This window comes from Triturus cristatus, chromosome 11 (genome assembly GCF_964204655.1).
Source record: "Triturus cristatus chromosome 11, aTriCri1.1, whole genome shotgun sequence".
Classification (NCBI taxonomy): domain Eukaryota; kingdom Metazoa; phylum Chordata; class Amphibia; order Caudata; family Salamandridae; genus Triturus; species Triturus cristatus.
In genome coordinates, this window is record NC_140594.1 from 1,119,442,536 (window position 1) to 1,119,514,624 (window position 72,089).

Genomic DNA, 72,089 nt, shown 5'->3' on the forward strand with positions numbered 1-72,089 from the left:
TCTTATATGCTACACAAGTTGAGTTGACTCCAACAAATACCCATCAGGCTGTCCTTGATAGGGCTCCCTCTATCTTTCAAGACACCATTCCTAAATTGGGAAACTTATTCCGAGCACATAACAAGGGTGGCCCATTGAAGGGAGGGCTTAAGCCTATCCATAAGAATGGTTGGTATACGCAAAGTTGCAGAATTAAGAAATCTGCTTTAATAGTGGCCCTAAAAAGCGGGATTGCATCTGCGATCCAGAAAGCTAGGAAAGACTATAAGACTTCTGTCTTTAATGCCAAAAAGTCCTGGGAGGAACAGTTTTGGCAGACTTTAAGGGAGGCCTCCCTTAAGCGTAACCCTGGTGCCTTTTGGGACACAATCAGATTAAAGAATAGACCAGTCCATGAACTCCTGACATATAACATCACTGGTATAGCATGGTACGAGCATTTTCTCAAATTATATTCCACCAATTCTGAGAATGTGGAGAAGTTCCTCCCCGAGGGGGCGTTCCCCCTCGGGGACGTCCTGAATATTGACCCCTTCTCCGAAGGAGAGGTTCATAGTGCCATCCAGTCCATCATTCCGCAGAAAGCAGCTGGCCTGGATGGTATCCCCGGTGATGTTCTTAAGCTTGATCCATCTAACTGGGGGAAGCTTCTCTCTACCCTTATTAATGCCATCGCTAATGGCGCCCCGGTCCCCGAATCTTGGAAGGGGGCCGAGGTCGTTCCCATTTTCAAAAAGGGTGCCCGAGACGATCCAGCTAATTATCGGCCAATTAGCTTGATCGACTCCTCCCAGAAGGTCATCGGGAAAGTGATATTGGAGAGGATACTAACTTGGGTGAATGACAATGGTATCCTCTCTGATTATCAAGCAGGCTTTAGGGCCGGAACAGGCACTATAGAACAGGTCTTCAGATTGTTCCTTATCTATTGGAAGGTCGTCCTTCTTGGAAAGGGCAGTCTCTACCTAGCCTTTATAGATTTAAAAACAGCATTTGACCTTGTTCCCCGAGATACCCTTTGGCTTGTTCTGACCAATATGAACATCCCTTCTTACCTGTTGGCCCTGCTAGTAAAACTCCATGATGGCAATTATGCCCAGGTACGCTGGGGTCCCCAGGGTCAGAAAACTGAGAGAATTCCAGTAAACAGGGGCGTCCGCCAGGGATGTGTTCTTGCTCCCACCCTTTTTTCACTTTACGTGAATGGGGTAGTGGACCATCTGCGGGAAGTTCCTGCTGATGCACCATCCCTGGCGGGCGAACGTGTTCCAACACTCCTGTTTGCTGACGATACTCTTCTTTTGTCCAAGACACCCATGGGCTTGCAAACTCTTCTTGACAGCTTTCAATCTTTTTGCAACGACAGAGGCCTTATTATCAATACCACCAAAACAAAATACCTAATTTTGAATCCTCCGAAAAAATTAGGCCGGCCCCCAGTCCTGAATGCAGTTTCTCTTGAAAGGGTCAAAGAGTTTGATTATTTAGGCATCCGCATCACAGACACTATGCGCTGGACATCTCACGTACAAAAGATGCTCTTAACCCATAAGAGGGTTACTGGTGCCCTTCTTAGGGAACATCGTTCCTCCTCAACTAGGCCAATAGCCCCAGCATTGGACATATACAAAGCAAAGGGCGTGAGCTCGGCACTCTACGGTGCTGAGTTATGGGGCTCAAATAACATTGAGGAACTTGCCAAATCCGATTCCAGTTTCTATAAGGAACTGATGGCACTTCCACAGAGTACACCTATAGTGCCTCTCCTATCGGATCTAGGGTGCTATGCGCTGAAAGACCTGGCAAGAGTACGCCCTCTACTTCTCTGGGCACGGCTCTGGCGGACCCCCGAGCTAGCTAAGTATGCGGAGGGCTTATCCGAAATACTCTCTATGCCTTCTTGGAATAAAGTCAAATGGGTGAAAGATGTAAAGACCCTTCTCTACGACCTTGGTCTTAAAGATGCTTGGATAAATAGAACTTCGCCCCCAAAAGCTGAGCTGAAGAAACTCTACTGGAGTTGGGTTATAGGAAACAGGAATTCCAGCTCCCAATTCGGCAGATGTACCACTGAGTTCCTTCTCCTCAAAGATGTAGTTCGCTTCGAGCCTTATCTTGACATTATTCAGAAGTCATATGACCGAGCCCTTTATTTCAAATTTAGGGTTGGTACCCTTCCGGTGCGCGAGCTGACTGCTCGCTGGAAATTTCCCTCTCAAACTTCGCCTTTTTGTCCTTTCTGTGAAACCAAAATCGAATCTATTGCACACGTGCTTTTTGCATGCCCAGAGTATAAAATCCCAAGATCATATTGGCTTAAACCACTATGCAGAAGCTTGGGCACACGTGACCACCTCGTAGCGCTGCGTATTCTTAAATCAGACACGCGTTCTATGTACGCTTGCACTCTATCGAAATTCTTAAGGTGGGCCTGGCTCCTAAGAACTAAAGCCCTTGTAGTCCCTGACTAAGTAGCCCGACTGTTTCTTCTGCTTGCCTGCATATCTATTTTATATTGTCCTATTTATAATGTCTACATGTTTCTTTTAATTCTTTGTAGATCTTGGGAATATGATGATTTTATATTTACATGATTCGTTTGTTGGTTTCACATGTTTGTACATTTTATATCTGTATGTGCTTTTTAAGATATTTTTATCGAAATAAAGCTTATTTTCAAGTTCATTATTCCAGTGGCCCTGTCAGTACCCCAGAGAGCTTGCCACATAGTTCACTTTACAAAATCCTCTCACTTTGCAGTCAAAGAAAGAAAAGCAAACAACATATACACTCAATTTGTCAGAAGACATATCCTTACATCTAACCTGTCTTGTAACATGCAGCAAATCTAACACAGGGCATTTGAGGACTGGACTATCCCATATTTATCTTTGACACCCCCCCCCCCCACCCTTCAGCCCCCACCAAATGAGGCAGCTGGCACAATATTTAAAGGTGAATGAGCAATAAAATTACTTTAAAATGTGCTTTCATCTTGTTTGAGTTGCTGCATGTTCCAAGTCAGGTTAAATGTCAGTCCATGCCTTCTCAGAAATTGTGTGGAGATGTTGTTTACTTTTACTTTTATAGGGAGAATATTTAAGGTTTGAGAGGATGCAACGTGGTTTTTTCATTCTGTAGGTGGCCCACAGTTTTACTTTGTTAACAAGTGGTATCACATATAGGTCTGAATCCATGGTTACTCCGGGGTTTCTGACTTCTCTTGATATTGTTAAAGGGGCCTCATGTTTGCGGTAGGCTGGTATTTTTGTCATTTTATGCAGGCCATAAGCTCTGTCTGGGCAACATTTGGCTTTAGTTGGTTCTTTATCATCCAAGTCTATATGGCCCGAAGGCAGTCCAGTTTTAAACTGTAGAGGTCTTACAGACCATCTATTTTTAAAAATGATTTGGCTGTCATCTGCATTGTTGTAATGGGAGGGGTTGAATTACATAACCAGGTTTGGTAAGTGGTTAAGTAAATGGTAAATAATAGAGGAGATATGATGGACACCTGTAGAACGCCACATTGTTGTGTGAGAGAAGCTGATATGAAAGGTGGTACCAACACTAGGTCACTGTCAAAGCTGAAAGGCCTAGAATTCAGTGGCCATTAGCTGAACTCCCTTCAGGCCATTTGTTGGAAATTGGGTTAGTGGTTGAGGGGGTGAGACCCTACTCAAGCAGCAAACCCCACATTACCTGGGCTTAACCCTCTGGTAGGTTGGCAAAAAGCAGTTAAGTTCAACTTTGAGACAGCGTGTAAAGTCTTTATGCAGTACTTCAAACAGTAATAAAGTGAAAACAAAACACATCCAAAATGCTATGCCAATTTAGAAAATTAGAGTCAAATGAGTAAAATTTGATAAATTATTTGACACCAAACCAACAAAAATCCAATATACAAAAATCCAATCAGTAAAACCGGAGATATGCCATTTTAAACATTTAGGAAAAAAAGTGCCGAAAAGCCCAAAGTGCAGCTGCACAAGGGCAAAGTCACAAGTTTAGGTCAACCGCCATGGAGCAAGGGCAAGATACAGGGACCCAGTTATGTCAGCTGAACAAATTACCTACAATCCTGGTTTGCGGAGCATTGAGAAATTCCGCTTCGAAGGATGCGTTGCGCTGTGGCAGTTCTGAGGGAGCTGCGATGCGGAGTCCTGCATCATCATTAAGAAGCTGCCGAGGAGGTGCTTCAAATTCAAAGGCTTGCATGAAGGGTGCATCTTGCAGGGACAGTTCCAAGAAGTCTGTGGGCTGCGATGTGGAGTCCGGCATCTGGGAAGTGCCGTGCTGCGGTGGAGCTGATGTGGCTGCAAGGAGATGCGTCGCACTCCGACGGGTCTGCTCACAGGACCACAGCTGGGATGGCAGAGCACCTTCAGGCCAACATCCAATGGTTCAAGACTGGGGGATACCTCTTGAGGGGACAGACTCACAGCAAGTAGAGTCTAGATGTTGGGTTGAGCCTTTTCTGTCCCTGAGGTTCTGAACAGGAGGCCAGCCAACTAACCTTTGGAGTCCCTTTGATGGTCCTGGGATCAAGATGCAGGTCTAGTCGTTGTTCTCAGGCAGCAGTGCAGCAGGCAGCATGGCAGCAGAATTGCAGTCATTCCTGCAGCGCATCACAGACTTCATTCTGAGCCTTCCACAGGCCCAGAGGTCTACTGAAGAGTTGGGTCTGAGGTTCCATTATTTATGCCTGCGGCCAGCTTTGAAGTAGGAGAAGATTCTCGAGGTTTCCACCCCCAGAGGTGTTTGGAATTGTCTGCCTTCCCACCCTGACCCCAGATGTCTGGGTCAAAAAAGAATAGCATCAATCCCTTTCTAAGTGTGCCCAGGCAGAGATATTGTGAGTTTGAGAGGTGACCGATCCTCCCCTCATCAAGGCAGAAGTGGCCAATCCTACCAGAACGAAACAGCAGTTTAAACTGCACACACAGGCTACAATGGCAGGCTTGAGACATGTTTAGGAGGATACTTAAGTGGGTGGCACAATCAGTGCTGCAGGCTCACTAGTCGCATTTAATTTACTAGCCTTGGATATATATATAATATCACTTTCCTAGGAAATTACAAATAAAGTAACTGTGCTAACTGGGTGTAAGCTAATTTCCCTGTGTTTAAAGGAGAGAGCATTTTAGCACTCGTTAACAGTGCACAGTGTCCTAGAGGTCAACAAAAATGGGTTCAGAGGACAGGAGGGTGAAGGCAAACAGTCTTGGGATGGTCCTGCAGAAATGGCCAAGTCCAACACCTTTTGTATCTGGTATGTCAAACAGGGATTTGCTGTGTGAAAAAGTTGCATAACTGTACAGGGCATTGAGTCATGTTGTCCTTATGCTAGCAACTATAAGGCCTTTCCTATTCAAAGTGCATGCGCAGTTGTCACTACCTAAACTTACCAGTCATTCTTAAGCAATGTCCAGTCATGAAACCCCGGATTCAATTATGGCATAGCCCTTTGATTAGCCTATTATGCTGGGGCAGAGCCATCACAAGGCAGGTACAACTTACATTCAATTGACATTGCTTCAGCCTACACTGGCCTGCTGTGAAATGTAGCCTGGTGAGATAACCACTGCTCTAGAGATCTATATTTTTATTACAGGAGACAGATATTTTTATTGCTAATCTGCTTGCTACAGAGGCAAATACCCCAACCAGCAGTACGGTGAATCCGGCATGATCCAATATAGCCTGCCATGCCACAGAGGACTGCTATAACAGCATATTGATCTTTCAAAAATGGTTTAATATCTAAATAACCCTGCCAGGGTCAACACGCTTTGGATCCATCCCCTTTGGACCAAATATTATTGAAACCATAATCAGGGCATCTAGTTTTCACCATTATTGTAGCCGTAAAATGTTTAAAACACAGTTTGCCACTAATTTCCCAAAATGTTCTTGATGGATATGCTCCAAGCACTCTAGGAAGTTATTATAAATTTGTGGCAAGTTAAATTAAAACTTCACTTACAAAGGTGGCTACAATCAAGAAAATTCACACATTATGAAGGAGATGAAGTTTCCTAAATTTACGTGAGGTAATGCTTATCCTTTCGGGCCTTGTAGGTGTGATGATTTCCTCATGCAGGTAAGAGGTGTGAGAGGGATGGCTCTGAGCTGCGGCCAACTTTTTAAAAAATATATATATAACTTGATACGATTTGTATTGCAGAAAGGTTGAACAGTTTAGAAAATACACAGAGTTGCAAATCAGATTTCACACCCTTCTAGTTTAAATCCCAACAAACTGCTAGGATTTAAAGTTGGATTGTGGAAAGTTGATTGAGCGTACTTTAATATGTAACTTTAAAAAAATCTGCATATTCCTTCACACAGAATCACAATGTGCACCAGAATATCAGAAACAGAATATTAGTGGCACAGAATATTGAGAAAGAGATATTATCTCCAGAATATTGACTGGTAAATAAGTATAGATTTTCTATACCTTACTCCAATATATGTGTCTACACAGTACATATACATCTTTAATAAAAGCAGATGTGGAGTTAGAAATAGTAAACCTATACTTCCTATATATGCACGTACCTTTCACAATTCTGCCCCCGATATTCTTGTGCTGCGATATTCAGGAGGTCAATATTTAGTGGGACAACCAGTATTTGGAAAGAATGCCCATATAGAGCACAGCTTTAATGTGTGAGCATGCTGAGGCCAATGTCCCCTAAAAATATTCTTCTTGTTCCGAGTCGGCCCTGTTTAGAACAGAACATTTGATTTTGTAGCACTAATCTTCTGTTATCTCCTCTCTCCAAACAGTTGGAAAGGGCTAGTTTATGTACTGCAAACAAAAACGGACCGATGGCTTAATACCCCTGGCCTGAGAGGAGCCAAGAATCATGGATGCCTGTTTCATCACTCACAGATGAAAGAGTGGGTACATGCACTGGTAAAGGGTAATTACAGGGCACCATTCAGAGGTCACTCTGTCAAAGAAAACAAAACAAATGCACATGGGTGGACATTGCTCCCTGGAAATACTGGAAACAAAAAAGAGAAAGTGCAGTAGACAGAGAGATTGTGAGAATCAGAACAGGTAAGTTCTACCTGCTTTGTGTTGGCGGAGCACCATGCTACCCCTGGGTGAGCTGTTTCTGGCTCTAGTTGCGACTCTCCTGGCTGCTCACTATCTCAAGCTTCAGTGGTTGAGACGGCATCCACCCAGACCGAACCTGCTTCCCATCATCTGGAACATGTCGAGCCTGGGATTTAAGCTTCGCTATGAGACCGTTATTTAGGACCCTACAGACGGTTATTGCAAAAGTACTTCTGATACCCAAGGGGATAGAGCACAGAACACTGAAGTGGGTAAACCGGGAAATAAAATGGATCCCTTGGTTACAATTTAGATGCAACACTCTTCTCAGCTATGTTTCCCATGTCAATTTAAATAAGACTTTCATCCTGGATGGAGTAAGGTATTTGTTTTTTAAACCGTGGGTCATATTTTACATGCTAAGGAAGCTTGATTCATGTAAAGTGTTATGCTGGTCTCAACAAAATATACACACTTTCCTCCTCTCTTTCTTAAAGAGTGCCACACTCTCTCCGTGCATATTAAAATGTTGTTATAATCTTCTGAAGCATCTAAGATCCCATCCCATAGACAGATTTATTATTACTTTGCACTGGGTTTGTTACACAAAAGTGACGCAAACAGGTGCAAATTATTGTTTTGGAAATCCTGATTTGCATTGGAAAGCAGCCCTAAAGTAATCCAAAGCAGAGCTTCAATGCAACGCCCTAACATTTGTAGGCTGGGCTTTATGCCACAAAGTATACACCTTCTTGATGCAGACACAGAGTGTTGAAAAGAGTTTCCTTCTCCAAACGTTTCTAACTTTGCATATGTGCTGTACTGTGGGAAACGTTTAACAGCAAGTGTATGCATACTATTCAGTGCAGGAAGAGTATCATTCCAGTAATAAACACCATTCCAATATAAAACATATGCTAGATTCATGCAGAAAGATTTGCACAATGGTGCAAAGGTGTGTGCATGGCGCTTGGCAGTCAGTGCTAGGGAATCTTCCTCTCACGCAATGCAGCGCAGCAGGTTAGGCTGCTACAGCGCGTTGGCTGAGATACTGGTATATTTGCCCTCACATGTCTCCTACCTTTCACCTTCACCTTTGTTTTTAAGCATAATCATGTTATATCTCCTTTGCAGATGATATCAAGAGCATATTCTAGAAATCATTCTAAGAGTGGTGGCATTGCCATAGCTGTCATTTCATCCCATGTCTCAAGGGTGACTCTCACCGCACCACAAGTACTAAATAAACATGGAGGGACAGATTTATCAAGGCTTTTCGTTGGCCGAGTATCTCCAAATGTGAAGCAAACCAGCGCAAAGTCCTGGTAAACTTTTAACTATCCAGAACAATCTGGCAAGCTGGCCCAAACAAACCCAAAGCAGAGCTCTATGCTACTTTATATTACTTTGCATCAAAGGAAGTATTCTAGGATATGGGCATTCCCAATCAACCTCCATGGCTTTTGACTCAAATCCCTATCTACTAAAAAAGATAGACATGGCTATGCACCAAAGGTAAGGCTCCTGATGCAGGTGAACTGTTTGAGTAAAGATTTCTTTTCCCCAAAATTTCCCATATTTGCATTTGAGCTGCAATGTACAGCACACATTCAAAGTTCGAAAAACATTTACATTATTCCTCAGCATTATATTTAGTATGGGAATGGTACGCTTCCATCACAAAACCTGCTAGACATCTCACACACTCTTGCAATTTGGTGCAAGGGTGTACATATGGTGCCAGGCAGCCAAAAGTGTGCCAGCAGGGGTAGAGAGCAACAGCACTTTGCTTAGTTGATATGGCAATGTGATGCTCACTCGCTTTCTTGCAACGGAGCACAGAAACCCAGGTTGCTGTGCTGTGTGGTGTCTATTTTTAGTAAATTTGCCCCTCACTAGACAGCAGCTGAATTTTGTGCTTGTAAATAATAATTTAATAAGTGAAAGTGCTTAATTGATTGTTTTAGTGATGTTGTGGTGGCGTAAGTGGATGAATGTGAAATTGTTTCACTCGACACATGAATGGATAGATAAATAATAGAGACAGGTTTATAGCAAAGTTGACGGAGTATCCTCTCTGCCAAACTGAAGGTCTTCCTGCATCATTTAGAGTTGTGCGGACCTTCAGTATGTTGACAGCAGAGACTACTCCGTCTCCATGGCTGATATACACATCCAGTGGCCCAACACAGTAAAGACCATCAGAGATTTGGCAATTAGTCCCATTGGGAGGTCTTGTTGCAGAAGACCAGTACTTTTGTCTTGTTGAGCTTCAGGCAGTTGGTTCGCATCCAGTCTGCTACCATGGTCAAGCAGTTGGTGAAGTAGGTCCTGGTGGTGTTTGTCTTGTCACTCAGGGAGAGAATGAGTTAGGTCTAATTGGCATAGGAGATGACGGTGATGTTGTTATGAGCCCCAATGTACCCCAATCTAGGGGTAGGTAGATACACGACTCTTCATCTACATTTGTCCTACCTTACCCTGCATAACAGTTCTAGCACTGACCTTTTACCCAGATACGTGCCATATAAACGTCATGTGGTTTTCTTCTAAAACTAGCCTCATTTATCATGCATGTAGATTCTTAGTATCATGTCTTAATCCCCTGTCCAGAATGTACACATCAGGATAAACATATACTCTGTATAATAACTCTGTACAAGGGGGGCGTGGCTTGGCCGGCTGCAAGATGGCTCTGCCAGCCAAGCTTTCAATCCGACATTATCCTGCAGATAACAGCTCTCTGCATGCCTGGCTCCGGACGAACCACCCTTACCTTGCCCTGTGGTGCCGCTGGATGCTTGCTGCAGTCCGATCCGCCGCTCCTGTGCTGAGTTCCGGCGCCTGGGCCACTCCTCGAGGCTGGGCCCTCCAGTCAATGTGTTAAGGCCTTTCCGCTGCTCCTCGCCCGCGCCTGAGCGCCGACTCGGCTTCCGCAACTCCATGCTACCGGAGGGGCATGGGGAGCGTGTCACCCGCTGGGGGCTCTCGGGGGCGGAGTTTCGGGGCCTGTTTGTCGAACCGCCTGGCCCGTTTTGCCTCTAAGTGCGGGCGCCGCCTTTCCAGTAACGGCACCTGCTGGGTCTGACATCACTTCACCCGGGCCGGGCGATGTGGGCGGCGTCCCCCCTGTGACTCTTCGCCGATGTCAGATTCCTGGCGGTGTGCTTCCCGCTTCAATTGGCGCCTAGCTGCAGTCTCCTTCACCCTTCGCCTCCTCACTGTGCCTCCGGCCTTATTTGTGGCCCAAACCTCCTGCTGACCGCCTGAGGCCTGCCGTATCCCTCCGCCGGCGCTCATCTGGCTCAGTGCTGCTCTTCTGCCGGCACCCTTTGGGACCACTATGTGCTACTGCCTCATCGGGCGGACCTCCCTGATCCAGCCTGCTGCCAGCACTTGTCAATGCCCGACGGCCGCCTTATTCCTGAGGACGGGGTGAGTGCAGGCTTCGCTGCAGGCTGCTGCAGCCGGGTTGGGGGTAGCGTTTGCAACGCCGCGGGGCCCCCGCTCCTGCCTTCCTTCTAATCCTCTGCTCCTTTGCGGGTTTTGGCCCCGCGTGTGTTAGGCCGTGTGCCCCCCTTGCATTCCTGCCGCGCCGCTCTCCACAGCTGCACCCCCTGCAAAGCCTGCACAGCTTCTACTGCACGTGATCCATGCATAGACTTACCGTCGGCTCGCCTCTTCAGGCCCGGACTGCCGCATTGGTGCCACACGCTCATGTTATGCCTCCCCATTGCCGGCTGGCCTGACTGTCCCGGGAGGGGCCTGCCCACTTCTCTCGTGGTGTGAGACCACAGAATCCGCCCTTGCGTTCTTCCCTCTGGCTCCTTCTTGGTCGTTGCCTGCCACACCATCTCCTTGCTCCGCTAGTTGCCCTTGTAGCTCTGAATTGTGTCGACTTGCTATTCGACGGTGCTCTTCATCCACTCCCCTCCTACCTGGTGACATGGGTAAGGCAGACACCAAACAACCTAGACTTACTTTCGACCAATGCCGCCAGATGCTGCAGGAAGGCGCGGTTACCGACGGAGGCAATTCCACCTCCGCAGAGATGGCCGTCTCCCGGGGGGAGGACCTCAAGGCCATCATGTTGGAGGTCAAAGTCGCCGTCTCTGGCATAGCTGCCCAGTTGGATCAACTCTCCTCACGTCTTGATGTGGTAAAATCACGGGTGGACACGCACGACAACCGCTTGCTGCATGTTGAGGGTATCTGACGCTGAAGACGCCGCCACCCAGGATCGTCAGAAACTCCTTCAAATGGACAAAATCCTAGAGAAAATATGCGCCAAAAATGAGGACTTGGAGGCCCGTTCTCGAAGGAATAACCTCCGCATTACGGGGGTGCCGGAGTCCATGAACATTGCGCGAATAGAGGAATTTGTGGAACAATTGGTCCACAAACTACTTGGTGACGTGCTCTCCCCAGTTTTCATTGTTGTGCGAGCCCACCGCTCCCTCACCCCTTGCCCTGCCCCTGGATTTCCAGCTCACCCCGTCATCGCTAAAATCCTCAACTTTCGGGATCGCAACGCCAGTAACTCCCTGTCATTTTACCCGGATTACACTCTGGCGGTGCAGGCCGCCCGCCGTGAGTTCCTGCCTGCAAAACTAATCTTCCAAAAGCACGATGTCTCTTATTCTCTCGCATAAACCAGCCAAGCTACGCGGCAAACAGGGCTCCAAAACTCTCATATTCCCCGATCGTAAGGATGCTCTCTCCTTCGCCAAGAAGCCTGACCGCACTCACTGCACAGCTTCTGCTATCTCCCAGGACTCAACCTCCGGCGTCCTAAGATGACAATGATTGACTTCACTATAACACAACAAGGCACTGGGAGATCCCAATGACTTAAAGGGTAAGAGAGGCAGAATTGTGTAGAGTATATCCTCCCTACAAGTAACTATATTCACAAAAAAATACTCTAACGGACCTAGAGAGGGATCCAAAAAACTAAAGGAAAGAGGAAAATGAAAACTCCTGAAATAAAGGTTGTGCCTAATACAACCGTGGTCGTGGGGGAGATAAGTATTTCTTTAGGTTACCCTCACACACCCTAGTGGTGTCATGCTTCATCATCGGGTCACCCAGACCCCTAGAAGTCCGGGTGGGCTCGACCACAGTATTGGGAGTGCTTTTAATATGTTAAAGACAGAGGGGGTTAACTAAATAAAATACCTCAGGCAGAGCCCCAGTTTCCCTTTATTTTTGGGTCTGTCTGGGTAATTAAAATAGATAATAGTGGGTCTTATAGGAGTGTTATGGTCCTAGGACCCTAGTGCCGACATGTTTCAGTCCAATAAAGGGGCCAAAAAATGGTCCAGGACTTTCTTCAGGGCAAGGATGTAACTCCCCTATGTGAGTGAAATTACTGGGATGACAATTGATTATTCCTATCCAACCTGTAACACCAAGTATCCTTATTCCAATTTTGTCTCCCTCCGATCCAGGGAAACTGGGGATCTGCCTGAGGTATTTTATTTAGTTAACCCCCTCTGTCTTTAACATATTAAAAGCACTCCCAATACTGTGGTCGAGCCCACCCGGACTTCTAGGGGTCTGGGTGACCCGATGATGAAGCATGACACCACTAGGGTGTGTGAGGGTAACCTAAAGAAATACTTATCTCCCCACGACCACGGTTGTATTAGGCACAACCTTTATTTCAGGAGTTTTCATTTTCCTCTTTCCTTTAGTTTTTTGGATCCCTCTCTAGGTCCGTTAGAGTATTTTTTTGTGAATATAGTTACTTATAGGGAGGATATACTTTACACAATTCTGCCTCTCTTACCCTTTAAGTCATTGGGATCTCCCAGTGCCTTGTTGTGTTATAGATAATTGAGCAGCACACAGCTGTGGGTTTGAATACCATTATCCTGAGAACTGAACTGTCTCTCAAAAAATCAAAAAGAAAATAGCTCAGCACCTTTGTCTCCTCAGCTAGTTTTTATATTGTCACCAAAATACTTATGATTTAAAATAAGCATACACACACCACATACCTGCCATGGCTGAACAACTAGGGATTGGTTATACAGACGAGATGGCGTCTGCTATCTTAACAGGACCATCATTGCTTCCAGACACAAATATTGGTCAGAGTCTTTCCCAAGCACAGAATTGGGACGAATTAAAAGAACTCAAGCGCTGCCAGATGAGAACTCTCCTACACGGAGCCATCATGACAGAATATCTCCGTGGGAATATAGCACCAACAGGCTTGTTGGTCTCGAATGCACCCAGGATTTTCCTGGATGATCCTCTTTTTAAAAAAGGGTGGTCACTCATTGCATGGCGCTGTTCGAGAGATTGGCTTATCCTGATAATTAATACAGCCAAGCGCTTGTCAGATGCCATATTAATCAAAATCAAAACCAGCGAGGACCACCTCATTACAGAAATTAAATTATCACTCTATAAAAAGAAGCTTGAAGAGGTGAATAAAGAGATTATCGAACACAAGGATTACCTCATGCAAAAAAAGATTTCTAAATTACAGAAAGACCTCAAGAAATTTAGCCATGAGAAGATATACCCTTACATAAAGGACGACTACAAAGGACAGGAGAATTCGGACACAGGGTCCTCACGGAATGACCAATCGGGATCCTCTGATTCCGAACAGGAGAGCTGGTCTAGTGATGGCTCATATAAGAATTGGCAAAACAAACCAAGAAGTCCTCGACGAGGGGGCTACAATCAGAGATTTGGACACCCACAACTGTACCCATGGTCTGGTCCATTTGGCCCAGTCCCATTTCAAGGACCACCACAATATCCAATGGGACCCTACTTCCAACCTGAATTCAACCAGCATTTTTTAGGCCAGGGCGGAAGGAGGGGGAAACGAGGAAGACGTGGCAACAGAAGACTACAATGGGAGGAAGACAGGCCAGGACCAAACACAAGGAGCAACTCCAGGGATCAACAACAACCGGGGACAAGCACAATGAGGGACTAGTAGTAAACCTAACAGATATAACCCTCACTACAGATGAGATGTCAGTCTTGGAAAGAGGCCTTGGATTCGTTCCAACTACCCACTTAGACAAATTCCAGTTACGCTGTGAACTTGGAGAATTCTTTAGAAAAATCAGACTCAAGGTTTTCTTCCAAGACAAGGAAGAAGTCATCAGTGATGGAGAGTATACTGATTTAAGACTAAAATCAACCTTCTACCCACCCTCGAACATGATGCCCCCAGAGGTACTAGCTTTCGAAGAAGCAGTTGCTAAAGAAGTAGAAGAACTACAACCCAGAGTGAATACTTTTAACAACTTAAGTAACAAAGAACGCACGGCCCTGACAAAATTAAAAAATCGTACAGAAATAACAATCAAACCCGCTGACAAAGGGGGTGCAACTGTCATTCAAAGTTCATCTGCCTACAAAACAGCATGTCTCACTCTTTTGGCTGACACAAAATTCTACAGAAAAATTACCCGAGATCCTACAAAAAAACTCAAGACAACTATATCGACACTAACATCAGATGCACTTGGTAAGGAATGGATTACTAAAAAAGAACACAAATTTTTGAATCAAGAGGAACCTAGAATTCCTCTATTCTATACCATCCCCAAGATCCACAAAGGGAAATTACCACCTCCAGGGAGACCTATAGTCTCAGGAATTGGCTCGATCCTTGAACCACTCTCCCAATATACTGACTGGTTCTTGCGCCCTCTGGTTAAACGAATAACATCGTATGTACAGGATACTAAACATCTCCTGAATCTTCTGACTGACATTGAATATGACCCGATGAATTGTTTCCTAGTATGTCTAGATGTAGAAGCACTATATACTAGTATACCGCAGACTGAAAGCATCGAGGTCATTGAACAACTCCTGGAAAGTGAGGACTGGCAATGGACTGCACCTAAGAAATGGATCATCACTTTAATAAGACTGGCACTGACGGAAAACTTCTTCAAATTTGAAACCCAGCTGTATTGGCAAATCCATGGAACTTCTATGGGTAGCACCTTCGCTCCTAGTATAGCATGTCTATACATGAGCCATTTTGAGAACCTACATATATGGAATACAAACCCATACACCGATAACATCTACAAATGGTATCGTTATATCGATGATATCTTCATGGTATGGCGAGGCGACACTCAGAGTCTTTCAAACTTCACTCTATGGATTAATGGACTTAATCCTCACTTACGATTTACCATCAATAAAGATAGAGAAACAATTCCATTTTTGGATATCAATATCATTGCAATAAATGGCACACTGAGCAGCTCGCTATACACTAAACCCACTGACAGAAACAGCCTGTTGAGATTCGACAGTGCCCATCCACGATCTCTCAGGGAGAATCTTCCGGTAGGACAATTCCTACGTATACGTAGAAATTGCTCCGAACTCCAAGACTACAGAAAAGAAGCAGAAATACTCACAGACAAACTTAAAGAAAGAAGTTATCCAATCAAAATCATTGAACAAGCCAAGAAAAGAGCACGGAACACTCCCAGAGAGGCCTTGCTTGAAACTCAAGAAAGACAACAACCCCAGAATATGATTTGTGTTACCACATTCAATTCATCTTCAAATGATGTCAAGAAGATTATAAATAAGAAATGGCCCATCCTTATCTCCAACAAACTCTCGTATGAAAAACCCATGTTCTCTTTTAAAAAAAAACGCAGTCTAAGAGATACTCTAATCCACACAGACACATGTGGAACCGTGGTCGACGTCCAAACAACATTATGGAATACACCGCCAGTAACCGGGCATTATCCCTGTGGATCCTGTGTAGCCTGTGAATTCACCAGACACAGTAAAACTCTAGAACTTGGCCTACGTACCCCATGGGAACAAAGATCACATAAAAACTGCAACTCAGAAGCAGTTATCTACCTTATCAAGTGTCCATGTGATTTGACTTACATAGGCATGACCAGCCGCAAAATAAAAATCCGGATAAGTGAACATAGAAGCACGATCAGACGTATGATCACAGCTACCAGACTCACAGCACATTTTATGGAAAAACAACATAAAGACACAGACATACGATGGACAATCATTGAGAAGATCAATGGTACCAGAAATCTACAGAAAAGACTCTTGGAGAGGGAACAACGCTGGGTATATCGTCTGAGAACACATGAAAAGGGACTCAATGACTCTATACCATGGAGCCAGCTGAACAAATGATATCCTCGCTTCTCCTATGCTAAACACCAGACCTTGATTTGAGGACATAAATGTAAAACCTATGGGCCCCTATAGATATCCTTATGTTCCATCATTCCATCACTGAGATACTGAATTGATAACGATGAACTACCTATGTGGCAACACGTCTTATATATCACTACAGTGGTATCCTTGCACTTAGGACAGACGGGTTCCACAATGTCACTTACATACGATGACAATTGATTATTCCTATCCAACATGTAACACCAAGTATCCTTATTCCAATTTTGTCTCCCTCCGTGCTTTTTGAAGGATTCCAATAACCAGCTATTTGCAGACTGAGCAGCGTCTCCCGTTTTATTGACCTCTATCTAGTGCTGTTTAAATTTTGTACTACGCACCATGACACAGAAGGCAATCTATATTCAACCACTATTGCATACTAATTGACCCTGGTTGATTATACCTCCCTCATCTTCAATATCGCCGTTTTTACATACACACGAGCACTCATTACGATTCACTCGTAAACTTCTATAGTCCCTGATGGACCCATGACGAGTCCGCAACGCAAAACTACATTGCCCAACTAAAAACTACAAATCCCTTCACACAAGTTCCGCTGCACGTCGTGACGTTCTACGTCATTTCCTGTACCCGAGGGGCGTGGTCTTAATTAGCCCGATGTCCCAGCGCGCTTTTATGATATTTAAGCGCGACACCAATGCAACGAACTTGCGAAAGCCGAGGACCAGAACCAAACAGGTAGCAGGCAGGGCGACCGATCTTAAATAAGTAAGTACTCCGTAACAGCGCGATTTTTGACTTCACCATTGCGTGATTAGCACTCGCCATTACCGACCCCACCTATTCGGATCCACACAATGGCAGATCTACTATTTCTGCTCGTTGACACACCTTCTCCTCACGGTTCCCCCCAGGACCGCCCATTCTGACTTTTGGGTCCTGTGAGATACAGTCAACCTCCCCGAATTGGGTAATGTATAACTAGAAACTTAGTATGATTGAATGTGTTGTATGCCTGTGTATTTATTTATATTTCACTTATGTATTTTTAAACACACTCGTAGATAGGTTTTTGGAATCACCTGGACCATTTACGTTCTGTGTGCACTAGAGACTGGAGACACTTTGTGCACGCTATTTTCAAGTACAGACATCACGCTGATATCGCTAGGATGCGAATAAAATCGCCACTCGCACAGAATGCCACATTGATATGTTACAGTGATCTTGAGTGGCACAAAAAGAGGACACTCCTCTTAATGAAAGCATGCGCACAAATCCACGCATGTCCACTTGCGGTTATCACTATACCGCTCAAGGGGAAATGAACACCACGGAAATCATACCGCTGATATTTTTATATGTTGTTTGTCTCTACTTTCCTTTTCAGATGGAGCCTGGCAGTTGACACACACCCACTCTTACGTAATATCACGTGGAGCAGCTACTCTGCCCCCACCATACTGACAGGATAGGGACACCCCATCCCAGTAATTTCACTAACATAGGGGAGTTACATCCTTGCCCTGAAGAAAGTCCTGGACCATTTTTTGGCCCCTTTATTGGACTGAAACATGTCGGCACTAGGGTCCTAGGACCATAACACTCCTATAAGACCCACTTTTATCTATTTTAATTACCCAGACAGACCCAAAAATAAAGGGAAACTGGGGATCTGCCTGAGGTATTTTATTTAGTTAACCCCCTCTGTCTTTAACATATTAAAAGCACTCCCAATACTGTGGTCGAGCCCACCCGGACTTCTAGGGGTCTGGGTGACCCGATGATGAAGCATGACACCACTAGGGTGTGTGAGGGTAACCTAAAGAAATACTTATCTCCCCCACGACCACGGTTGTATTAGGCACAACCTTTATTTCAGGAGTTTTCATTTTCCTCTTTCCTTTAGTTTTTTGGATCCCTCTCTAGGTCCGTTAGAGTATTTTTTTGTGAATATAATGATTGACTTCATCCACTCCTTCTGCAATACCTGGACTTTGTTCTTCACTCTGGCTCCCTGCCTGCTGTTCCCACCAGGCTCTGCCCGTGCTACTCGGCTCCTGGTGGTTTGCTGATGGGCCAGGCATGAACGTTCCTTTGCAAGGCTCCACATACTTAGTTATCTGTTCTTAAATTTTTGGCTTGGCCACCCTGTCTCATTGGCAAGGGTGTATGCCGAGTACTGCCATCAGGCGCGCAACAACCATTGGGCTGAAAGGACTTCAGCCCCCCCGTCAGGTTCCATGGCCTGGGCTGATGCTGCCGGGCAGTAGTCAAGGTTCATCGAGAGTATTACTTGATCCATCCTAAAGCCCAGGTGGTCACAGCTTCCCTCTTGTTTATCCTAATGACCTATTTCTTTCTTTTAGTATATTCCCCTGCATGACCTTTTAATTCCTTAATGGCTGTATCTGTATGACAACAGTGGCAAGACTGGCAAAGTTAAAGGGTTTAAAGGTGTGAAGTAAAGTCAACTCTCTCCATCCAGGAATGAACAGAGTATTCTGCAAACAAAAAGGAATACACCCACATCACAACAGACTTTTGCAAAGAATGTAGGGGAGAGATGATTTTAAAGTGGGCATATGATATACGTAGGGTTGTCACATTTTCAGATGCAAATGGGGACGAGGCTAGTAAGTGAATAGCAACTAAATCTGCTGTTAGCCTTTCAAAAAAAATAATTCACTCACAACTCTTAACTTTTTTGCTCAGGCAATTTCATTTTATTTTATGTCACCAAACTAAAATGACAGTGGGGTTTAAAATGAACCCAGTACAGTGAGTGTTACAGAAAGTATAGCAGTTTTGAGGAGTTCGCAATGCACACTCGAATATTATAGACAAATATAAGACGTCATCTGGAGCACAGTGAATGTGAAGCTGCAAATATTGCATTTAACAACTGAGTGCCAAAGTCATAAAGCCAAGTCATCAAAAATGATTTTAGACAAATATTGAACAGCGAAGAGTAAGACTGTTTAATAATAATTTAGGAATTGTGTCTGTTGCTTGCTAATAATTTTGATGTGATATATGCAGGGCTACTGAAATTCTGCAGCAGGGGAGAGACAAATTATGCAGCAAGGTTGAGTAAATTATGTGGCATAATGCTGCACATTTTGTGATAGCATTAATAATTTAATTTGTAATTTTGACACTTTTTAATACTGTCTAATCATTGGTTGCATCACATTAATACCAGTTTAAAACTCAAATACAGATATAAGCAACAAAAAGGTGGCCAGTCACCATTTGCAAAGGTCCTTCCACTGCGTGGCAACATGTTGCTGCGTTTTTAGTAACTTTTGAACGTTTAAGCTAAAAACATTTTTTTTTCTGTTAACATTTGCAGATTGGGAGGCAGAGGATAGTTTATGTGGCAAATGCAGCAAATATTCAACTATGCGAAAAAACCCACAGCCATACAGTTGCAAACCTCCAGTGGCTTTGGATATATACCTATATTAACTGCTTGGACCTCATATTTCAAACAAGAATAACTATGAGCTTTTGTTGAGTCCCAAGGTATTTTTTACCGGCTGTTACTTAAAAATATCCGCTATTGAGGTAACAGACTGGCCAGGTCGCAATCCGATGGGAAATTACAGCATGGAGGGAAAAATGGATGAAAGTGGGGCAGAGCCACTGAGCGAAAGTAACAGGCTATAGGAGTGAGGGAGGGAGCAGGGGGAAAGGTGAGTGTATGAGGGAAATAATCAGTGAGAAAAAGTAACGCTCAGCAAGAAAGAGGAATGGTAGACATGCATGAAAGAAGGTAAGAGACAGGGGAGAGATGACTGTTGAAGATTAGGGCATGGAGGTAAGGGGTGAACTGCAACTGCGGACACTGCTGACATATTGAACCTATATTGCACACTATAAAGCATACTCATGCAGCTCTGGTAGCAAAGATTGACACTCTAGTGCTTGATGTAGGATTAATTTGGATCAGAAGAAACTGGCAATTTTAGTATCAGAAGCCGAAGCAAAACTGACACGAGATCTGAGTGCTCAGGAAGCACTTTGAGAACATACAAGACAGAATCTCATTCCTTGAATACTGGGCCAAAGATGCAGAAGGAAAAGCTATGAGGACCAACATTCAGATAGGGGGCCTCACTGAACAAACAAAGGGCTTAAGCACTGACTGTTGTTTGGAAGGGTTACAAAGTACGACACTTACAACCTATCACCTGACAAAATTCTTCTTGTTGAAAAGGCACAGGCCCATATTATAACTACTGCCATCCAAAGGGCCAGCCAGGCCTATAATAAGGTCATCTGCTGCAACCACAGAGTTTGCTCAGCTTTGTTTCACTTGCCGCAACAGAGCTAATTGTTATACCACAGACAAAGCGGCATAATCTTGCAGTGTGCCAGGTGAGATGACCCTAGCACTGCCAAAAAGTGGGCAGGCAGGGCAATTTTCTTCAGGTTCTACTCCTTGAAGAGGCCATGCAATGCAGTAAAAGTGAGACTGTCGGCATTATGTGCAGCATTTTTCACAGGGTGAAGGGTTAACTGTAAGCATAGTCATGCTATGAAACACACCATGCCCATGCTGTGACAAAAGTCTGGCTTCCAGTTGACAGGTTGTGGTATGCAAGCATGCCTAGGCAGGTGTTTAGAGCCTCCTAAATAAGGCCTTTATTGTTATATATTGAGCAACATTATGGTGCATTAAACAATATACAAGAGAGGTTTCTACACTGCACTCTGAACAATTATTTCAAGGTACCTTAAAATATAATGATCCTGAAAAAGGAGTCACAGTGAAGGAAAGCAATTGCCCAGGGTCACACAGTTTAGGCATTATAGATAGCCAGGTTCTTTGGGTCAGGGCACCACAAAAGCTCCAGACTGGCCTGGATGGACCAAACACAATTGATGATACACAAGTACTGATTTTTCCGGATTACACTCCAATGGTGCAACAACAGAGGAGAGCATATCTGGAAGTTAAGAAACAACTCCCTGATTAAACCTCAAGTACATGTTTTCATTCCCATCGGACCTGAAAGTCTTGTATGATGTAAATGTAAAATGTAAATTTATACTTGTATAGCGCACTACTCACCCGCAAGGGTCTCAAGGCGCTTGTACGAAAACCACTGTGGAACCCATCCTGGCTTTCCCTGTGAGGCATCCACTCCTGGGCACCCCCAAGGTGGAGGCCAGGCATCCTTAGCATTGTGGGGGCTGTTGTGGAGATTAAGCAAGCTATTGCCCAGAGTTGCATAGTGTGACTCCATGATAGGAATAGGCACTGAGGCGAGAATTATCAGGTCCGTGGAATTTTTGAGCCCAAGACCCACTGAGGGGGGAATTGAACCCTGGTCCCGGGCTAGACCTCTGCATCATGGTCTGCCGCTCTAATCATTGAGCCACACTTCTCCACAATGGGAAACCTCACATCTATACTGATACATCAGCAGTATGGAAATGGGCTGAAGCTCTGACAAGGGGAGCCCTATTTATTGGTCATCCCAGAACATATTGAAATCCAGACCGCAACGTAGGAGAAAAACACAAAAGGTTGACAGACCATCCGCTACTCTACACAAGCTGAGAGGGCTGCTGCAGCAGTGGAGGCTCTCCATGAATCGCTGGGCTTGATTATCACCAGTGGCTTAGGAGACAGCACATTGGTAATTAGTGGCAACACAGATGACCCGGAAACTTTCCTGAATATGGAACTCGTGGCTGAAGCTCAGGACGCCTACAAAATAATAAGGCCGACTGGCTGCTCTTAGTTAACCTGGACTGGGGTATATTGCCTGTTAGTATTTATTCATGGAAACTTTAGGTGGCAGCACTGTGAGAGGCAACTGTTTGGGGGGCTGTGAGGGATGCAGCATAGTAATTGGGGCTTGAGTGCTGCTAGAGAGGGTAGTATGCAAGAAAGAGACTGCTATGCATACTCCTCTGAGGGATGCTGGGGTTGACCTTAAGAGTAATGATAGTTTACTAGCATGTAGGGAAAGGTACAAGATGATCAAACATAGATTGAACCCCCTTTGCTTTCAAGGAATTCACAGCCATGAAACTCTGAGAGGGTGATAGATCAGACTGGTTGTTAGCAAGCTTTCTTAATTGGTACATCTGCTTGGATGCGCTATCATATGAGATATAGGGCGCATTTACTGAAGATTTAAGGACATCAGGCTCTTCCCATTTCATCACAGGATCAAAGACTTGCTCTGGAGGCACCCCTGGCTGAAACTATTCAAGCTATAGAAGTGATAACTAATGGCCAGAACCCAGGGTCGGATAGCCTGCCAAACAATTTTTACTCAACATTCAAAAGACTGATGGCTCCTCAGCTCTTGGATGTCTATAACCAGACTCAAACTTTACTCATGCTTCCGCAAATGAGAGATTCTAGTAGTGATTCTGCAATTTGGCTGTGATAGTTTTGATAGGACTTTGAAGCAACACTCTCTATGATGAATATGCCGTATAAAATCCTGGGGTAGGGGCTAGTAAATAGATTGTTGCAATTGCTCTCTGTCTCATGATCAAAATGGCTTCATTTTGGACAGTTAAACTTCCTTGAACTCTAAGAGAGTGGTCTACTCGATGGCAGCCCTCCTAGATGTTTTACACTTACCAGCAGTGGCATCATTGCCCTTTTCAAATTAATACAATTTAATTTTCTTCAGCAAAGCTATCTCACACCAAGGAAGCTCATTTGAAGTATTAGCCCCCCCCCCCCGAAATTTGGGTCTAGTTGCACCCCTGACTGCCATGCCCCCGCGGGATGATTCCCACGATCATTGACTTTTCTCTTCCCAGTTGTGGTTTCCTAGGGTGGGATTGGGTGGACTCTCGAACATTTTGGGGGGTTAGTGTGGGTGGTGGGTGGGGGGGAGTTTCTGGGGATTTGCTGCCTCCCTCTGAGGCTTATTTGTTCTTGTTCTTTGTATTTATGTTGCTTTATTGCTTGCCTGACGATATGGCTCCAGCACTGCTTTGCCGCACCTTATTGCACTGCTCTACTTGCTTTTGCGAGCTCCATGCCTCTGCGCACGTCACCTGTCGCCATTTTGCTCCCACTGTTGAGGGTGGTTGGCTCCCTCTTAAGGCCTCCCGTACAGCCCAGCTACTTCGCTTGGTCCAGCCGGCCTCTAGCTTCCCCCACACTGCTGCACTGCTTGTTCTTATTTCAGCTTGCCCGCACTTCCATACGCACTCACTCAAGAGCCTTGGCCATACTCACCGCACTGCGCTTCCTTCTTACCCGCACTTCAACGACATGACTGACACGATATTTTGAACATGGAACATCCGCGGTCTCAATGACCACCGAAAAGCTTGGCTAATACATGCACACCTCCTCCGACACAAAGTGGACATCTGTTCATTGCAAGAGATCTACTACCTGCATCTGCCGCCAGGCTGCATTCCTGACATTGGGGAGAATCTCACTCCTCTTGCTACTCCAATTACTCTCTACTAATACGCAGGGGACTCCCTTGGCAAACTACCCATGGGATCACCGACCCCGATGGGCGCTACGTTATCCTCCATGGCTCCCTTCATGCCCAACTTTTAACGATAGCGGCTATATACGGCCCTAATATTGATGACCCAGATTTCTTTGCGCACATTTGGCATCACATTTCATCCATTGGCCCTGCCGCGCTCCTCTGGGGCGGGACTTCAATGTGACACTTTCCACAGTCTTGGACCGCTCTGGCCCCTATGTCTCCCACCCACGCTCCGCGGCGCTCCTCAACTCCATTCTCGCAGACAATTCCCTGTAAGATGCTTGGTGCCACACGTGGCCTTATGTCCGCGAGGGCACTTGCGTCACCGGGACTCGAGGTTGCTGGTCCCGTCTGGACCTTTGGATTACCTCACCAGATATCCTATCCTGGCTCACCTCTATCGACCATATGGTGCACACTCTTGTCCTATCATGCACTGGTACAGCTTAGTCTTCACCTTCCTCTGTCCCCTCGGCGTGCTTTTACTAGGGGTGGGCTGAATTTGCAAAATTCACTTTCGCAAACTATCGCAAAAATGTTGAAAATCTCCGCAAACACGCCGGAAATATCGCGAAGACGCGGACGTTTTTTTCCCGCCTGTTCGCGGTATTTTTTGCGTGATTGCGGCTCGCCAACTTACCCATGCGGTTGCTCACGGGCGCGGCCATCTTGTTTTCACTTGTTCCGCCCTCTCGCGATGCTTACTTCCTGTTCCGGGTCGCGCAATGCATGTTCGCACCCGTTAGCGGTAGATATTTCCTGTTCGCGAACGCTTTTACTTGATCGCGTTGCTTTTTGCTTGCTCGGGGAGAAAATATCGCGCGAGGTCGCAATGGGCGCAGCCATCTTGTTTTTCACTCGATTGCATGGTTCTGGGGCCTGATTTTGAATCCTCCCTGCATCTTTTCAATCCTTTGTTTAAAGCTACTTTTTTTTAATCTTTCTTATTTATTATTTCTCTAACTATTTTCCTGCTTCTATATTTTTGGTTTTTGTCTACTTTTTTTTTGTTTTTTAGCTACTTTTTCACTTTTTCTATTGCATGCTATTTATTTCCTTTACTTCTTTAATTTTATTACCTTTTCTTTCCCGCCCCGTCCCAGAACCATGCCAAAGGGTAGGGCTCGTCGTCGCAGCCAGAGCCGCGATCGCCTTCCTTGCGGAAGGCTGCGCCCACAAGGGGTGCAGGCACGGCCCTTATTTGGGGAGGTGGAGTTGGCTGCACTCATTTTCTTTGTGCAGTGCCACCTCCCCTCAACCCTGGCAGCAGGTGGCAGGCCTGGGTCCGGGTACGGCCACCGGGAGCGTCGACAGCGGTGGGGGAAGGTGCGCCGGGCAGTGTTGCGCTGCTCTGGGGTCCGGCGCACCCAGGCGCAGTTGACACACCGGTGGTCCGACATCCTGGACCGTGAGCAGGATCTGCTGGACCTGCTAGGAGTGGAGGTCCCGGGTCTTGGTGAGTAACTATTTAATTATTACTACTTTGTGTCTGTTCTTCTGCTCTGTGTTATATATTGCGAATATCTTTTTTTTCTTCCAACCAGCTAGAATGTTGCTGCTTACATTCCAGGTTAATTACATTTAAAAGTCTTCTGTGATTATGACACAGGTGCTCCTCTGCGCTGCTACTAATCTTACTTGTTTGCAACTTTGCGTTTGCGCTCGCTTAGCGTGATTCTGTAAGAGTTTATTTTAGAGAAATTAAGTTACGTAATGCTACAGTGACTCTAGTCCACTCCTTACTTTGTCCTGTCACTAAGAGATAGGGGCGGATTGATACTTAGGTTTAGGTACTTTGTATGAGTTTCTAATTTGTTAGTGGTATGTGTGATGCCCCCTGTTTCGTGACGTGCTGCTAGTACGCCAGTCTTTATTAGAACCTTTTCTAGTTTGTTCAATGAGTAGTGGTAATTGGCTTAGCACTAGTAGAACATCAGCATCAATCAATCAACCCAAAATTTGGTGTATACAAAAAATGTAGTCATGTGTCCTCCGTTTGACCATATGCATTGTTGAGGAATAAAAGAAGTGGAAATGCATACTTAATGTAAAATTGGCATGCCTGGAATAGGTGGGCTAAGTCGGGTGGTATGTCGTACTTAGGCTTAGTTGTAACTTAGTTTTCTGGAATCAGAATGGAAGAATGGATTACTGTTGATAAATAGTAACTTAAGTAGTCGATCTGCGAATCCCCCGATACTACTTGTTGACCAGATGAGATCAGTCAATTTAGCTATTGCAATTGTTGTTTACATAAGTGTTTTTGACCGTTCTTTAAAAATATTGTATTTGTTTGACACCATCCATCAATGTTTATCTCTTTCTTATATCTTTCCTGTTCATCAGCACCCAGGGGCAGACAGACAGGGAGTGGGCAGCCGGCGGGACAACAGTCAGAACACCCCCACCAGGAGGACACCAACGAGGGCTCCTCTGCGGGCCTCAGTAAGCCTTCTTGTTTTTAATAATATTTCTTATTCCATAACTTTTACTGCACCATATTTTTCACGAACTATTGTTTCAGTTTCCCAATGCTTTTTTTACCAACAATTACCCTTCGATCTGTACAGTTTCAAAAATCTTGTTATACCTGCCTCTGCTATGATGACTCTCAGTACTACTACTACTATCAGTCTGTCTGTAATGTAGTAGTTAAGCTTGCCCAGTTGGCCAGTGCCACTCTTTATTTGAAAGGTTGTAATAAAACTCATATTCACCAGTAGCTCCAGCCATTGAGTCCAGTCCTTTGGGTCGTCCTCTTGTACTACTTCTAGTCTTATTGATCTTGAGTATTTTTTAATCTTGAGGCTTTGACAATTCACAGCAACAAATGCCCAACCAGATTTATTACTATTTTGATATGATAGCCTATAGGACATATTACTACTGTTGTAGGGATCTTGCACATACAGACCTTTGCTCAAGAAAATAGGATGTTGGTGATGGTAGGTTGGACCTTCCTCACACACCTCAATCAGAAATTCAGAACCCACCACAATCCCCTGCTCGACTATAGTACTGTCTTGTCATAACTATTAGGTCTCCGAACCCTCCCCCAAAGATACCCAACAAGTAGACAACCCAGAACATAACACACCCAACCTCTCAGTCGTGGAAGCAATGCACATGCACACCCTTCCTTTAATTTGCTCACCTGTGTAAGTTAGTCCACACCAAATACCACCAAGTCTATGTAAGTTCAAAATGTTTATTTTGAATTGAGAAGCTCTGTACATTGTTCTATTATATAATGCAGCACCAACCAGAAAATCAATAACATTAAAACAATAAACATTGTTACACTTACTTACAGTTGGGAATTAAATCATGATAACTGAACAGTGGTGGAAGGCAGCACCACCATCCCCTAGGAATTTAGTTTATATAAATTTATAAATGAAGATCTCTGAGTGAAGGGGCCCCTCACCTTAGAAGAACCTAGTACTGGTAGTTGTTGAATCATTCATAAGCTCTGCAAAGCTCTGGTTCGTAGAAGGGAGTCTTCCGTCGGTAATGCGAAAAATGAAATGGTGCGTGTTAGTATATTGCAACTTGCAATAATTTCTCAGCCGTGCCAAAAAGTGTAGCATTTATGGATAAGCAATATGGACTAACAGTACACCAGTACTTCCTAAAAAAGTGGCTTGTTAATGTTTTTGTTGACCGCTTGTACGCAGCGCGTAGACAGTAGCAGTGTGAGACAGGTCATGTGGGCTCAAAGGTGTCTTATACAAAAAGCTGCAAGGTAACGTCACATGTGCAAAAATAAAAGACACAGAGGTAAAATGGTTTCATGGCTCGGGCTAACTAAGCAAAGGCTAGAATGACCCTAGGGGGGACCATATATAACTATTAGTGTCTACTCTACTACTACCTGATTTGTACTAGTGATGTATGTTAGTATTAACTCATTTTTCAATCTTGCTACTGATCAATAGGGGGAGGTGTATATGACGCCTAATAAATGTGTAATGTTTTCTAGGCGCACTACTGACCACCATTGCCGGGGCCAGCGAAGGCGACGCGGAGGGAGAGGATGCGGCAGTTGCTGCAGATACCGACGATGGAGCGGTAGGGGGAGTGGCAGCACCAGTGGCGGGCGGTGGTAAGTTAGATTCATAATCCTTAACTATTGTTGACAGTACACTCACTGCAAGGGTGTACTGTATGTATACTGTATTGTTGAGACTTAGGGCCCCATTAGGATGGCAGGCGTATTGCCCCCGCCGGGCCGGCGGTATTTACCCCCGACAACGCAGGGGCAAACCTCCCGCCATCCCTGTAGAAAAGAGTCAGACCCCCCACATGTCGACCAGGCGGAAAAGGGTTCAATATGGTGGTGGTGTCTCTCTGGACACACCGCCAGGCATATAATCTGCATTTTAGAATGCCTTTGCGTGGCAGCATTGCCGTCCGCCACAGAAAGGCATACAGACATTGCAGAGTATGCTTGGGGCCCCCCATTGAGGGTGCCTATGCTATGGTACCCCCCCTGCCGTTCAAAGCAAAATGTGACAGGCTCCGCGCGGGGCCTGTCATGTTGTGCTTGGAAAAGCAGCACAACATGTATTTTTAGCATTGCTTTCGGCACCGCCAACCAGAATGTAAAAAAAACAGGATGCGCCCGCCACTGCGCATTCTCCTAATTGTCCCCACGGGACCCCCACCCTTTTTAGCGTGAGGATGGCGGGTGGACAAAGTCCGCCCGCCATCCGATGTCCTTAGTAAGTATGAGTTGTTGTGAACGTTTGAAGAGTGAACTAGAAGACTAGAATCCCTTTCATTTACATAGGAGCGGGAGTATTGAGTAACCAATGGCCTCATCTATCTGATTTCAACTCCGCTTTGAAAGTTTTATGGAGAAGAGCACCTGGTGCACTGTTCAACTAAAAAGTGAAAGACGGGTGGAAGGAAGAAGGACGGGTGAGATGTAAAATGTTATGTACTACTGTGCTTTATAGTGCTACTCTACCATGCCACTATGTGTATAAATAATTAACTTGTCTTACTGTTTTTAGAATTGTCTTGTCTTGTTTTTTTCTTTTTGATACACAGCTACTCCTAAAGTCAATCGTAAGGAGTTGGCCGCCAAGGCACGGCGCCGGAAGCTGGAGGCAATCCAGCAAGAATACCGGCGGCTGGTGGTCTTGGCAGAGGAGGAGGAGGAGACTGCAGCAACACTTGAAGCCTCCTCTAGTGCCCTGGGCCCCAGCCACCGCCCTCCAGCGGTACGTGCCCGCCGCCACCGCAATGCCATCTCTGGTGCCCCCCCACTGTGGCTGCAACTGCCGCGCCCTCAGACGCCGCGTCGCCCGTTTAGATGAGCAGATGCGTGTCCTCCTTCAATCCCGCCCCGCACCTTAGTCCCTGTCTTCTGCCCCTTTTTTAAATCTTGTTTGGGTGGGTGGGAACTGGTTTGGGCGTTGGGTGTTTGCTTTTCGGACTACTATTTTCTCCTGGACTTTCCTACGGACATTGGTTGGGGTTAGGGAGGGGGGTGGGTCAGCTTCTGTGGGTTTTTAGTTTATTTTTGTTAGGGTAAATTAAATATATTTTTCTACGTTACATGCAATGTTGTTAATATTTTGAAGGTGGGGTTACTGTTTTACATCACACTATTTCCTTGCTGGTGCAGGGCCGCCCATAGCCAGTGTTTGATTTAAATAATTGTCTGACTGTGTAAGACACAAACAGATAGATGCGACACCCCTCACTGATTGACTTGTCCTACTAGTACTTTCAGTCTCTCCTCTAGTCTATGCATTCTTTATCTGGACTCAAAGGGGTGTGTGAAATTGAATTAATTGAAAACATGTCCATTATTAATTCTGCCTCCCCCAAACTTCTCTCTTACCTGTGCTTTATGTTTAACGTAGGCACAGCAATGGCTGCATGGTGAAGATGGTTTCCTTTTTCTAACATGCCATGATTGGGGTGGTGTGGTAGTATAGTAGTAGTAGTAGACACTGGCAGGGCAGCAGCATTTGCAAAAAAAGAAAAGGAGACAGTCAATCGTCTTTGAGAGACTGTTAGAGGAGTAGTAGAATGAAGTACAGTACAGAACTTACTGAGCAACAATAATATGCTAAGATATATTTCGCACAAAACCATAATGGTGGTCGGGATAGCCTACTAAACAGAGTTACAAACTATAGTTGTGTCGAGTCACTTGACTAGGCCTACAGCCTAACAGTTAGTGCTGAGTATGAGGAATGACAACAAACAAATCCAATCAATGCCGGCAATTAATGCTGAGGTATGTGTTCCTTTGTTAAATAAAATAACCTCTAAAATATCCTACTCATGGGTGGGCAAGCAGAAGAAGATCATCGCTCTGCCTTGAAATTGAAGTACTGTTGCTTTTGCCACATCCGCTCCAGCAAGCGTGTGATTAAGTATTGGTGTACATTTAATTTAGTCACACCTCGACAATAAGTCACACAGCCCGGGGGAAGAGGGTTAGGGTTTGTTGAATGGATGGGAAGGGGGTTTTGGGAAAGGTTTGACATTGAAAAACAGTATGCATGGACAAACAAACGACAATCTTTGAAGACTACCATATCCATATGTTAAGGGAGAAAAAGGAAATGCATGCATGATGATGAGAGACCCGGATTACATACACTTCTTGGTCTGTTGTTCCGGTCTTAATACTTTTACAGATAGCAAATAGAAATTTTAAATATTGGTAGGGAAGAATCGTAAACAGAGAGCACACCTAATGATGATAATAACAACAACAAGAACACACTGTTGTAAAGATTGTAGACAAAAAAATTATTCAAATTATTTAAAAGAAGATAAAAGTTGATACTGTTACTGTGCTATCCTGGTAAAAAATGTGGATTGGATTTGCCACTCGGCATTCCTCTTGGTCCTCTCGTCCATCAATCTTGGGTGTGTCGCTCGCCACTCGCCACTGCCCGGCTGGAAAAAAACATGTCGATTTATTGGTAAGGTAAGTGTGCATTGTAATGTTTTTCCAAGTATAGGGCAAGGCCCGGCCTGTAATTGTAGATGGAAAAACAAAGGGGATATTGAGAAACAATGTTGAAACAAATGCACAAGTTATGGTGTAGTGTAGGCCTAGTGTAGTGCAACAAGAACACTTTCTGAGGTGGCATGTATGCATCATCTCTACTCTAGTCTGTTTCCAGCATTGACCTTCAACAACAACAGGAGAGAGCAGGCCCACAGTGACAGGCCTGACGGCACGTTGCTTAGCAGTAGCACATCCTACGTTTAGACATTAGAGTACTTTTTTTTTTTTTAAAGAGTTGGACAAAGGCAAAGCACATTATCCATTCCAAACACAGCATTTTACAGTTTAAGTTAGTAAATCAATGCACCGCAGTCATCCCACCGCTACACTCGACTCCACTTCTACACAGACATTTGGGTCTGCTGTGGTTGTTGTTGACGTGTTTACCTTTAGGCTTTTAAGTTTTATGCCACTCATGAAACGTCCTCCTGACTTGTTATTATTCCATCAATCATCATCGCCGATACTTGTACTGACTGACTGTGAAGATCGACCTGCAGTAGAAGTAAAATTGTTATTACACAACAAGAGTAGAAATATTATTGACTTGAGTCAGTCTTTAGTGTGTACAGAAAGATAGGTTACTAGTACACTTTGACTTCACTTTGTGCACAACAAACAAACAACGAAAATACAAACACCAATCGCTCAGAGTCAGGTGTCCAATGCATGCCATGAATTGTCATTACCTGTTCCTTCTCATCTTAAGTTAACGGGCCGTCTATTTCGCCATCATCATCATGGACGGTGCTGTAGTGTCAATCATACTCATTGCGCAGATGGAGTGAGTCCCCTTCCTGTATTTAATTAAAAGCAATGTATCACCAAGCTGCAGGAGAAGTACAAATTTCTTATTTGCAAGAAGGGGAAAATTCACCTTGAGTTAAGTTTAGTGTGTACTGTAGAAAGATGATTAGTGCACAATAACATAACTTCATGCACAACAAACACAACAAAATCACTCAGTCTGCGACTCTGTATCCAATGCATGGCATCAATCATCACCTGTTCCATCTTATTTTCAGTTATTGGGCAGTCTCTCTCGGCTCTGAAAGGAGGATAGCTATAGTAGTCATCTGATTCATGCTCCACTTCTTTTGGCGGGACAAGGAAAGTTTTAATTTTTTCTTCTATTTACCATCATCCAATCATCATTCATGAGGGCAATGGATTTGGGCTGGAGATTCAGTATGATGGAGCGGAGGAGCTGGAGTTGGAGGACTGTATTGTCAAATTGCAGACACCTGAAACTTGTATATTAAATAAGAAGAGTAGAAGACGGTGGTAATGGATTTGTTGTGATTCACAAGTTTGTAACCGGAACGACAGACACACAAATAAAGGGGGAAAAAAGGGAGGAAGACAGTAAGTGCAAGCCTAATTGTCTGGGAAGTATAGCTCGTTCTCAAACTCTGGGGGGTCTGCCAGTAGTAGGTAATCATGTGACACACTACTTCCGTCACCTGAGCCGCTGTCCTCATCTTCCTCCATTGATTCATGTATTGTGTAATTCGGTGGTATGAAGTGCATTGTTAACCTCTCCACGTTTTTGGGCGAGAAACTGGTCCTTCTCAATGTTACAATGGAACCAGCAGCACTGAAAACACGTTCGGAAGAGACACTTGCGACAGGGCAAGCCAGATAGCTTATCGCCAGCCTGCTGAGCAGTGGCCATTCAGACCTTTTCCTATACCAATACTGCAATGGGTTTTGATCAATGTACACCTCTGTTGGGTCGTCCAGATAGGCCTGGACCATCCGCTCAATGTTCAGGGGTGCTGCTGGTAAGCTTTCGGGCTCTTTTCTTGTGCATCAGCACTGTGCTTATTAATGCCTAACTATACATACCAATCGTCTAATGATTCTACTGGGCCTAATGATCCAGTTATTGTTGCTGTTGTCGATAGTGATGGTGAGTGTTGTGATCCAAACGCACTGCCCTCAGCCGACAAAGTTGCACTTGATCCTGCATGCCCTGCTGCAGTACTTTTTGTGGGTTAATCTTGCGAGCTTCTAATTAGCAGCCGTTCGTTTTCCAACTTACTGGCTGCCTCAGCTATACAAGTTTTGTAGTGGGCAACATCAATCTCTGAAAAAGCAAAGAATGTCTTCAGACCAAATTTTGCACATGGATCCAGAATTGTGGCACAAATGTAATGTTCCTGTGACAAAATTGTATTTTCTATCCTTGTATTTTCAGCTAAGCGACGGGCTAACCTCTCCACCAAGTCATAGACTTCCCTTTTGTCCTCTACATCTTTGTCTGATTCAGAAACCTTCTTCAGCTGATGCTTGGCCCATTGTACAGTCCTCCTTGCTGACTTCACGTGTGAAGACCTCAGAAGGACGAAGCCTCTCAGTCAGGCATTTAATTAGGCTCCATTGCTCCATCTCAAGGTTCATGCCTTTAACAGTAGCATCCCCTCTTTTCCAGACATATTCATGCCGTGACCTGTACTGCTCATACAGACGATCAAGCATGTAATACGTTGAGTTCCAACGTGTTGCCACCTCCTGGATGAGTGCCTTGACTGGCATCCTATTTTCACGCTAGATGATCCTCAGCTGCTTCCGAGCTTTAAAAGAATGGCTGAAATGAGTGCATATTCTTCGGCAGATGGCCAGTAAGTTGCTAACTATGGGTTCTTTTTTCAGAAAGTCTTGAACTATAATGTTTATGCAGTGCGCCAAATATGGAACCCTGAAATAGGAACCAAGATCCATGGCCTTAAGTACATTACTGCCATTGTCTGTGGCAACAAAACCAGTACTAAGCCCTCTTGGGTGCAGCCATTCAAAAACCTTGCGGCAAAACTCTTGCAAAATGTTTACAGCCGTATGAGATTTCTCCATGGCGAACATGGCTACAGTTGCATGTTTCCAAGTACCTTTAAAAATTGCAGCTGTGTCAACAGCACCTCGTGCAGATAGCTTATCTCTAACCCCCACAAAAGAGACCCAGTGTGCAGTGATGCACATGTAATCTGTGGCTTGGCAACTGGTCCACATGTCTGTTGTCAGGTGGATATTGGGAACAGCACTATGCTGCAAAGCTTGTCCAACCAATTCCAGCACATCATGATGTAGTGCCGGAACAGCAATTCTTGCGAAATAGGACCGGCTGGGAACCTTCCATTTAGGGCAGATGGCTGACACAAATTCAAGGAAACCCACCCCTTCCACAAATGAAAAAGGAAGAATGTCCAGCGGTAACATTTTAGCCAGCTTCGCATTGTACAACCGTGCCGTTAGGTGGTTGCATTGGAACTGCCCCTCCAACCTAAGCATGCTCTCAATGGTAGGCTGGATTACTTTCCTTGGTGGTGCTGTTTTCATGAACCCACTTAGGCTCAACGACACAGTTTGTCTCATTGCGGTACTCGGTCGCCTTGGTGTCTCAGCCTGACTCTGAGTATGGCTCTTACTGCGGTGCCACTCAGATGTTACTGAGGAGGATGTGGGCGGTACCACTGCACTACTGGGGACAGGGCTAGAAATGCCTCCCTCTTCTTCACCTTCCACCGCAATAATATCGCTCCCTGATTCTTCCTGACCAACTTCAATCGGTTGAGTTTTTCTACTTTCTTTTAACTGAAGTAGGTGATTCTCCCACATGATAGTGTGGTGTATTCTGAGATGACTTGCTTGACCTCCGGTACCATAGTTTGTACCAAGCTTACCCCAGGGAACATCTTGCCAACAAATTGAGCATATAGCAAAGTTCTCCTCCTTGGTACTAACAGAAAAGAAGTCCCAAACTGGGGAGGAGAACTTTCTGGCACTGCTGGATGTGCCACTTTCAATACCAGATGACCCTGTGCACCTAGACTGTGACTTTTACTACCAATACCTACTGAAATGGTTGAGCTGGATGTAGGTCCCTGCCGGGCCTTGGAAAATAAGGCAGCTGGAGGTAGTGGTGGTGTAACCTGTGTTGGTGATATCCGTGCCACATCCCGCTCAGTAGCAGCCTTTCTGGATAGGGTGAGAATGTTGGTCTCCAATCCCTTTGGGGCGGGAGTAATGTGCGTGATGACTGGCTTGTCTTCATCACATCACCCCCCTCTTCTACATCTACCTCCATAACTCTAAGTTTTTCTGGGACCTTCCTTTTCAGAAGCATTGTCTTGTGGCATATATCACTCCCAGACTGAGCTGGTGGGTGCCAAGTGGCATCACGATCATCAGAAGCGGGGCTTGAAGAAGAAGATGATGGACTAAGCCTCCTTTCCCTTGTTGGTGGTCTGGAAGACAATAGATCTTCTGAAACAGTGGTTTGACTTTGCTCCACTTTGTCTGCAGGAAGCTCGATTTCCTGAAATGCCCCTACGTCAGGAGCAACAACTACTATGGTGGGCTGTTGCAGCTGCTGCTGTTCTTATTGCGGCTGCTGCTGTTCTTGTTGCGGCTGCTGCTGTTCTTGTTGCGGCTGCACACTTATCTGCTGAGTTTGCGCCTGCGTTGATTGTGTACTACTTTGCGATAATGACATTACAACATCGCTGCTCATCAGTAGACTGGCTACCTCTGCGACACTAAAGCCCTTGGGCCTAGGTTGGTGGGGTTGGACCGCTGGTGCTGAGGTGCTGCTCCCAGCTTGGTTCCCGGAGAACGCTGCTGCAGGCATAACTTTTTTGGTGCCAAAAAAAACATTGGCCGGCACACCACCAGTCGTGGTTAATGGCACTTCCTTTTTCTGTTCCTTCTTCTCACTGGCAACTTTCTTGGTACTGGACCTGGTACCTTTCTTTGGGGCCATCTTCTTCAGATGTCAGGCAGGAGGCAGATGCACAACAAGTTCTGGTCACACGTGATGCGCAGCAGGATTTCTGTCTGGCTGGCAGTACAACGGGTAGCTGGGTGATGCTGATGACATCTCCTCCTCTGGCTTTTTGGTGCACCCAAAAGCAAATAAGCCAGGAGAAGAACATCAGTGAAATGTTGCATTTGTTGTTGTGGTTCAGTTACTTAGTACTGTACTAGTGCAAACAAAAGATAGTCTAGCCATTTAGGACGTTTTTTTCGACAAGGGCTATGTTATACTACTGTGTACAGTCACACACTACACTCTCAGAAAGGATAGGAAAGTTAATAAGAACCACCAAAATAAAAATGTTATGGAAGTGGGGTGGACCCTATTTGCCATTAAATTATTTGAGCATCTCAGCATCCATGGAGCTGCTGCTGGCAAAGGGGGTGGATGGATGGAAGCAGTAAGCAAATAGGAAAACCATGCAGGCCTATATGGCAAAAGCAGGACAGTAATAACTCCCAACACAATAAAGGCCACCAGCCACATGGACACTCACAAATCACAAACAAGCAGGGGGCCTGGGAAACACCAAGAGCTGACAAAAGGCCTATAAAAAGCCAGGTAAAGGATGCATGCTAAAGCACACTGCTCTGCCTTTTTAATGCAACAAAATGCAAATACGAACATTCACAGGCCCCAAAAAGGTCTGCTGCGGGGTGCATGCATTGCACACCAACACACACCAGACACACACAACAAAAGCATGTCTTTAAGACAACCAACATCAGAAAGCCCACCCCAAAAAAACACACTTCCCCAACTCAATCCAATGCCATCCATGTCCTAAATGATGTCTAAATTCAACAGACCACACAGAAAACACTTGATTAAGAAAGCTGTGGCTACCTGCTCTGGTCCTACTGGATGAACGCAGGCCTGTTGGCAGACAAGGCCAGGCAAACTTGCAGGCCTAGGCTTCAAAATGGCCACCAGCCACATGGCCAGGCCCAACAACATCAGAAAGCCCACCCCAAAAAAACACATTTCCCCAACTCAATCCAATGCCATCCATGCCCTAAATGATGTCTAAATTCAACAGACCACACAGAAAACACACGAGATTAATAAAGCTGTGGCTACCTGCTCTGATCCTACTGGATGAAAGCAGGCCTGTTGGCCGACAAAGCCAGGCAAGCTTGCAGGCCTAGGTTTCAAAATGGCCACCAGCCACATGGCCAGGCCCAACAACATCAGAAAGCCCACCACAAAAAAACACACTTCCCCAACTCAATGCCATCCATGCCCTAAATGATGTCTAAATTCAACAGACCACACAAAAAAACACTTGATTAATAAAGCTGTGGCTACCTGCTCTGATCCTACTGGATGAAAGCAGGCCTGTTGGCAGACAAGGCCTAGCAAACTTGCAGGCCTAGGCTTCAAAATGGCCACCAGCCACATGGCCAGGCCAAACAACATCAGAAAGCCCACCCCAACAAAACACACTTCCCCAACTCAATCCAATGCCATCCATGCCCTAAATGATGTCTAAATTCAACAGACCACACAGAAAACACTTGATTAATAAAGCTGTGGCTACCTGCTCTGATCCTACTGGATGAAAGCAGGCCTGTTGGCAGACAAGGCCAGGAAAACTTGCAGGCCTAGGCTTCAAAATGGCCACCACCCACATGGCCAGGCCCAACAACACCAGAAAGTCCACCACAAAAAAACACACTTCCCCAACTCAATCCAATGCCATCCATGCCCTAAATGATGTCTAAATTCAACAGACCACACAGAAAACACTTGATTAATAAAGATGTGGCTACCTGCTCTGATCCTACTGGATGAAAGAAATTCTGTTGGCAGACAAGGCCAGGCAAGCTTGCAGACCTAGGCTTCAAAATGGCCACCAGCCATATGGCCAGGCCCAACAACATCAGAAAGCCCACCCCAAAAAAACACACTTTCCCAACTCAATCCAATGCCATCCATGCCCTAAATGATGTCTAAATTCAACAGACCACACAGAAAACACTTGATTAATAAAGCTGTGGCTACCTGCTCTGATCCAACTGGAAGAAAGCAGGCCTGTTGGCGGACAAGGCCAGGCAAACTTGCATGCCTAGGCTTCAAAATGGCCACCAGCCACATGGCCAGGCCCAACAACATCAGAAAGCCCACCCCTAAAAACACACTTCCCCAACGCAATCCAATGCCATCCATGCCCTAAATGATGTCTAAATTCAACAGACCACATAGATAACACTTGATTAAGAAAGCTGTGGCTACCTGCTCTGAACCTACTGGATGAACGCAGGCCTGTTGGCAGACAAGGCCAGGCAAACTTGCAGGCCTAGTCTTCAAAATGGCCACCAGCCACATGGCCAGGCCCAACAACATCAGAAAGCCCACCCCAAAAAAACACACTTCCCCAACTCAATCCAATGCCATCCATGCCCTAAATGATGTGTAAATTCAACAGACCACACAGAAAACACTTGATTAATAAAGCTGTGGCTACCTGCTCTGATCCTACTGGATGAAATCAGGCCTGTTGGCAGACAAGGCCAGGCAAGCTTGCAGGCCTAGGCTTCAAAATGATTGAAATACATTTAAAAAACACCAAAGGAACAGTTGCTTCATCATGCACACACCCATGAGGCCATGACTAGCTCGGGCCTACTACTGACTACTACTACCCACAAAATTTAAAAAGAAAGGAATGATGATAGTTACCAAAAATAAATTGTAGTTACAACAACTGCAATGCCCCCTATCAAACAGACACAACAACCACTTGTAAAATATCCAATTAAAAAATCCTCAAATCCAATTGCAATGATGCAGCAGACAAAAATAGTGATCTTTCCAGCTCAGAATCCAAAGGTAGAATGAGCAGGAGATGGACAAAGCTGCTGGACAGGAACAGGAAGTTGGAGATTCTGTGGCACTTCCTCCCTCTCCACACCTTTTTAAAAGAGGACTCCTTGCACAAAAAAGGACAGCCAAATGTCAATCTGAAGAGTTGTTTTCATCCAAAATCATCATTTGCAGAAGGTTTCATGCTGCTAGAGCTGATATTCTTCTCCAAATTGAAAATGTTACATGTTCGAGTTCTCGAGCTTCACATTACTTCCGCCGGATGTCGATGGCGTGTCCAAAATGACTTGATCGCGTTCTCTCGCTCCCTGTCGCGTTGGATATGACGTGTTCGGGGTCTCTTTCTCCTTTTCGCGTTCGATTAGATGTGCCCGTGTCCTCACGCTCTCGCTCGCGGTGGAGAATGACGTGTTCGAGATCTCAATCTTCTCATACTCTCGTGGTGCATGATCGCAAGAAGAAAGACGTGATCGCGAGAAATGATGTGATCGCGTGACAAATGACGTTAATGCGGGCGCGAACTGTTGCGAGACAGCACAAAGTGGCTACCAACAATCCAACATCTCGTGGAGAACGCGACCAGGTCGGGAAAACTTGTCGGCGAACACGGGGATTCAGGTAAGGAGATCGCGCGCACACGAGAATGTATTTTTTTACAGCGCGAGCAAGAAAAAAATCACCGGTAAGATGCGGATTGCGGAAAGTTTGACATTTTAACGCTTTCCGCGGAACGCGAAAATGCCAAATTATCGCAATTTCCGCGAGCGGAACGGAATTTTGGCCCAGGCCTAGCTTTTACCTGGCAACTCCCCACGAATGCACTATGGGATACTGACTTCTGTGACGAGGTCCGGACTGTGATAGCGAACTATTTTGAGCTTAATGAGGGCTCCTTTGATTCTCCCTCCATGCTCTGGGAGGGATCCAAGGCCGTCATTCGAGGTGAATGCATCTCTAAACAATCTGGGGTCTTACTCTCCATCCGCAGCACTCTTAACAAGCTGGAATCGGAAATGAAATCTTTGGACTCCCTCTATTCTCTTCTCCCTAGTTCGGAAAAACTTGCTCGCCTTCACGAGAAACACACTGAATTCGCCGAGGAGGCCAACAGAGAGATGTCATTCCTTGGTAGAGAGGCCCGGGCACGCCGCTTCGGTGAGGGCGATGGGCCGGAAAAACCCTGGCTAACCTACTTTGCATGCCTCGTGCTGCTTCCTATATCACAGCGATACCAAAGGGGATGATGGACGGAGCGTTTGAGCAAATCAAACACTCACCCCCAGTCAACTTATCTGGGTTTAATCCATCATCATTCTTTAGCTCACTCCACCACCCCAGTTCAGACATGACATATGCAAATCAGTCTGACCCTGTGCCTCATGGGAACAGTCCAGCCCGAACTGCCAAGTCATGTCTTCCCTGGACCGGAAACAAGCATCCTGGGACCGGTTTCGTGTTCATAAGATGATCAAGCTCTGCCTCTCCGCGGTGTTTAACTGGTTTAATACTAATAACCTGAGATGCAACTCTGATAAATCAGAAATGATTTTCTTCGGTGGCGCACCAGATGATAAATGGCGTGAATGGTGGCCATTAAATATGCCTCCGCCTACTGACCTGGCCACTACGGTTAAAAACCTGGGGGTGAAACTGGATAGTAAGCTCTCTATGAGCGCCCAGGTTCAATCAGTAGTCGGCACATGCTTCGGCTTGCTTAGGATGATGCGAAACTTTCTACCACTGCTCTCCCAGTCCCACAGAAGGATAGTCGTGCAGGCCTTGATACTTTCTCGCCTTGATTATGTGAACGATTATGATTATGCCTTGATTATGTGAACGTTCTGTATCTGGGTCTCCCAGAATATCTTCTCAATCCTCTCCAGGTGGCTCAGAATGCCGCGGCCCGAGCGATTTTCTTAGCTGATCGTCGCACCCATACGACCCCTCTCTTGAGAACACTCCACTGGCTTCCAGTACGTAAGAGGGTTCTCTTTAAAGCACTGGTACTGGCCTTCAAGGCCTCTCATAACATCGGCGCTCCTTATTTAAGGGCTCGTTGCCAACAATATGCTCCTTCACGCACGCTACGGTCTTCATCCTCCCGTCTGCTCCACACCCCCAGGTTCTACCGCACACGACGGGAAGGCCGTACCTTTCAGGTACTGGCGTCCGCACTATGGAACAACCTTCCTATTGAGCTGTATCAGGAAAATGATCTTTTGTGCTTTCGCCACAAACTAAAAACACTGTTGTTCCTATGATCTGTGTCTGTGGTATGGGACGGCTGAGGGCTTTTGTTACGGGTTCTATGATTAGCACCGGGACACTCTTGGGAGTAGCCGCGCGCTTAACAAATACCTAGTAACATAACATAACATAACATAACATAACATAACCCTCATCAGCCAGGCTATCTTGAATCCAGTGGCAAAGTGAGCAAGGGACCCACGTCTGGGCATACCCTGCCAACTTAGGGCAAACAACGCAATACCAAAGGATGGATTTAGGCCCAGATCTCTGTACTGGGGTGAATGTATGACATTGTTCTGCATTCTGTCCATCAACTGTTGTTTTTGCATTTGTCACCCCAAGTGGGACGGGTATGCTCAGACGAAAGTCCCGTGCTCTCCATGCCACTGGAATCAAGCTATCCTGGCTGAAAAGGGGTGAAGCCCCGAAACCGGTCCTAGGATGCTTGCTTCCAGTCCAGGGAGGACCTGGCTTGGCAGTTCGGGCTGGACTGTTCCCATGAGGCACAGGGTGAAGACTGATTTGCATATGGCTGGGTTCAAACTAGAATGGCATGGTGAGCAAAAAAACGATGGATTTAGGCCCAGATCTCTGTACTGGGGTGAATGTATGACATTGTTCTACATTCTGTCCATCAACTGTTGTTTTTGCATTTATCACTCCGAGTGGGACGGGTATGCTCAGACGTGAGGCCCGTGCTCTCCATGCCACTGGAATCAAGCTATCCTAGCTGAAGAGGGGTGAAACCCCGAAACCGGTCCTAGGATGCTTGGTTCCAGTCCAGGAAGGACCTGGCTTGGCAGTTCGGGCTGGACTGTTCCCATGAGGCACAGGGTCAAGACTGATTTGCATATGGCTGGGTTCAAACTGGAATGGCATGGTGAGCAAAAAAATTATGGATTTAGGCCCAGTTCTCTGTACTGGGGTGAATGTATGACATTGTTCTGCATTCTGTCTATCAACCGTTGTTTTTGCTTCCTACTATATCACAGCGCTTCAGTATGGTAGCCCCCTTCGGATTACCTCCCCTGACAAAATCAAGGCACCCTTTGGGGAGTACTATGCGCAATTATACACTGCAGGTTCCACCCCCTCGCGTGAGGTCCTCACCCATTACTTTGATACTCTCGAGCTCTTATGGCTCAAAAACTATCACTGTGAATTCCTCGACCAGCCCTTCTCTAAAGAGGAATTACTTGCCACCATCAATGGTTTGCCTGGCGACAAGGCCCCTGGCTTGGACGGCTTGCCCGTCTCTTTCTATAAGACATTCGCCCCGCTTTTGATACCGCACTTGGCTGCCATGTATAATGATTCTCACGAGAGCGGTCACCTCCCACCGTCACTCCGTGAGGCTATGCTAACTTTTCTTCTCAAGCCAGACAAGCCCCCGAATACCGCGATTCCTACCGCCCACTGTCCCTTATAATTACGGACAATAAAATCTTTGCCAAGCTTATCGCTTTGCGTCTCCTTCTTCTCATGCCGCTCATCGCTTGCCCCGATCAGTCCGGCTTCATTCCCAGCCGCGCTACTTCACACAATCTTCGGACCATCTTTTCTGTCCTCCATCAAATTAATCCCACTCTTCCCGCAGTGGCCGCCCTTCTTGATGCCACTAAGGCCTTTGATACCCTTGAGTGGCCCTTCCTGTTCTCTCTCCTCCCACGTCTTGGCTTCAGTCCACTTTTTTTATGCAAAATCTCACTCCTATACACTTTACCCACCGCCTGCCTTCGAATTAACGGACTAATATCTGATCCCATCCCTATCGGCCGCGGTACCCACCAGGGGTGCCCGCTTTCACCCATGCTGTTTGCTATCGCAATGGAGCCCCTGGCGGCCAGACTCCGACAACACCACAGCCAGAGGGGCATTGGCTTCGCAGCCCGTGCTCTCTTAGTCTCCATGTACGCAGACGATATTACACTGTATCTCCGCCATCCCTAGGTAAATCTCAGTCCTCTGGTACACGAGATCATACGGTTTGGCGGCTATTTGGGTATCCAGGTGAACTGGAGTAAGTCAGTCCTCTTCCCTCTTACCGACGCCACTCTGCCCTTCACTCCGGACTTCCCTTTTGTGTGGGCGTCAGGCCCTACTCGCTATTTGGGTATCTGGCTCAGCAGGGATGTGGATGAACTTTGGAGGGCTATCTTTGGTCGTGCGGTGGACTGGCTCAAATCCAAGATCCCCCAGTGGAGCCGGCTGCCCTTGTCCCTGGCCGGACGCATAGCCATCGCCAGGATGGTTGTCCTTCCTCCATTTTTTTTTCTTTTTCTGAACATCCCTGTTCCTCTCACTGCCCACTTTTTTCGTAGGATCCACTCGCTGATTATTTAATCTGGGCCAGTAGGCAACCCAGGATTGCATATGACACTCTTACCCTCCCGATGTCGTGCGATGACCTGGTTGACCTCAACTTTAAACTTTACGCACTCTGTGCTCAGGCCAGTTTTTTGCACTTCTGGATTCATCCCACTCCCTTCCAGCCGTATGTTGTGGTTGAGGCGGACCTCGCCGCCCCGTGGTTGCTCGCCACCGCCCTGTTCGCCCCTGCCAAACCCCCACGCACAGAAATTGACACGGTCGAGACCTTGCGCTGGGCCTGGGAGGGTCTATGCTGTCTGTCTGGCGCTCCGGCGCTCTCAGCAAATAAGATGCCAATCGTTCGGCATCCGGCTTTTCCTCCTCTGCAGCCCTCCGGTATGGCTAAACACGCCACTCGCCTGGGGCTGACTACGTTGGCAGATCTCTAACCAGGGAACACATTCTATTCTCCTGCTGATGATTCTGGTCCCATGGACACTTTACTTTTTTATCAGCTTCGTGCTATCTGCAGGGAGCTGCATCCTTCATTCCCCTTTTCTCCCTGCTCGATGACCACTCTTGATTTTCTGTATTTGTCTCCTTCTCCTCGGAAGTTGGTTACCAAACTCTATGTCCTCACGCTGGCACACACCTCCATCTCCACTGATTGCGCTCGTGTGGCATTGGGTGAGGATCTTGGTATTGATATCTCCCAAGCTGACTGGCTTTATTGTTGCAACCAGATGAAGCGACTATCCCCGAACTATCGCCTGCGCCTAATTCATTTTAAACATCTGCACAGGCTTTACCACACCCCCGTTCAGCTACACAAGCTGGGACTCATCTCCAGCGATAGATGCCTGCGCTGTTCTGATCCTACGGCGGATTTCTCCCATCTCGCCTGGTTATGCCCTAAGGTCTCTGACTATTGGCGTGAGGTCTGTACCGCTATCTCTGAGATCACCTCTTCACCGGTTCGGCCCGACCCTCCGCTTTGCCTCTTAGGGTTTGTTAAATATTGAGTCTATAGTGCAAACAGAAAAAGATTCCTTTGCTGGCGCGAGCACTGTTTCAATGGGCTAATTGGAAGCCTCTAATACTTTCATCCAAGTGGAAACATTTGAGCCAGTAATCATGAAATTCTCAAAACAATTGATTTATTCTCAATGTGAATTGTGTTCAATAGGAATTCTCCATATCGATTAACTTCTTTGTAAGGCTATAGAACATCATCCGCCTTACTGGTATATCAACAATAAACCTAATGCATTTCGGGTTCAGAGCGAACCCTTCGTCAGGGGTATTTCTTGAAGCTAAAAGTAACAAAAAGGCAAGTCAATCGAAAGTCCTCATAAGCAAAATAAAAATTCTGCAAAGATACGTTAGCAGCACACTCTTAAAAACGTTTAATTTGCATTGAACGCTTCACTGAGTGCACGTTGACATTTGTTTAGTATTTCTACATTTTTGTTAAATATTGACCAGACGCCTCCCGTCGTTTGATTGCTATGCTGCTTGTCCTCGCGCGGCATAGGGTGTCCATGTGCTGGGGGCACAAACCTGCACCTAAGTTCGCCCAATGGCTCGAGGATGCATCAAGATGCCAGACCCTTTTATCTGAGTTCTGGAACCTTATGCCAGCCAGGTCATATGGGGCCCCCTAGTGTCATACCTTCACGCTCATACCTCCCATGGCCAGACTTCCTCTGTTCAATTCGTAGGTCCCGGTACTTCAGGGCACCTACTTGCGACCTAATTTGGAGCGAACTCATCGAAGTTGGAACGTTACTTTTGAATTTTCAAATATACAAGTATGGGGCAAGAATGACTCTTGGATAAGTCATTTGCCAAGCATAAAACACTTTTTATATTCAATTGCTTCAATGCCTTTAAACTCTTCATAGGTTATTGAAGATTACAGTCTTGCTACCCAAGTGGTAATATAAGAGCTTATTTGTCTCGGACAACGTGGGAGTCGGAGGTGTTGATTTCACGAATTAAGTGAGGTGAGAAGTGATTAACAGTACAAGTGACATTATTTTAGAGTATTGCTGCTTAATATAGTCACTTTGCTGATGATTTTACACTTGTTTCCCATGATTGTTTTTTTAGGGACTTTATTTCAGCATCGATAATTGACATGAATATTAGGAATCCTGAGGGAATTTGATTTTGAATGGGAATATAAGGAGGTAAGATAAGATAGGTCATAAGCGGCCGAAACGATCTTGTGACTGATTAACCTATGCCTCATGTGTCTCGTAGTTACTACTACCAATATGATATCGATTACTTGGACCAAAGGAACCTAAGGTACAGAATTATTGAGATTGGATGGTTCGGTATAGCATGCCTCTCACAAGGTTTGGGTGTCATTATCAGTATGGATATATGACAAGACAACTAGTAGGTTGTGATTTAGGTTTATAGGACACTTGGGCCTTACACAAAACGATTGGTTCCTTATGATTTATTGCATGTTACTGACAAAATTTTGATATGTTAATATGTGTACAATTATTAAGCAATTATACAACGATTGCATGTTTTCATTTGCACATTATTTTTTTCCTCTACACGAGTTTGTATTTTGGGCTTACTTAAGTTAATTTGCATTTAAATATTGAAGATTCCATTGTTTGTAATTTATGTTACTTCCAGCCCTGAGGGAGTTGTTTGGGTTAATCCCTATTGCGACGAAACGCGTTGGGAGTGGAAGACTCAATTGAGGATTAAAGAAGAACGGAAGCCCGAATGAATATTGTCATTTCTTGGATATATTGTCATATTGTGTCTTAATTATATGCCTGCATATATTCAGTTTGAGCACAATGGTAGAATTCTACCTTTTATTTACTCTGTTGGTGCTTGAAATCTTATACATATGTTTCTGTCTAATGGTTGTCGCAGCAAACATGTTTTACACTAGAATGACGCTGGTTCAAAAAATGCTTATTAAATGTCCCCACCGTTTATTCTGTGTATCTATCTGAGACTACTGTGAGTACGAGTAACTGAGGGAAAAGTACTGCTTCCACGATCCCTGAAGGATCAAGGGTTGTTATGTTCGATAGTTGCCAGAGACTATTCGCTCCTTGGTAAAATTAGGTGGCTCATAGTGGCACCAGGGGCGTAACACAGGCCCCCGCAACCCCGTGTGGGGGGGCGCAAGCTCCAGGGGACCCCCTCAGCAATGCACTTCGGCCAGAGAGCTCTTGATAGAGTCCAGAGGGGGCTCCTCCACGTACCTTGCAGGGGGGCTCCCTCAATTATTGTTACGCCACTGAGTGGCACTGTGAGCTAGCTGGTCTAAAGTCTAACATAGCCTTCGGGGGTGTCTGGAATCAGTCTGGACACCTATCCCTTAGATTACATTGTCTAAATGCGCAGATCCTATGTATTTGTAGGAACTACACAACAATGTCTTGTGATCAGATGAAGTTGGCAAGCGATGTCATGTATATGTTGAAAAGAGTGGGGTTGCAGACAGAAGTAGAGGGCAAGAGAGCAATCGTGAGAAGTAAGGATGAGGGGGAGCAAGAGGGAGCAAGAGGAAGAAAAGGAAGAATAGGAGAGATAGTGGAGGAAAGATTAAGTAAGAGAGCGAAGGAAAGAGTAAGAGAAAAAGAGGTGAAAGAGATACCGGGAGACAGAATATAGGAAGTATTGAGAAAAGGAGAAAAGGTTAAAGTAAAGGAGTGAGGAATCAATTCTTACTTGTAAACACTCCCCCACTCCACCTCACTCACAAATACTTGCAAACCTTGTTCCCTCAGTCCTATGAGAATTTATGTGATATGTATCCCGGTAAATGTTTCAGATTTTACCGACTGAAATAATTCAGTTGAGGGGGGTAGAAGCTCCACTCAAATAATACAAACAGTCCTTGTCAGGGTGAACCACAAAACGTCACTAATTTAACCTGTGTTTGACGCTCTGGCAGCATGGCTCAAAAGCAGTCATGCTTGACTTAGAGGGAATTTGTAAATTATTTATGCCACACTCAAACAGTAATAAGGTGAAAATACAACAGAAGAAAAGTCCTGCACCAACTTAGAAAAACAGAGCATTACAATAAACAAACTGCCAATAAAACTAATTAAATCCAAATCTGTAGAACCGGAGTTCTGACTTTCTAAACTTTTTGATGAAATATAGTGTCTTAAAGATAGGGGAAATACTCTGGGTGGGGAAAACTAGAGAAGACAGTCGGACAGGGTGGCTATGCAGAAGTTCAAAGGGGCTGAACCCCACTCCCTTCCGAGGTACCTCCCTATATGCAAACAGTAGGCATTTCAAGAAAACACACAATTTCCACCTGAAGGGCTCTGACAGGACCATGATCATGCCATTAAGGGTCTTTTTGAACCTCCCAACAAGCCCATTGATCTGGAAATGCTAACTTGTGGAGAACTAATAGATTACTGCACACTCTTCCCCCATGGATTTCAAGTACACTGACATGAGATTGGTTTCCCTGTCAGACATTATCTATTTGGGAAAACCCACTTGTGTGAAGATCTCCATCAGTTCCCTGGCCACGGTGGGTGCAGTCACTGTTCTCAGAGGTCCAATAATGTGGATGTCCAACCTTTCAAAGGGAGTACCAACCACAGGAAGAGGTACCAGGGGAGCCTTCCACTTTTCGTTGTTCTTCACACTAGCCTGGCAGGTGGGACAGTACCTACACTATGCATCTACGGTCATCCTCATCTGTGACCAATAAAAGTTGGAGATCAGCCCTCCGAAGGTCTTGGTTTACCCCTGATCACCAGCCAGGGGAACACCATGTACCAGTCCCAGTACGAAAGCCCTGTAGCACTGGGTGACCACGAAAACACAGGTTGCCCCAGGCTCATAAACTTTAGGCTCACTATCCAGCAGATAATTCTCTCAGTAGATGATGTGGTGATCACCAGAGGTGTCTCCATTTGCTAGGATTTTAGCCTGGTGCTGCATACCCTCAAGAGTAAGGCACTCTGTCTGTGCTTTTTAGTACTCCTCCCAGGAGGGGCTCCCCTAAGCTTTCTACCCAGAAAGCTCTGGTTATGTCTCCAAGGGCAGCAGAGTCATTGGTCATTCTAGAGCATTACCCTCAGGCTCAGCTACTTCCCGAGCTGTGGGAATCTCTGTGGCAGATTTCCTACTGCGCTGCCCTTCCTCTTCTTGGCAGCTGCCTTTACCATTGTTCCAGGCACCGTTCCCTTTTGACTCTCTTCTCTGGCTGCCATGAACCATGTGATCAGACACACACAGTCAGGCAACCCTCACGTCTCCAAGTGTGATCGGAGCTTCAACTCCTTCTAGGTGGTGTGCTCCATATCATTACCCAGTAGAAATCCACACGCATGGTTGAACTCACAGCTACTTTCAAGGAAATGTAAACACCCCCTCGCATTCAAAGGGAATCAGATCCACAGAGTAGTGACTCTAGAGGTTGCTAGGAATTACCACCTGGTGTACTAGATGGGGAAGTAGCTGCTTTGAGGACACGGGTGTATCAGCCCCACTCACCTGAATTTCAGGTACTGCGGGAACAAAGCTAGTCCCTTTCACCCACCCTGTACCTTGACCCTCCGTGCCTACCAAGACACAGCACGGGCGGTCAATACACTGAGGGGAAGGTAGGAAGGAAAATAAAACAAGGATGGAAAGGATGACGCAAGTCTTCTTGTCGCAGGACTGCACCAACACACCAGGCACGTAAATGAACCCCAAGGAATTATGCTGCAGAAGAACAGAAGACAGACATCAGTAAGTAAAATACCCTAAAAACACAAGGTGATATAATGCAGTAGTCATAACAATCCAATTTACCCCTGCTCACCTCCTTAGGTTAGGTACCAAACTCCACTGACTCCTGATTAGTCTCCTTCTTCTTTGTTGATGCAAGCGGAATAAAAGGAGACTCCCACAACAGATATGACTGCACAAAGTTCAGGTAAGGGATACCAAAAAAGTACGTGAAGAACGGGAAAAAGCACGATGGCACAAAAAACCCGCCTATGGTCTGTTAGTCAAGCTCCAAAGAATAAGGAGGTAGTCCATTTGCATATTAACCCTCCAGTGCACTGGAAAAAACAAGCAAAAGCAAGGATCACAGGCAAGGTGTTTAAATATCACCTCGCACCCCTGAATGTCATGTGGAGCGTGACTCCTAAATTCCTGGACACCAAAAAAAGGAAGGGGGAAATCGATGAGTTCAAGCCGGAACTTATTGCTGCTTAAAGCCACAACAACGGGGAATCCAATCTGTTCAGCAGGGAATCCAGAAGCCACATCAGCGTCCAGAATCCTTCCGGGACATGAACCAGAAGAGAACCCAAGCATGGAGGATCAGGGAGGCGGTTCTTTTATTCTCCCCATACTGCCCTCGGAACCAACAGCGGCTGCGCAAACAATACAAAGGAAATGCTGCAGCACGCGGAAAACAGCGTAATTCATGCACACGGGGCAGGTAAGGACATCAGACCGTAACAACCAGATGACACCTAACAGTAGTCATAAAGGCTCCTGTGTCTCATGCCCATTGATGGCGACCTGCTGCCTATACTTTTTTGTGTTATTAGGCATGTTAGCTTTAGATACTATCTGTCGGTCACCCAAGGACACTAAGGTAACCTCTGCACTCTCTCCTGTACTAACTTGGAAAACCTCCAGCTTGTGTACTACACTTGCGATTCCGGGGGTCTGTTCACCAGTGGGGTGCTGCTACCTCTTTGGGCAGGTGGGGGGTTCACCCTTTGAGTGCCTGGAACTGTAAAACTCAATCCTCTTAGGGGTGAAATGACCTGAATGTTTCTTCTCATGGAGGCCTTCCTTCTCATTAGGATTTGGCTGGGAATCCTTCGCCTGAGAACAGTTTTGAGGACTTCTGAGAACGCAGACATTTTATCCTTGCCTGCCCCTCTTTCTTCTGGAGGAAACCCTACCCACCCTTGTGGTGATCCCCCATGTGCCTTTTTGGACACTCTGGTTCTGACTCAAAAGTCCAACTCCTTTGCAATGTCTCTGGATGAAGAAAGCTTGCGGTCAATCAGGTGTTGGCACAGTTCTGTAAAGCAAGTATTGAGCATGTGCTCTTTCATAATTAGACCATACATTCCCTCATAAGTAGTCACTTGACTGTCATTTACCCAACCATTCAGTGCCTTGAAGGATTAACCAAGGAAATCCTCTCAAGACCATCTTGAAAGCATTAGTCTATTTCTAAATCTTATGTTGTACTTCTCTGGGGCGAGCCTAAATTTGCTGACAAAAATAGCTTTCATGGGGCATATGTCATTTCGTCCTCTACCTCTAATGTCAACAGGGTATCCCTCCCCACTGGAGGCATGAGTTACCAGGGTCTCACCCCCCAATCATCCTCTCGGACCCTATGCATCCTTAGGGCTACATCGTAGGCTGTAAACCACTTATCAATGTCATCCTCCACCACATAGCTAGGCACCATGTCTTTAGGATTGTGGGCGTTCTTATCTTCATCGGACACTGTGGTTTTGCTACGGCCATTGTTAGGTCCAGTTCTCTCAGAATCACTTCATAAGTCAAAAAACATTTTTCCTCTTCCAAGGCCTGCATTTCCTTTCCTCCAGTTTCAATTTGGCTATTTGCAGCTTGAGCTCCTTCTCAGATCTTCTGACCTCCAGCTTCTCTGGGAAAAGGTTGTGGAAGTACCTGCTACCTGCCCTGGTAAGGATCCTTATTCCGGTGGGAAAGCCATCTTGCTGCTGCTGCCACAGCTCAGGGCATGTGGCCAGAACATGTCTTTTCCCATCTTCATCCTCCATGTCCACCTTCTCATCCTCAGGAGTATCTTTTCCCTGCTCATCTGTTGTAGCTTGCATCCTCCTGACATCCTCAAAGGCTTGAAGGCCATATGACAGTCCCGTTATGTGGCCTTCTTTCCCACAAGTAGCCCTCTTGCTAGAGCCTTTTCAGCTCTGTCATCTTAAGCATGTCAGTATGGCTGATCAACAACTCCATTGTAACAGGAAAAATTGGGGCAAGACCTACATTTGGAAAAAAGGAAAATAACAAATCACAAATTAGGGAGAATTGAAAAATAAATGATTCTGATGTCAAATTATTTACAGAGGAATTGTAGTTTTACACAAATCCGTGAGTGGCACTGTGCAAAAGCAGTCAGGCTTAACTTAGAATCATTGTGGAAGTATTTATGTATCACTCAAACAGCAGTGAAGTAATAACATAACACAAATAAATACCCCAAACCAATTTAGAAAAATGAAGTAAATTTTAGAAAAACACTTCACCAAAATCAATTAAATCTAGCGCCTAAAATATCAATATAAAAATCAAAATCGTGTCATGTAAGATCGTGGCAAAGTTCAATATAAGGTCAGTCGCGATAGAGCCCAGGTCGAATACAAGCGGTGGTGTGAGTCAAGTCTTGGCTTACCTTCGGACTTAGAAGAAATTTCAAGAAAAAGTTCTAGAAAATGTAAAGTCTTAGCGAGATCAGGCAGCCGGCAGTAGCTGAGAGGAGGTCGTCAATGACTGGGAGCTGTTAGATGAAGTTTTGGTGAAGCTCTTGACAATGGTGCAAAAAGCTTCCGGTGGGAAGGGCTGAATTTTCAGGACAAGTAGATCATCATTGATAGGGTGCGGGTTGTCGCTGAGCCCGGCGCAGATTTCTACATTTAGACTTAGAAGATATGTGGAGCATGGATTTACACATTGGGAGGAGGTTACAGGCTAAAGCTGAAGGCCAGATACTGCAGCCTGGAGGTCCCACTGAAGAGGATTTGCTGTTGCAAAGAAAAACATTGCAGGAGCTGCGGCAAAGTCAGTCCTACCGGTGATGCACCTTTGGCAGATCGACTTGCAGGTGTCAGAATTGGGTGTCTCTAGTTAGCAGTGGTATACACCCTGTCCAAGTAGGGAGCCTTCTTTCTAATCAGGATTAGTAAAGTTCAAACCTAACTTTGCCTCTGCTCACCCTCTGTTAGCTTGGCACCGAGCAGTCAGGCTAAACTATAAAGGTGTGTAAAGTATTTGTATATAACCTACAATAACACAGTGAAAATTCCACAAATGGACACCACACCAGTATAGAAAAAGAAAGTATCTTTATCTAAACTAAATAAGAACAAAACAACAAAAATACAACATACGCAACTCAAAATATGACTTTTAAAAGGTGAAAACAGTTCTGTCCATAGGAAGCTATGGATGCGTCACTTTTTGTGCATTGAACCCGGGATGCATCAAAATCACAAGAAAAACAGGTGCAGGGAGAGTAATGCGGCGGTTCCTTACGCGCAGGGAAGGTGATACATCGGTTCCGTGCTCCAGGGCAGTTGATGCATTGGTTCCTTACTGTGTGGGGAGGTGATGCATTGGTTTCTTACTGCAGCCCCGGCTTTGATGTAGATTTGGCATACAGATGCGATGCGTGGAAATCCGGACGCGCTGGAGGTCAATGTGGCAGTGATCACACCTTTCTATGTGAAACTCAAGCGAGGGACCCCACTCAATATGGTTTCAGAGAAGGACACAGTATAGAGTCCGCTCTCATAAAATCCACCGGAGAGATTAGGGAATCCTTGGATTGGGGAGTCAAGGCCGCTCTGATTATGCTGGATCTATCCGTGGCCTTTGATACGGTCCACCATGACCGGTTGATGGATCGTTTGATGGCATGCGGGGTCCAAGATAAAGCGTGGAAGCTCCTGAAGACTTTCCGTTACTGACAGATCACAAATTGTGTCATTGGGCGTATTCTACTCCAAAACTTTTTCTCTGCCTTGTGGAATTCCGCAGGGGTCATCTCTGAGCCCCACACTTTTTAATGTGTATGTATTATCCTTGGCCTCACTGATCAGCGCCTTTGGCTTTTGCCTTACCTTGCAGATGACACACAAATTGTTGTGTCTCTGCAGCCAGGACAGGAATTGGTAATAGGCAAACGGTTTCATGACTATATGAAAGCGTTTGAAAGGTGGATGTCACAAAATTGTCTGAAGCTCAATTCGGGCAAAATGGATGTCATCCTATTTGAAAATTATGCCAACTTCTGGACCCCAAATTGGTGGGCCCACCAGGAAAATAAAAAATTTAGGAGTCATACTGGATGATAAGCTCAACTTTGGTGACCAAGTTAATGCAGTGGCATCTGCCACCTCGTACTTTCTCATAAAAATCAAGAAAATACTGCCCTTTTTGCAGGCCGACAGACGGCGGACAGTGGTTACAGCACTTATCCTGTCAAGGCTGGACTACTGCAACTGTCTTTACTTGAATATTCAAGAACATTTTCTGAACAAACTTCAACTGTTGCAAAATGCAACCGCTAGACTGCTTACCGGCACTTCTAAATTTGCATCAATTTCCATGGAAATCAAAAGACTGCACTGGTTACCTGTTAGGAATTGGGTGCGTTTTAAATCTCTCTGCACCGTTTACAAGGCCAAAAGAACTCTTCGCTCTCTTGGAGCCAAAATGGTGACATTATCATGCACTAAAAAAGCAATGTGGGAGGGAGAAGCTATGTTGACTGCGCTGCAAAGGCCTGGAATGACCTTCCTTTCCATCTGAGGAATGCCACCGATCTCCTGGCATTCAGGAAGGGATTAAAAACCTGGCTCTTTGACATGTAAATTTGTCTACAATGCTCAATGCTCAGAGGACAGTAGCTAGCTCCTGGACTCCTTCGGGTAACCGCTGCGCTTTAGAAATGTCTATGAGATAACATAGCACAGGTGCTGTGTCAATTTCTTTGGCCTTGTTTCAACGATGTGTCGATTCTTTTAACCGCACAGCAGGGCCTGCGTTGGAGTCAGTGTGGTGATCTCAGAGATCGGTGCTCGGGACTCGGCATGTGACTTTTTTTGGACTGTTGACAGGCACTTCATCCATTCTTCCGCTGCACCGGGCAATGCATCTGAATTATCTCCAGCACTGCAGTGCAGCGTCGTATAAAACAGACACAAGAACGGCAAAGTGTTGATTTTGAAGGTTTCTTCAGTTCTTCACAGCAAGAACAACCTTAAGGGGCCCAAAACTGAACTTGGAACCACATAGCAGGTCAGAACTCCCAGCAGTAGAGCTCAAGGAAGCTGTAGGTAAAGTCTTTGTGTCCCTGAGACTTCGGAACATGAGGAAAGCACACACAACCCCTTGGAGATTCTTCTCTAGCAGGTTGCACAACAAAGACCAGTCCTTGTCCTCTCCTTGGCAGAAGCAGCAACTGCAGGTTTGGGCAGGGCTTATACACCATGTGATGACACCAATGGATGTAGCTAGTTCACGTGTGGCACGTGGAGTATGTGGTAGACTGGAAGGTACTCAATGATCCCTGAAGGACACACGTGTTAGTACAATAGTGAAGCCTTTGGCAGAATGGTTCAGTGAGTAACTATACATCCTGAAGAATTGGCAGATGGGATCATTAAACAGGAAATGAATGTATCTCTTTTGCTCAATGTGTGCAATGGAAAACTACACACAGGCCCTAGCAACAGCGGGTGCACGGTACTCTATTGGTTCACGTGTTCAGGGGAAATGCTTTCCAGACTCAAGTGCAATGGAACCTAGGGGTCTGGGGAATATCAGCCATGGTATCATAACACGCCATTAAACAACACAGAAGTAATGCAACATGGGCCCTGCATGCTAAACCCACTACACAGAGGGCACAGGAGTGGGCACAGAGGGGGATCATGACTTTCACATGCCCTAATTTTTAAATACCAGGCACTCAGCCCTAGGAGCTGTTAGAGCCTTTCCTAGGGGTCACTTATGAGAACTAAATGTGATTATTTAGGTCTGGCAAAAGGCTTTTTTTTTTTAAACCGTTTATTACAGGTCTTAAAAGTATACAAGTATGGGCCCACAACCTTCCGGCCGGCCGCTAGCAATGGTAGGAACATACGACGTACATTTATGGAACACGTGGTATTACAGGAGAAGCATTTCTCAGTACGTAACAATGTCAGAGCCACATCATCCAGGCCCCATTATGCGGTTTCATTTTAAATTAAGAACAACAAAAATTAACACCACACCCACAAGGCAACCCACAATCAAAATTAGCAGCACGTGCTCCCCAAGATGGGGGATCCCAACTATACACAGAAGTGTGAGGAGGGGGAAGAGAACAGAGCGAGGACTGGGGGAACCCAGTGCCCGGCAGCGGGGGAATGAGTCGGCTAAGGGGATGGGGCTGGCGAGGCATCAGGCAGCAGCGGTGGTGCGCAGATACCCCCTCGGTAGGCGTTCCAGGGGCCCCATACTTTCACCCATGTCCCAGGCTTACCCCTCGCCACATACACCACCTTTTCGCGAAACATGCACCAGTCCATGTGTTCTTTCCAGGCCGAGACCGTCGGGGGCCTCTGGGATCCCCACAGTTGAGCAATATCACGCTTGGCTATCATATATCCCAGAGTCACCCACCACGTCTGCGGCGCCGAGTAATCAGTCGGTTCCCACACATTCAACAGGCATCTCCTCGCTTCAGGCAACAGCGCCACATGCGTAACCAGTCGCAGCACCTCATGTACACCACGCCAGAACCCCTCTACCTCCGGGCACTCCCACAAAATATGCATAAAGGTCCCCAAAGCACCACACCCACGCTTACACAACCCATCTCCAGCATAGCCCATACGCAGAAGCTTTGGCCCCGTCATGTAGACCCGGTGGAGTCTCTTGAGCTGGACGAAGCGAAGGCGAGCCGGTATGGCCACCTCCTTCGGGGAGGCCACCGCGGAGGTCCAGTCCTCATCGTCCAACTCCAGTCGGTCGGCAACCCAAGCCGCACGAAGGGCTGTCAACAGGCCCGAGCGGTCGTTTATGAGCTTTTTGTATATAGGTGAGATCGTACTGTCCGGGACGTGCCCATCCAGCATTCTATCCTCCAGGGGGGAATATTCCGGGATGGAGGCAATGTCCGAGAAGACGGAGCCCAGCGCATGACGGACCTGCAAATACCGAAAGTATTCACTGCCCTGCAACTGAAATTCCGTCTGCAGCATATCGAACGTTTTAAATCCTCCCCTCGTCCAAAGATCCCCAACTTTACTGATACCTATTATGTCCCACTTCTCAAAGCCCTTAGAGGTCCACAGGGAACCTAACCGTTCAGACGCGTATAGTGGCGATGCCCGGGTCAAACGGTCCTTCCACCCCATAGCTGCATTGGCCGCGTGCCAGACTTGCACCATGACACGCGTGGGGCCCGTCAGACGAGCGTCGGGCGCGCTAGAGTAGAGCGCTCGATTGTAGTCGCCACCTGGCAGGAGCATCTTGTCCATTTCAAATGCCGGGTTTAAGGCGGGCCCGTAGAGGCCATGGTTAATGGCAGTGAGCTGGGAGGCCCAATAGTACCGTTTAATATCCGGGAGGGCAATCCCCCCGTCAAACCATGGGAGCGTCAGCTTAGCCAGATCAATGCGCGGCCTCCCGTCCCAGAACAGGCGGCGTTGCAGACTCTCCACCTCACGGAAGTAGCGCGCCGGGACCAAGTCCATAGTGTTCTGCAAAGCGTACAGAAAACGCGGCAGAGACATCATCTTGAACAATGCCGCCCGGCCGAGCGGCGAAAGCGGCAGGCGCCGCCAGCGTGCGACATCTACCCGCAGACGCTGGAGGGGGGGAAGCAGATTCCGTTCATACCGGGCCTCCGGGTCCAGAGTAATGAAGACACCCAGGTACCGAAATCCCTGCGGGGCAACCTGGATCGGACAGCCCCGCGGGAGAATAGGAGCCTCCCCAGAGAGAACATATACACACGATTTAGCCCAGTTGATGACGAGACCGGAGTTACGACCAAACGAGTGTAAAACATCAACTAGCACTATAAGTGATTTACGTGGGGAGGCTAGGTACAGAAGGATGTCATCAGCGTATAGGGATACGCGGTCCTCATACTCGGGGGTCCAACGGAGACCACGGATGGAAGGCTCCCACCGCAGCCACCCCGCCAGGGGCTCCAAGGCAAGCGCAAAAAGAAGCGGCGACAAGGGGCAGCCCTGTCGCGTGCCCCGGCCCAGCTCAAACGGAGCCGATACTCTTCCGTTCACGACCACCTGCGCCAATGGGCCCGCATACAACAATTTGACCCAACTGATGAATCCTGGGCCAAATCCGAACTTCGCAAGCATCGCCCAGATGTATGGCCACTCAAGCGTGTCAAACGCCATGGTGGCGTCTAAGGACGCCAAAATGGCCGGTTCCCGTATAAATGGGACGCGCGCGAGCACCCCATGCAAGCGCCGCAGGTTAAGGGCTGTGTTGCGATGGGGAATAAAGCCAGACTGGTCGTGATGAACCAGATCTCCCACCACACCAACCAGCCGATTGGCGAGTACCTTGGCGAGAATTTTGGGCTCCGCATTCAGTAGTGAGATAGGCCGATAAGAAGTAACCCGATCCCAAGGTCTCCCCTCCTTGTGGATCACCACGATTGTAGCCAGACGCTGGTCAAGCGGGAGGGAGCCCAGCGAGTGGGCCGCGAGGAACATTGCGCGGAGGTGAGGCGCCAATGTATCTGGTCGCAGCTTATACAACTCGATAGGAATACCGTTCGGGCCCATGGCCTTGCCAGAAGCGACCGAACGTATGGCGAGGGCGATTTCGTCGGAGGTGGGAGCAGCGTCCAGCGACACCCTGTCCTCCCCGGACAGGGAAGGCAGCGCGATATCCCTGAGCAGGGCACGGGAATCCTCTTCCGAGCAAGAAGAGACCGGGGAATACACCTCGCGGAAATACTCCGCGAAACAGGAGACAATTTCTTCTGGCTCAGTTACACACACACCATTCGTTTTCTCAATCAGCGGAACCACACGATTCGCTCTCTCCTTTTTATCCAACCACGCTATTAGTTTACCAGCCTTATCACCCACATCATACAGTCGCCCCTGCTGCTCTCTACTAAGGCCCCTGGCCGCCTCCGTAACGAGGGCCCTATAAGCCGCCTGCTTGAGCTGGAGGACATGCAGTGCAGTATCCGTCACCCCATCCTCTAGATTACCCTCCAGCTCAGTTATTTCAGCCTCCACCCGGGTCATCTCCTCCCGCTCGCGCCTCCGGGCGTGAGAAATAAGGGATAGGGCCTCCCCTCTAAGTACTGTTTTGAAGGCCTCCCACAGGGAGATAGCTGAAGGCACTGACCCCACATTCAAGGCTTATTTTTTTAACAATGAATCGAGTTGTGCACACCTGATTTATTTTTGATCAGCCTTATTTCAACAAAAACGTTCTTTTTTAAACATGCTACGTAGGGCTGGGGTCTTCTTGCCCAGTCCCCTGGATCAGGAACATACGTGCACACTGTGAGTGACCTATCACAATTCCAAATATATTACCAAAGTACTTTCAACAGTGAAACGAAACACACATTGTTTTGTTCATTCCTTTTATCTCTTTTCAATATCTCATATGTTTAACACAATTTTACAATTCAACACAATAAAAAAACGACACCCTCGAGTATTAGTGAGTGCGCGTTACAAATCCTAATTTCATTTCATGATACAGAAATACACAGTTCCATCGTTCCGGCGGATTCCACTTGATTCTTGAATGGCTCTATGTATTTCGGGACATTGGTCCCTTCCTCAAGGGCCTCTCACGATCTGAAAGGAGTCGTCACTGACTTTCTCAGCAGATATGGAACCGTGTCCTGCTCGGGCGTGAAGCTGCAGCGCTGCGTCCACCTAAATAGAGGACTTGAAGAAGTGACATGGTTTGAGTTCACCTCAGGACGCTTCAAACATTGTTAATGCGCCCTCCCAGAACAGAACGTTGGGTTTTACAGCACTAATCTTCTGTTATCTTGTGTGTGCAAAAAGTTGGAAAGGGCAAGTTTATGGACTGCAAACAAAAGCGACCTATAGCTTAATACCCCTGGCATGGGTTCATGTACTGGTAAAAGGTAAATATAGGGCGCCATCTAGAGGTACTGGAAACTAAAACCAGGAAGTGCAGTAGACAGAGAGAGTAGGAGATTGAAAACAGGTAAGTTCTGCCTGCTTTGTGCTCACAAGAGCAGCGCCAGGGGAGCACCGCTGGCCCTCGGTGAGCTGTTTCTGGCTCTGGTTGTGACTCTCCCGGCTGCACACGATCTCAAGCTTCAGTGGTTGAGGAGAGGGTATACCCCCTGACTGAACCTGATCCCCATCATCTGCAGCATGCCGAGCCTGAGATTTGAACTTCCCTATTAGGGCCATATGTAAGACCCTTACATTTTGCAACTCACAAATTGCATTGATATGCGACTCGCAATTTGCAACTCAGAAAATGAAATTTACAACAGTGTCTCCGACACTGTTAGCGATTCCTAATAGGGTTGCAAATTGCCTGCCTCATTAACATTCATGAGGCAGGTGCTATTTGCGATCCAATTACGAATGGCTAACACTCCCAGGGATGGCGGCCTGTTGAGGTCAGCAGACCACAATGTCTGTGGCTGCTTTTTAAATAATGCAGTTTTTTCAAAATTTTAAATGCAGCCTGTTTTCCTTAAAGAAACACTGGATGCATTTAAAAAAGAAAAATGAAACGTTTCTGTTTCATTTTTTAAGAGTAGGCAGTGGTCCGTGGGAGCACTGCCTGCTCTTAAAAAATATTTTTGCGCACACTCACAAAAGGGAAGGGGTCCCTTTCCCATTTGCGAGTGGTCTACACCTACTTGAAGCAGGTGGTAAACTGGAAGAGTTTCGCGACCGTAAATGCGGTCAAAAAACAATCGTACTCTGAAGTCAAGTCACTCTTAGGAAGGGGCGCCCTAGGCAAGCCTCTTCCGAATAGCGAGTCGGAAACCCTAATTTGCGAGTCGGGAATAGCTTACTGACTCGCAAAATAGGGTTTGTACATGGGGCAGACCAATTTTGCGGTTGCAAGCGGGCCAATTTCCCATTTGCCACCACAGAAAACAGTGGTACATCTGGCCTTAGACCCTAATGCAGGTACCCTACATACAACGGTCGAAGTGGGCGGGATTTGAGAGGCACATCGTGCCCATACTTTTTTAATTTTAGAAGAACAGTTCCCCTGGTATTTATGAAAAGACAACTGTCCAGGGATGGTTAAATCAGGGAGTTTAAATGCTTCAGCTGCAGTGTAAGGCAGGGAGTGTCCTGTGCTTTGAAACCGATGGATGGGCAGTGAGCTAAACAAGCCTTCTTGTCAGGGTGCCTGCTGCCAGGAAGAAGTGTAAATGTGCATAACTGGCCAATGTGCAAATGCAAAGGGTGCTTAGAAGCCAGGATTGGCTTTAATTGTTGGAATCACTTGATACCTCCTGATGACACATATTTATTCTTTTTGAGTGGGATTGCAAGGGAGTTACCACCCGAGCTGTGAAATGTGTGCTTTAAAAGACAGCTATAAAAATAATTTGCACTACGTACAGTCTGGGTATTACTAAAATGTATCTTTTGGAAACACTTTTTTTTTATCTTACACCTTTTTGTGCATTTTTTAGCAGCCCATCTTATACTATGTCTAATGCAAGTTTAAAATAATGACTTACCTATTCACAGTGCTTTCTGTCCCAGACTGTACTCAACATATACAAGTCACTAGTCTCCACTGCACCAACCAGGTTTCAATTCTGCTGTTCTCTGGTTACAGACATAGACCTCTGCAGTGCATTAATGGAGGTTTCCTACTATACGATAGTGCATTTCCCAATGATTAACCTAATTTGCATTTATTTTTCATTTCATTTGCATTATTTGATATGTAGTTACCTGAAGGTGAACGACCGAAAAAAGTTACAGAATATTTTGTTTTTTTAGCCACGTCATTGACCCCGCCCATACGCCTATTCACTCTGCCCCATTGCATGCAATATTACAGTTTCCATATTTTTTTAATGCACTTCGACAACTGCCTACCTACAATTATTAAATGAACTTCCGATGCCCAGGGGAGATACAGAACGCTGAAGTGGGTAAGCCGGGATTTAAAATGGATCCTGTAGTTACAATTTAGATGCAACACTCTTCTCAGCTATGTGTCCCCGTAGATTTAAATAAGGTCATCATTCTAGATGACTTAAAGCATTTTTTTCTTTTACCATAGGTCATATTTTACATGCTGTACGTTTTGCTGCTCACAACAAAATAAACACACTTTCCTCCTCTCCTGCTTAACAAGTGCCTCCTGCCATCCATGCATATTGAAATGTTGATATAGTTTTCCAAAGAGTCTAACATCCCATAAGAAAATGTATGAACACTTTGCGCTGGGTTTGCTTCACAAACGTGGGGCAAACTGGTGCAAATTGTTGTTTTGGAAATTGCTTTCCAGGTCAAATCATTGCATTGGAAAGTAGTTGTACAGTAATGCAAAGGAGCGCTTTCACGCAAAGCCCAAACAGGGCTTTACAACAAAAACCGTACAACTCCTCGAAGCTGGCACAGAGTAGTGAAAGTGAATAGCCATAGCCAAACCTTTCTGACAGCCCGACGGAGTATTGAATACATGTCCGCCCAACCAATCAGAATGGGCGGACATGTAGCCATTTTGTTTACTGTCGGTCTCTGCTAGGCAATCCCTAGAAGTGAGGATTTGTATAAAACAAATAATTCTCCCCCCACCATGGAAGATGACTCCCATGGCGAGGAGAGCATATATGACGTAGCCCTGCACCAAACGGCGATCTGCAGTGAGAGGATCTGCTGTGACGGTGGTTCCCGCCAATGCTTTATAAATGACTGCCTGCTTTGAGGTAATTTAGAAACTTGACTTCACCATGGGGACAGGGTAACTTACTCTGTCCCCATGGCGGAATGGCTGGCCGTCCGTCAAAAATCAAATCAGGCCCTTAGACTTGAGCTTGAACTTGCGCTTGAACCTTGATCAGCCTATTTTCCCCTTTTTTTTCCCTCATATTACCATAAACCTGAATACTTTCTCTTTATCCCAACATCATCGGGGAATGGTCACATTAATCGGTCCAATGCTTAAATGATCAAGTTAGAAACTGTTGCAGTGGACATTTCTTTAACCTTTACCCCCCTCTGCAATTTCAGGAGTTTGGATTCTAATAATTGGACATGTTAACTTCACAGACATTCAGATTCATTAGGTTATTCTGTCATCACTCTCACAAGTACCACATCCTAGCCCTTGTCTTACTGAGACCGTTTACTCCAGCTCCCGGATGTATCTCACATGTTGTAGCCAGTCTGAGAACACTGGGGGAGTCTTGAGTACACTTGGGGAGTCTTCCTAACCCATGTTTTACAAATCTCCCTCCTTGCCAACAGAATCAAATAAAACAGCAGACTACTTTGATTCACCGATAAAGGGGCCTCCACCTCTCCCTTGTCAAGCATGCCAGATATGATCAGTGGTGGACTTACCTTACTTCTTGCTGCATTATCTCTGATAGTTTCTTACCCACATTATTCCAGAATTCTTCTATCATGGGGCACTCCACAAACATATGACAGTCTCCTGCTTTCCCGTACCCACACTTATGGCACATGCCATCATTTTCCTTTCCAATTTTCTTCAACAGTGTCCAGTAATATTTGTATAAAGGGAACAGATAGTTTTTCCTAAGGGGGCCTACTTTAACAGTTTCATAAGGAGTGCACATAGCTCCTTGCCATTTATTTTCAAGATCTAGCGTTGGCAAGTCCTTTCCCCATAGTTCTTGAGGAAGCTCCCATTATCAACTAATACCATGTAGCAATCTCTTTCTTCCTTATGGTGGTGTCTTGCAGCTCCAACTCGATTCGGCCTGACTGCTTTCCTAAATGCCCTTCTGCGTTACACCATTTACTCATTTGATGCTATTTATACTTTAGTAATCTTCCCAAAGTTTCAGTTACTAGATCTTCCCTTGCATGCAGCTTGCCCCCCGCAGTCATCTGCCCCCAATTCTCCAATGCTGTTTGCCTCAGAGGGAGTCCGAATTTATCCTTCCGACACTTCAGGGTGCATGGTCAGTTCCAGATGGTAAACATTGTTTACCCCTAAACTGGACCCCCGTATGCCATTTCTCTGCAAGTCAGAACAATGTTCAGAAGGTGTTGGATTTAAAATACACCTTCCCTACTGTTGCACAGACTGGAGTTGGAATATTAAATTATACTATTCTAATATCCAGCGCCCCCCCCTAGAGCAAGTCGTTTTTTCCGACTTGCAGAGTAATGGCATGCGTTGTTACAACGTGGTCGTTATAACGGCCGTATTGTAATGGCATGCGGGGTTCCGGTTTGCAGGAAAACAAGACATATTCGTTCCAGATTGGAGCTAGTTCACCACAGTAAGGGATACCACATGCTGCTCTAAAATCAAACCACAGCTCAGCTTCCGCTCTAATTACTTTCAGTCTTTTTTCTTCAAATATTTCGGTGAGCCAAATTTATATGAGATTGTTTGAAAATGAGTCCCAGATTTACTATTCTTTGACGCAAAGCTGCATGAAAGTTGGTGCACTGCCTTGCTTCAAAGGAAGGGAGAAAAAATTAATCAGATCTACTAAGATATTGTGCTTTTTTTCCTCAACCCTTGCACTAGAGCACTTATGACAGCTGTGCGACAACACACACACCTTTGCACCACAGTGCAAGTGTGTGTGAGTTCTCTGAAACATAGCTTCAGTAGCAAAGTTGGAAAAACAGGAGAAAATGAAAACATTTCTCTTCTTTATGCCTGCCTTGGGTAGGTGTAAGATGTTGGCACAAATTCCTGTCTACCAATATTTGTTCAAAGGGATTTACATCAAAACCCATGAGTGGTTGGACGAGAATGCCCATGCACCACCCGTGGAACTCCCTCTTGTTGCAAAATAATGCAAAGCAGCACATAGCACAACTCTTCATTACTTTGGCTTACTACATAAAAAGCAATTGGATAGCAAATCCCAACTTGATACTTTGAGCCGGATATGGATCACAAAAGTGACACAAACCCAAGGCAAATAATTAGTAAACCTGTGTGTCAGTAAATATGAGTGAGAATGTGTGAAATTAAGAGTGAATTTAAGCAAGTGAGTGTGAATGAATCATGATGAGTATAAGGGGTGCAGTGATTGAAAGTGAATGTGAGTGAGAAGATGCGTGCGAGTGAGTGAGTCAATGTGAGTATGAATGAGAATGTAATGTGTTGCTTGCGAATTTGTTAATGGTATGGCACACTGAAGGTAATTATGCTCTTATAAAGGAACCCAAGGCAAAATGTTGGTGCTGGCATATTTGCCGCAACTCTTAGCATGACAGACAGCTGTGGTAAAATATTTGCACCTCACACTGGTGTGTATTCTTGGCATAAAGTGTGAGCAAGAATGTGATGTGATGCTTGCAAGTTTTTTGGTGGGCTTGACACACTGAAGATAATTACTCTCTTATAGAGAAAACCAAGGCAAAATACTGACAGACAGCTGTGACAAAATACTGCAACTGGCACACTCGGGTTAATTCTTGACATAAAGAGCACTGATGGTAAAATACTGGGAATTGATGGGATTTAGGGCACCTGTGGAACACTGCTGGCACACGTGAGGGAATTCCTGCCATGTGGAAAGTAGGGGTGGGTGGAATTGGTGGAATTTGATTCTGTGAAATTCTGTAGTATAACACTAATATTCTGCAAGACTCAGAGGAATTCCACAACGGGGAGAGTGGTCATTTATGCTATTTTTTAGTGCAAAATGCACCCTTGCATCCATAAATGGATGCAAGGGTGTATTTTATGCTTAGAAAATAGTGCAGCCAAACACCACTCAATGCCCTTACATACTCTTTAGTGATTACTGCAGAATAAGTAAGGGCGACACCGCCGAGCGGTATACATTGGTTTCTAATCTTTGGAAACCACTGAACATCACTCTGTAGTGCATACCCTTCGACTCCCTTATAGACTTTGCAGTAATCACTGCAGAAGATGTAAGGGCTCCGAAGAGGTATGCACTGCAGTGCTGTACAGTGATTTTCAAACAAGGCCTTCGGTGAGGTGCTTGTTAATGATTTTCTACAAGCCTTAGGTGGGAATGGTAAAAGGGAGATCAGTCTATAGTTGATGAGCGTAAAAGGGTCAGCAGTAGGTTTCTTCAGCAATGGGAGGATAGTTGCGTGTTTCAAAGCATCTGGGAAGGTCAGGGAAGAGGTAGAGGCATTCAGAATGGGTGTGAGCATGGCACTGATGGTTTGCAGTCCTTGGGAGTATGCGTGCTGGGGTTGTGGTCCGATGGGGCCCCTGAGTGGATGGACTTCATGGTGGCGACGGTTTCTTCTGGGGTGATGATGGTCCAAGTGGTTAGAATTGGTTCTTTGGATAAGATCAGGAGGCGTTTGGTGGGGTCTGACATGTTCAGTTGTGGACTCAATCTGCTGTAAATGGCAGTGATTTTGTTACAAATGAATTGAGAAAAATTGTTGCAGAGGTCCTGCAAGGGGGTGATCAAGTTGGAGGTGGCCAATGGTGAGGTAAAATCTTTCATTATGCAAAGATTTCTTTGCCTCTGTTGATGTTGGCATCAATGTGGTCCCACAAAGAGGCATGTTTGGTGGTTGGGATCATTTCGCGGAAGCATCTTAGAGAGGACTTGAACGTGCTTCTGTATGCATTGCCCTGGCTCCATTCATCAGCATTATATGTCAACAGCCTGTTTAATTCAATGTTCCCCTGTAACATTTCACCATTTTTTTTTTTAAATGTTAATAGTTTTAGGAGACTCTTTGACTACTAATGTCCTAACAGGTGGATCAAGGTTTAACTGAGTAACAGATTGGGTATCCCTACTTGTGCTAGGAAATGCTGTCATTGCTTTCTCAGTTGGTGCACTCGTACCACAGCCACGGGTACATGCACTTTAGTGCCATCTCATCCCACTACCATGTCAGGTCCAGAACCAAAACCATTTGTTTCTGCATCACTAGCTAAACATGGTGGTCTAGAATTAAAGAGATCATTAAGGAAATTATCCCCCTCATCAAAATCATTGCCCTGCTTCCCTTCTGCATTTGCTTTGTTTTGATCATTGATTTCTTTAAATATGGCAGGGTACCCTCTTACCCCTCCTATCATATCCTCCCTCATACCTTTTTCTTGTCTATTCCACTTGTTCTCAAGCTACTGTCTAAATGAAATGTTCACTTGCTTTGACATTTTCTTTCTCTCCTTTCCTGTAGCCATTTGAGGCCTTTATTTTAGTTCTTCCAACTGTGTAGGTCTGGGCAGCAGCTTAGTGTCATTTATGGTTGTCCTAGCCTAGGAAATCCAGCTTTCTAATATTAAAGGGATCCTGTTTCCTAAACTATTTCAACTCACTGCTCCCTTGACTCATTGGCCATTGCCCGTGGCTCCCCACTGTCACTTTTTTTGGGGGGTGGGGTGGATGTAAGCTCGGCCTCTGGAGTAGTTGCATTTTTCTGTCTGAAATTAATTGGGATTAAGCTGATGAAGGTATTATAATCATATATGCTGGGTGTTTCGTATTACTAAGGTGGCACCTCTAATAAAATATTCATAGTTACACTTCTTTGCTCATGCCTTTTTAGAGTACCCTCTCAAACTTTATTCCACTTAAAGTGCTAGATAACACTGCTATGCATGTAGGCCCCATTGCCAAAGTGTTTCTGTCCTTAAAGAATATTTGCATGCACTTCCATATCTACCCATGCCATTCTTGCCAACACACCTGACTCGGCAGGGTGACTCACGATTTTTAAACCACACAAGTAAAATAAATTCCACAGATTTTTTTTTTAAACGTCCCTCTTTCGTGCTTCCCAATGTTGGCATTATGCCGTATATGGTGTTTTACTTGCCTGTGCTCAAGGACAGAGCAGGGCTGTCTGGAAATGTGTGTGTACTGAAAGAAATGTGTACTGGAAGTACCTATGATTCAAGTACAAATGTCAATACTTGGTGTGTTTAATAGACAGGACAACTGTACTTGCCCGATAAGTTGCATTGGTGTAAAATGCATTTGGAAAAAAACAAAAGTATTAATGAGTCTAAGAAAATAAATCAAGCATCTTCCGCTAACTTTGGGAGTGTTAGAACATGGGGATCCAGTGAAATATGGAGGTCATCTCCCTCGACACGCTAACAACTAAGCACTACGTTTACAGCTTTAGGCATGTCACTTACAAATCAATGACATCATATGGCTAAGTCTAATTAGTTTAACTGAAGCCAACAGACCCTTCAACATTGAATGCATTCAAGTGCTTGGTGCACGCTCCCCTGGCTAGGATTCACGGCTCCCCAGGGAGCCACGGTGCACAGTTTGGGAACCACTGAGCTACTGACTCATCTGGCACGGGATCGCATACACCAAATTAACCTCTGTTATGTAAACTGGCCTCCTGGCCTATGTTTTTGCTATTTCTGTTAATCACATGCTAGCGAAAAGCAAAGCCGTGATTCACGCACAGCCTGTGGAGGTGTTGGCTGTAAAATATTAAACACGCTGGAAAATATCCACCAGAAAACTTTCCACACACACAGACATCATTGCAGAGACTGTTCCGCTCTGGCGCCTTCACTAATTGCATTGTTATTACTTCCATCTGGCACAGTCTCAAAAACCGGGTATTTTGCCGACTTCATTATGTATCTCTTGAGCATCTCTCACAGTCACAGCTTCACCTCATTCTGCTCCCTGGGTCCTGTCGGGCTTCCAGCAGAGCCCCTGTGTGCCGGGGATCTTGTTGCGCTTGTGAATTCCTGTCGCTGTTAACTTTTCTTCTTGGAAGCCTCAGTCCTTTGCCCCCAAGCTGGGAGGCCGTAATCCACCTCTCCTGCTACTCCCATGCTTACTCAGGTGTAGTAAAGTGCCATGTTTTGCCCTCTGATATTATCCTGAGTCTGGCAGGGAAGAGCATCATATATTTTATGTCTCTCTCTCGCAATTAGCGCTTTACGCCTTCAAAACTCCTTAGTTGTTTTTGTACTTATAGTGTAAAGTCTGTAAAGAAGTGGATTTGTGTGTTTTCAGACCATGTGTCCCCTCTTGCCTAGCTGCTTGTAGGATCGTATCGCGGTCGCAACAGGAAGAGTTTAGCTATTATTGTCCTGGGGGGGCACCCAGCTTGTGTGGAGGGCACCAGCCCCCGATGCACCCTCTTAATCGAGAAGAATTTAGACAGTCTTACAGGTTTCAGAGTGTTTACTCTAAAGACCTCCAGGAAAAGGTCCACACTCTGACCCTCAGCCCCCTCTGGGACCCCCACAGTGTGGATATTATTCCTCCTCGCTCTCCCTTCTTGTTCTTCAAGTTTAGCCTCCATGATCCTGGCCTGCTGCGTCAAGCACACGCACTGTACCTGGGCCTCCAGGCGTTTGGTCATGGACTGCAGTTGGAGTATTTGGTTCTCTGCCATTGTGACCTTTTTGGTTAGTTACTGTAGGTCTGCTCTAATCAGGGTGATCTCCGTTGTCACCAAGTCTTTCTTGGGTTCTAGCGTGCCTTTAAGATCTGCTATTGCTGCCATAATTGCTCTCAGTAAGGGCTCTGCCGCTGCTTCTCCTTCTACTGTTGTGGGAGGTTTCAGGACCACATAATTATCCATTTTGTTAGACTGGCAAGCCCACGACCCCTTTGGTTTCACCATCTTCTCTCACAGTATGTATGCAAATTATATCTCCTCTAATCTGTCCCAGCCTCACAGGGGCAGGCCTTTAGTGGGTGTCCCTGGGATCGCTGCTTCGATATGTAATGCTGGTGTAATCCGTTGACCTGATCAGTTGCCCCTAGTTCTTGAGGAGGGGGGGAACCCAAGGGAATGATCAGACTCTTCCACTGGGGGTCAGGGCCCCCACACCTACTTCAGTGCCAGCACAGATAATCCTCCCTCGATGTGCTCTGTGGCTTATATGGATATTTCCCCTCTTGGGTTTAGAATTTTGTTTTTTTTGCTCCTCTGGTCTGGAGTATCTATGGAACCTGGGACCATTTTGTTCCTTTTCCCAGCCTTTTTGTGTCGAATATGAGGAAGGGTGGCCCCTATGGATGTTTTCCCTGGTTGAGGAACAGAGACCACTATGGGTCCCCACCTCTCCGTGGTCCCTTAAGCCCAGGGGTTGCGCAGGGTGTGAGCAGACACGCCCTGCGCTGCCTGTATTTTCCTCCTCACCTCTTTAACCTCACCCTCTATGTCCGTTACTGTGTCCCTGAGGGCCCAGTAGCGGTTCTCCGTAAGCCCCGATTTGGCCCTTGCTCACTGCACCACCGCTGCATCATTCGAGGCCTCCTGGGCGCCATCCTCTCCCCCGGAGCTGCTCTCTGATCTTCTCCGGATTCGTGGAGACGAGTGACTCCTCAGCTCCGCTTGCGCTGCACAAGACCCTCTGATGCAGGATGTCTCGGAGTTCTTCCTGGGCCGCACTCTTCCGCGGCTGTGATACCCTGTCTTTCCTGTTGTCCACTGCCCACTGTAGCCACCCGGTGCTCGACACAGATTTGTACGGGTTCAAACAGTGCTCGGGAGTCATATGTCATCCCAGGATGAGCAGGCCAATCTCCGATATTCTTTTCGTCATCGGGTAGATGTCAGCAGGTACCGATGAGTGACGGATTAATGAGTCAGCTCCCTGCTTTATCGGAGCTCTCCTACATGGTGGCCATGTTTGATCGCAGCCACGCCCCTTAATCCTCAAAAGTTTTAATATATGGAGCAAATATAAACTAATTTAGAAATGAGTCACATGATCTGTGGATGCTATTCCAGATTTGAGGAATCTGACACCTAAAATGACAATGGGGTTCGTGGTAGCAAGACACATTATGGGAACTCCAGCTGACGTTTTAGGATTTGGAGATCTGCGGATCCAAAAAAGATATGGCAGATAGATGGTGTAGGACCGGGGGTCACCAGGCCCTCTGGGGTAACGTGACTCGAGCAGGTAGGCACCCAAAGGCTTACGTGTAAAGTGACCATACAGCACACACATCCACTGAGACCGGAAACGCACGCAATAATTGACACCACACAGTAGCTTGAATAAAACCAATCAGTTTTATCTAGATCAACCTTAGATTAGCAGTTCGTTATGAATAGATTAGAAGTTCATTATGAATAGATTAGCAGTTCATTTCAACATCAAAACCTGGCCTTGAATTAAAGGTGCGACACCTGGTGATCCTGGGGAGCGTCAAACACAGCCTTTAAACATAGCGCCGCACATAGCGTAGTAATCGCGCTTCAAATAGAGCATTTCAACGTAGCGCTGCACATAGCAAATTAATAGCGCTTTAAATATGGCAATACACTGAAGCCTGACACATGGCATTTCATGACCCTGTTAAACATGGTAATTCTCTGAAGCGCTAAACAGCCTATAACCCTGGAGCGCTAAACATCTGACCGCACAGAAGCACTACACGTGATGTTTGCTTTTGAGCCAGGGGCCAAAGCGCTGCATCCGCGCATTGAGTGAGGCTTGTTATCAGAGCCTTGAATTAGGGCCTTGAATTTTACCATTGAGCCTGGCAGTCTGAGGCGGGGGGGGTGATCCGTCCCCCCTATCTTCCCCACTGGCCTCGATAGTTATGGCCGCGGTGTCGGGCCCTGTCCGCTGGGCTATGGGGCCAAATACTTGTCAGAGGATTCCCCCCTGGGGGAGGGGCGTGCTCCGGGCTCCACGTGGGCCTCCCGCCCTCCTTCCCTGGGGGTTACCTTGGTCGACGATCCCTCGCGGGTCCCGGTGAAGGGCTCCTTCTGCTCGGGGCAGGGGAAGCGGCACTCCTGGAATCCTCCCGGCAAAGTCCGGGTCGAGGTGGATGGCGCGGGGCTCCCGGACGGGCCAGACGTGGCCGGGGAGCTCCACGGGGACATCCTGCAGCCTTCAGGGGCCCGCAGCCGCCAATGACAGCGCGGCCTGCGGGGGCGCGGCCCAACGAACGAATGGCACAGCGGCGGAGGCAGCGTTTGGCAGTCCGCCCCGTCAGGTGACCGGAGTCCTTGGCTTCTGCCGCCAGGCCTAGCGAGGCCTTCTTTACCCTACGGCGGCCCTCTTCTCGTCACGGGCGGCGCTGCACGGACGTCTGGGGTCGCGGCGGGGCCCGGTCTTCCCTACGGGCCCCGTGGAGGTCAGAGGTTAATCTACACGGCCGGGGCCGCAGCGGTAAGCTCTTCGTTTTGGTGACCCCGACGGGGGTGGCTGAACTTAAGGGGGTGGCCTGCAACTCAGGGGTGGCGATCGATTTGGCGCCCAGCGCCCCCTCTCAGGGCAGGTAGGTTGGGAGGTGGCAGGCCACACGCCAGTGGCAGAACAAGCTAGGAAGGGGGTCCAGGCGACGCCAGGGAGCGCAGGAATTGCACAGCGCAGGTACCTGGTTGATCCCCCAGCAGTTCTGTGTTAAGTTTTCTGCGGTAAGTTCTTGTGGTAAGTTCTGGAGTAAGTTTCTTCGTCCTTTTGGCGCTTGTTGTATCTGGCGCCCTTGGTAGGTTGGTTCCTTGGGGGAAGGGGGTAGGTTGAGTTGGTGACTAGATAGCTCCTAGTCAGGCTTGGTAGGTTGCCCCTGGGTTCCCCTCCCGCTGGGCCAGATCAGTGGGCTAGTTCAGGATCCCTCACTCACTTAAAAGGCAGCACCTAAGCCCTGTCACTTTCAGAGGCATAGGTCCCTGACTAGGCCCTACCGCCTAAAACTCCTGCGTAGGGTCCCCCAGGTCGTCGTCGCCCCAACTGACTAAAAATGTTCCCTCCTTTCCTTAAGTAGCCCTAGGTCAGGTGACCACCCTCTACGGCGGCAAAAGCAAAACCCCACCCTTCTTCTAGAAGGTTCCAGCAAGTTCCAGGAGCTTCCCCACTCTAGCTATAGGACAAAAAGGCGGGCTGGTGTCGCAACATTGTTGTAGGGTCCCAGCCAGCTCCTGGCAACTAGGGTGCTACTAAAAAGGCCACTCCGCAGTAGCAGGGGCCTGTGGCAGCCATCTTGGGGGAAGAGAGCACCTGCACCTTAACACTGATTAGCAGTGAAAAGGCGCTCAGAGACCTAAGGCCAACGAAAAAGGGGGTGGAAAAAAAATGAGGCAAGGGCAAAAATACAGGGAAGACCACCCTAGGGCTGACAGGTCTAACAGATGGTACGTTTCATGTCTGGGGTCAGCGAACCCAGAGTAAACTTCTCTGATCCATGTATTTCCCCTGGATATT